The following is a 72,089-nucleotide window of genomic DNA, read 5'->3' as shown; positions in this document are numbered from 1 at the left end:
ATCTTCTGTAATAAACTCTCCTTCAAATAATGCAAATTATGAAACTACAGAGAGATTACACGTCTTATATTTAAATTTAGGGTAAACGCCAATATAATTATTAATCAACACTTTATTAGTTCATACCGCCACCTTTACTGCTCTTCGTTTCTTGCACGGGCACGTCTAGCTTCTAAGAGTGGTCTCACTTGATTACCTCTTTTCCTACTCCAGGGAACCCTATATAAACTACCTTTAGTCACTTATGGTGACGTCATATATTAATCTATCGCCATCTATAGGTGGTCCCTACAGTCTGCATATTCGTTTGGAACACCATTTTTTATATAACAATGAAGGTCAGATGTATACACATTAAATAAAAGCGGGCCCATTACACTCCCTTGCGGGGCAACATGTTTGACTTTCAGGGACTTCTAAACCGTACCATCATTTTCAACTATTTGGGATCTGTCCTTAAGATAAGAAATGAACCCTTCTAAAACATTACCAGAAACACCCTTTTCTTTCAGAGTATCTATGATTATATCGTGTTGCACTGTATCAAATACCTTCGATAGGTCTACAAAAATAACCATCACATTCTCTCCATTTGTTAGATGGTGCATAATCTGTTCATATAAATTAAAAATAGCTGTATTTACAGAGTAGCCCGTCCGGAAACCTGATTGATTTACATACAGGACACTCTTATCTTCCAAGTATTTATACACGTTTTTATAGGAGAGCAGAGGCGTAGCTGATGGTCCGCAGGGCCCGCGGTGCGGGGGGCCTCGATCTTCAAGGGGGGCCTTGAGCTTCGGGAGGGCGCCCCCCTCACCATAAAAAAATAAAAAGGGGGCCACAGAGATTTTTGCGGGGGGTGGGCTCTGAGTTCTCATCTACGCCACTGAATGAGAGGCTTGGTCGAAGATTTTCAGGATCTTCAAAATCTCCTCCTTTATGAATTGGCATTACTCTTGCAGTTTTCCAAATGTCGGGAAACGTTGCCGTCATAAGTGACAGATTAATTAAATATAAAAAAATACTTTGAAATTACTGCGGCCAAATTCCTAACTAATTTTGGTGTATTATTATTATTATTATTATTATTAGAAAAACATTAACTTTTCTCTATTTAGAAAAATTGACTCAAAACAAAAATCGCCATATAAAAAAAATGGGAGCAAAACATTACATTAGCTGAAATGATTGGGCTTTCAATAGAAGCTAGCTAGCACAATATTGACCAGTAAAGAACTTTAATAAAAGAGTATCCACTGTCCACTGGTTTTAACAATAAGAACAAAGTTATGAGCAAACCACGCCACCAGCTGTTACAATTTCTGTTGAGTGAAGTTTTATGACGGTACGAAATCTTAGAACAAAACTATTAAAACTGGGTTTTTATGAATTAGAGACATTACACTAGGTGTTAAGATGCGCTGATTCTAGTCATATTGAAATTCAAAGGGTGGACACACCTGACTTTCAAACTATTCCTCATAGTCAGGTTCTCCAATTGACATGACCTAGACCATTTCAATGTATTAAAATATCACTAAAACTCTCTAGTATTTAGGCCAAAGTTCAGCACAAAATATATCTCTCAGAAATCCTGGACTAGCTACTACAGAGAGGTCTAGGCAATTTTAAATATATCACTAGTTGCAATGGAAACAAAACCAAAAATTTTAACTTTATAATTAAGTAAAACTCAACATACTTGTATCCCCTCTTAAGGAAATGAAACAATAAGAAATTAGGTATGTAATCCCCTTTCCTCCATTCTAGCGAATAAGTATATGGAGTTTATTGAAGAGAAGGTTTGTAGTGACCAAAGGAATAGTAGGCATATTAAAAAATGGTTTCGTTACGTGGATGAAATTTTTATAATTTTTAGAAACAATATAGGGGTGATATTGATTATTTTCTCAATTACATAAATTCACTGGATCAAGATATTAAATTTACCCTTGGAAAAGACATTTCTAAAGTAAAAGTTTAGTGTTTAGTTTATATCAAAAACCTACTCATAGTAATCGTTTTTTACATTTTGACTCGCATCACCCTAAACAAACTGAAATTGGTGTTGTTACAGCCTTAAAACATAGGATTGAATTTATATCGGATAATCCTGTTAGTGACAAAAATATTATTAAAAAACAGTTGGTTGATTCAGGCTATTCCCCAAAGGTTGTAAATAACATTCTAGATGAAAATTTTGTTAAAAATTATTAGTGATGTTAAAGAAAATAGAAATGTCCTGGTTTAACCATATTTCAAAGGTACCAGTGAAAAAGTGTCGCGTCTGTTAAAAAAGAATGGTATCACTTCAGTTAATAAGGGTTTTATGAATTTAAAAAGAATATTTAATCCACATGGTTCAAAAAATTGTCAAAAAAAACAATTTTGATGTTCTTGATATGAATGCCGCGGTGTATAATGTTTCTTGCAAGTGTGGGGTTGAATATATTAGTGAAACAAAGCGTCCTCTGAACAAGCATTTTTATGGCCATAAGGTGACAAGGAAAATGGTCCTGTGGTTCATGTTTGGAAATCAAATAATGATTGTGTGGTAAATTTTGATGACCCCACTGTTTTGTATAAAGAAGGCAATATTTTTAAACGTAGGCTTGTTGAAGTTGTATATATTAATAATAATAAAAAAGAATTAATGAATTTGAATAAGGGGTTTGAAGATGCAAAATGTTGAGGGGTTATAGATAAGAAATATCAATTTAAAAATAAAAAAAGTGAAAATACATGGCTTTTTATATTTTATTTTCTTTGATGTATTTACATTTTCAATCTTGTAGCTCTTACCTCATTTACTCTGACGAAGGCCTACGGGCTGAAAGCTCAGTTATTAGGTCCCTTTACAACCAAATTAAAATTGTTAAACAAAATCCATGCGTGTCTCTTCATTTTATATTTAAATAAAAAATATACATTCGGCCTCTTGACCGAGTGTAGAAAGCTCACGCAGCGCAAACCCTCCTTATTTTCAAGATTAAAATTTTCTTTACAAACGCAGTATGTTGACCACTTTGCGTTCTTATTTTAAAGCTTTAAGAAATGCAAGGATGACTCACAAGTTTTTCCTAATATCGGTTTCCTCTTCCTTCTCAATTTCCTTGCAAGCCAGTCCAAGATGATCCTTATAATCCACCTTACACAACCTACAAAACACCTGCACGTGGATAGAATTACAATTATATTAAATCTAAAAACTGATTACTTTCATTCAAAGAATGCTATCAAAGCGGCACAAACTGTAACAGTATGGCAGACATTATAAAGGAATCTACCAGGTAAGGCGGCTATATCAAAACGCACCTTTTGGCACTGGGCATTCGGACAACGGAAGTACTTCACTTCGGGATCCAATGTCGCTCCGGTATTGCATTCTTTGCACCTAAGCAGAATATTAGCAATTCTTTCAAATTAAGCCCTTTTTCGAGAAAAATGTATTTTATGAAAAACGAAATTGCAGCTTTTTTTTAGATGAATAGGTTAAGTAAGAAATTTAATCACTTGTAAAAATCCGGCAGTCCAGCCATATTAATAGCCTCTTCTTGAACTCTTTCGTCGAATTTAGCAATAAGATAGTCTGGCAAAGCACGCTCAATCTGACCTGAAAATAAGCAAAGAATGACACTTTTAGAATACATCGAGCTCAAAAGTATACCAACAAGCCTTCACAAATCTAATTAAACCAAACCAAGTTTACAGATGGTGAAATACAAGTTACAAAATACACATAAGGATGACACTGAAAATTTTCCTTAAATGATAGTTGGTCAAAAAGCGATTCCGTAATCGTTGGTTTTGTTCGAGTAAACTTTCCTTTTCCTTCAAAATTACTGCTAGGTTACTTCAATGCCAAAAACACTAACTTAAACTTAGGTTCTCCAATTCAAAAGTATCTACCTAACGAAATATTTAATTTTACGGGGCAATTCTATTTTCTTTTAACCTTGGTTGATCTGCTGAAAAGGTTAGCGGTGCCAATATTTTGACCTTCGTTCAAACAGAATAATAACGTTTAGAGGAGAACTGTCATTCCTTATCCACATTTCAATTTTAGCGAAACAGACTATCATGAAAAGAACAGCGTTGCGATAACAGAATGTATCCGACTTTTACTTACTTTACTTAAGACGTTAGGTGTTATCGACTTATTGAAACAAAATGAAGAATGATACGACGGAATAGTTAACATTTAAATGTGTCACGGTGATGACAGCGGGGTAAAGGTAGATGAATAACGGACGAATTTACAAGAAAATTGTCTTAAGACGCTACACGAAGACAGAATGGAGAAAAAACTAGGGTAGGAACAAAATTACTTCTTAAAAATGTAGCACCGCAATTGGAAGTCATGCACAAGAGATTCACCTGATAGAAAGAAAACAATACAATTTTTTTAAACTGATCGAAAATTGCTGATATCTGTTTGGAACTCCTTAAGGAGCATGAACACCGTTTCTCAAAGTTTCATTTTTTTAAGACCCCTGACTTTGCTCTTGCCCCTATCATAGGAAAGTCCTACTAACACTAGCGCTTAATCCGTTACCATCTTCAAAATTAATAAATAGTTAATTTCGTATGGTTAAGAAAATATTCGGCTATAGGGGGGGGGGGGGAAGTTTTAAAAATCGGAAATTACGTAACGTTCGGTGTTTTATTTAGCGCGGCTTAATTTCCAAATTTAAGCATAAAACGACGAGCTTTAGAGATAAGAGCCCTCGCATTGAGAAATGAACGTTACTTTAAGTTAAAAATTCCATATAAACCAATTAAAGATAAGACCTTACCAGCATTGATACCTAAATTACTGAATACTACTAAACATTAAATGTAGTCAAAAATGGGCTTCAAGATATCGCGCACCTAGCAAGCGGCAAACTAAACATAAGATGTCTTCGGTAATTATCAACGATACCTTTCCTTGTCCATAGACCGATTCCTTGGCGTATCTCTCCAGGCAATAGCAGCAAAACAGATGCCCACCCAGACACTGAACCATGTACTCGAAGTCGTAAGGGCAGAAGCAGCACTCGCATTCCAACGCGTGATCCAGCGTCGTGTCACCCTTAGTGGACATCGATTTCATTAAATCAACAACACCATCTTTAAACATCTCAGCGAAAGCCAAAAACCAATTCAACTTACATCGTTAAAAGCGGAAGTTGAGGAAAGTTGCTTCGAGGTTGAAGCAACATCTGGGTTACCACCAGCATTTCTCTTTTTCGAAGGAATGTTTGGAGCGTAGTAACCTCCCTTTTCCGAATTTGCCGCTGCACGAGCAAAGGCTGAATGCACAGATTGGTTCTTGTTCCGGGCTCGTAATTTTGGCTTCGAATTAGCTCCTTTAGTCTCGTCCGAGGTGGTTTTGGAAGCTTCGTTACTAGCTTTTACACCACCGGGAATTCGGCCAATTTTTAGTTTACTACCGAACCGTCCTTTTTTATCAACCAGGTCAGCATTGGTCGCCTCTTCGATCTCCCGCGGTTTAGCAGCTCTACTCTGTAAATATTTAAAAAGTTAAGTAATGGGACCACGCCAGCTATAGCCAGAAGAGCCCTTTAATACACAATACAGACCGAACGCGTCTGTCCCAAACATCTGTTTTCAATAAAATCTTGATCTACCCGCAGATTCATCCCGCAGCCCCGAAACCGAGCCCGAAACTTAAATAAACCATTGTTACCGAAGAAGCCAAAACCCCATTACTCAATTAACATCACCCGCCAGCACTCTTCGGTAGAGAATCGCTCAACTTTTCCATTTAGTATATAGCACGCGCTTAAAAGTGTTAGATGTCGAGCTCAACATACGAGGCCACTGCGATAGCTTGTATCGCGCACGGGGCATTTAGGAACAATTTTTACCAATACCGAAATGAACCAAGCATACAATTTTACTTCAGATGTATTAGTTTATTTGTACAATATTTAGTTATTTCTTGTGATATTCGTGTAAGACGCGTACTTATTCATTGGCGCGTGGTATCATATTAATAACTAATAATCCATACGAGGGGTACTGCATTTGCAAGTTTTACGTACGGGATTTTGAATCTTAAAATGTTATCAGAAACTGATTTTTAGATTTCAGAGCACGCTTTTTACGTTTATGTTTTTTTAGCCTGATTGAGATTTTGGAACCAATTTTCGCTTAGAGTTCAGGATTTTGTAGTTAAATTTCTAGATTCCTTAAATAATTTTATATTGATGGTGTACGGTATTGGTTCGAATGTCGGACCCCTCGAATTTATATTTAAGGCTTGCCAATTTTCGAATGAGAGTTTTTGGTTTTTATCTCGCAATTTGTTTTAGCCAGAGGAGCTTGTCCACTTTGTTTACTACGTTAATTATCAGCCACTCTACCCCAAGTATAGTTTCTTAAAATTCACTGACACACTTATGATATATAATTCAAGGCTTACGCTTAAAGTGATACAGGTTCAATGGAAGAAATTTATGACTAATCAAAAGTTCGTTAAAAAACCATAAAATATTTTGTTTATTTTCTATATTCTAAATTGAAAAAAAAAAACTTATTTCTACATGATCATAAGTACTTGGTATTAAATTGGTACTTACAGAAAAGTCATCATTGGGAATGGGCTCGTCTGTAACCTTGGAAGGAGAATTGCTAATGTCTTTTAATGACCTTGATTGCCGCATTTGTTTAGACGCCGGAATCACTGCTTTATTTTCCTTTGATTTAATTAAATTCTTCTGGAATGTTTTAGGATGGACGTCATTATCGGAGCTAGAACTGGTGTTCTCAAATTTCAAATCACGCGTGGGATATTTTTTCACCTGCCAAAAGTAAAGTTTCAATTTGTGAATTAAGTAGAACGATTATTTGTTAAATAAATATGAGGAGATTATCAATAAGTACACCAATTACAGGGCTATTCTTTAATATCTGGGACAACAATAGTAGAACTGATGAAGACGAGGTTTTATTGTTTAATCTATACTAAGTAAAAAAGAATATTGATACATTTTGATATTCCGTAGGGTATACGAAGATACAATTATTATTTGTAGAAGAAACTAATGATTTTTGTCAATATTCATATTATTACTACCTCAATATTATTGGTTTTTGGCGTTTTGAGCACGTAGAGCACGTGATGCACGTGCAATTTTTTGACCACTTTTTAGATTGTAGGCCAAAGTAGACGAATATTGGGAGATACCCTAGGATTTGGCCTAAAAAATTCAATTCGATTACGGTGCTTTATCAATCTGTGGCTGGTTTGTGTATTATATATAAAAAAACTCGTAGCTTCTCTCGGCTTTATTGCTAAGAGTATTGCTGTTTTTGTTACGCTCTTGAGCACCTTGTGGGGTGTTCGGCTAAACGAAAAGTATTGTATCTGCTAAGTTGCAGAACTTGCTTATTCGTATTGCTGATAGCGAACAGAATTAATCGTACAATTTCGCACCATATAGGCTATCAAAGTATACGGGACTGGGGGAATTAGGGGATTTTAAGGGTGGGGGGACACTTGAATATACGATTTTACGTTGTCGGCGAAGCCAATTTGCAACAAAAGGGAGTAAGAAACCCAAACAGGGTAAACGTTGTCGGTGGAGCCATCGGAGTCCTTTTGCGGTTAAGTTAAGTTAGGTTAGGTTAGGTTACGTTACATTAGCGCGCTGAAGGCGCGTAGGCACCGTTAAGTTAGGTTGAAAATCTGGAGACTTACCCGAAAAGACACTAGAAGACCACCTCTGTTTGTTATCAGCAATTCGAATAAAAAAGTACTGCAACTTAGCAGATATTATACTTATCGCTTAGCCAAACGCCCCACAAGGTGCTCGAGAGCGTAACAGTTACAACAATATTCTTAGCCATAAGGCCGAGAGAAGCTACGGGTTGTCGTGGGAAATTTTTTTATATATAATACACAACCAGCCACAGATCGATAAAGCACCGTAGTCGAATTAATTTTTTTAGGCCAAAACCCTACGAGGCCTACGGTATCTCCCAATATTCGTCTACTTTGGCCTACAATCTAAAAAATGGTAAAAAAATTGCACGTGCATCACGTGCTATACGTGCTCAAAACGCCAAAAACCAATAATATTGAGGTATTAATAATATGAATATTGACAAAACTCATTAGTTTCTTCTACAAATAATAATTGTATCTTCGTATACCCTACGGAATATCAAAATGTATCAATATTCTTTTTTACTTAGTATAGATTAAACAATGAAACCTCGTCTTCATCAGTTCTACTATTGTTGTCCCAGATATTAAAGAATCCCCAATTACAGTTTTGCGAAACCTAGTACAGCCTTTGGAAATCACTTTAGTTCAGTCGAATTGCTCGTATTCCCACATCTATTTTTTCATCTGGGGTAATACCTCAAATAGGAACCTATTCCGTTTATTTAAATTTCAAGAGCGAAGTGTTCGAATTATTAAGAATGAAAATTGCCGTGAGCACTCGTCGCCATTAATCAAATATGTGTTACTCAGGCTTTTGACTTAAAAAACCCGTTACATTGACTACGGGGAAAGAACTAAAAAAAATTCTAAAATTGGGGGGGGGGTCCTAGCTTAATTTGCAGTATACTTCAGAATTAAGACTAAAATTTCCTTTTCAGTTGAACGTACCTTTCCCATGCGAAGCTTTGGTCGACGTAATGCGATAATTTCATCCTCGGAAGAAGAAATGACTATCACATTTCTTGCCGTTGCCATTTTGATCAACGAAAAATCTCGAAAATTACGACAAAATTTGCAAAATGGGATACGTAAACGAGAGCAATTTAATGAGCGCCTGTAAGAAAACAACCACGGCATAGCTCGCTTGGGATTAATAAATATCAATCTCCTGTCAAGGCAGGATGAAGTTTGCAGCAGAACGTATAGAAACGGGGTAGCGACCCGATTATTTATTTCAGTTGTCATACAGCCACCTAGCGGATGACGCAAAAAGATGAGTGGTCCGTTAAAATATCCTTTGACAAGCAACGCTTACTCTTGGCGGTAGGAAGTCCAGAAGCTAAGGCAATCTTTTTAATTGACTGCTAGGTGGCACAGTGATAACCAAAAAAACGAAATTGATCTACTGATATGATCATTGATTTTCCCGTATTACAATTCTCGCAAATCATGGTTGGTTGATTTCCGATATGTTAAAAATTTCCACAATTCTGTCGTTAAACGCGGAGTAAATGTAGAAAGAATGGCAATGGGCTTTGTTCCCGCACTAACACCTACTGGTGGGTTTAAGAAACTCATGAACGGACAATGGCGAATCAGACGCTAATAGGCGCTTAAATAGAACATCTTCAAGGATATCGCCCAGAAGTAATATATAAGACAGCCAGGACGAGTAAGTTACTGTTTCTATAGTGCTTTAACATTCTACCCCGAAGGTTCGCCCGGACACGGATTCACCGGGTACGGTGGCGACTCTTTCCGGCTCTCCAATTTCTCAGCGCGTAGATTAACGTTTTGCAACGGAATGTTAACTGGATACGTGCGCGATTTCCGGACAATATTGATTTTCTCGGGGATTTTTACCCTTCAATTCTCACGTTCAAGTAACCCTTATCTCCATTAATGTCCATTTTGGATTTTACGAGGTCTTTTGGCCAATTGCATTTGCAATCCACCTCCAGCTACGAGACCACGGGGTGAGTGGAAATTCTGGTCAACATGTCCATACCGACCATCCGTCTTCCTTCACCGCCATTTGTGCTGGCGTTGGTTCCCTGGACTTGTAGCTATACATATCCACCAGCTAGGTTAATATTTATGGTCCTTGCGTGGCGGCCCCTTCTGAGTTTTTCGATCGCCTATTTCCGAGTGTAGAAATTTCAATGCCCACAACACCACACTGACTCTCAGGGCGGGCTCATTCAGGCCTGGTTCTAAGACAGGGGTCATCTGATACTTCTCAACACCAGATAATTCACTCGAAACCGACTCAAGGCCCAGACGGAGCACTAGATTTAACTTATGCTAGTACAAACCTCCCGCTTCACCTACCCTAGGTTGTCTTCAATCGGGTACCCATCCAGGGTTCGTACAAAATTTCCGGAATTAAATTCCCTGACATTTAAAGGTTTTCCCTGACTAAATTGCCAAATTTCCCTGACCAGACGTAAATAGTGCAACAAATTCCATAAGGGTTGTGTGAAAGAACTTCGTGGATTTGTACGCGTTGAGTCGTACCAAAGATTGCCTCTAATCTTTCAGTGTCTACCGGGTCGTTTTAGGGGAGGGGGTCAATGGGGGGAATTTTCCCTTGACTCCATTTAAATAGGTGGGTTGAATAAGAAATCTTGTTACATCCCTGTCAAATCATAAAATCGAAAATATTTTTCAAATATATAAAATAAGGCAGTAACAGCGACGGTTTGATTCAGGATATAAATTGGATGTTACGTTTCGCCCTTCACTGAGGTATTTCCCTGGGCGAAACTTTGCTTAATCCGGCCCTGGGTGTATAGATCCAGTGAGAAGAGTATCACGAAACGAAACCAAAGTAATAATGAGATGTAAAAATCGGTTTAAAATTCCCGATCTAAACTTATTTAAAAATTAAATACTTTTATATTCCGAATATATACATTTGTTTAAATTTTCTGTATGTTTTTTACTTTTTTTATTACATTTCCTCCCCGCATTCTGATTACCGATACTTATAGCCCCCCGCGTCAGACCCATCTGGTCTAGTACATATTGTTTTTGTATTAATTTAATCAATTTTGGGGGATATTCTTAACCCCTAGTAACGTACCAGATACCAAACGTCTTATAATTTTAAGATCTAATACTTAATAATACCCCTCCGCAAATTAGAAATAATAAAACTTAATGATAAACTAAAAACTTAAATAACTTTGAACGCAACATACGAATTAAAAATAGTTTAAAAATCTTATAGAACTCGATCAACCCTTACTATAAAATATAGAATTAAGTTAAATAATTAAACAGCGTACTTAATATAAATTTCAAACGAAGTCCCTGTCTTCGGCAATACTAAAATTAAATTCCTCGCTCGGTGCGGCTAATTAAAGGGTTTTTCTCTCAGTCACAAGACCATGGTGCAATACATTCCGCAAACCTTCCCAGCCCAGGTGTTTTCCTAAAACTTTACGAACTAGACCGGTAATATCCCATCAGCTAACAGCGATCCCATAGAGCCATTACCATGTTCGCGGGCATCTAATCCACTATCAGGTAGCGATAACCCAACAAAAAGCGCTTGTTTTCCAAGGTCGTCGCCACAGGGTGGAGAGGGCGCCCGGACGTTTCCGCTTGGAGACAGAAAATCAGGAACCTAGAAACTGTCTGGCATCCCCCCCCCCCAGCCCGCAATCCCGAGCGACCTTTCGTAAATCAGACACCACCGCATGACTAGACACGAGTCTTAAGAACACCAATGACCCACGTAAAATTGGAGGTCACCAGTTGCTTTTTATTTCAACTCCGCCCCAATCACCCGAACAAAACTAGGAGACAGAGCCCCAAAAAGGACAGAATTTGGATTGTCGACAGAGGTCTGCCATTGCCACGAGGAGAGAACTCTACCTGGACCCGAGATGAACTTCCGGAGCCCAAGCCCGGAATGACCGTCCGCTAAATCCATGTGCAGGCTCGCCCGTCAGACCCCACAATACCCCAAAAGCCACCACTGATGGAACTGAGTCTCCGAATAGTCAACCAGAGCCGTTGCATGAGTCCTTTCGAACGAGTCAACTCACAGCTGACCGCCGATTCTCCGATGATTCCGAGAATAAGCATCCGACGACATGAGATCCGATTTCTCGCCTAACCAGATGTTCTAGATCGAAACCCGAAGTACCTACGCCGCTTGTAAGAAGTTCGTCGTCGTCATCCGGACATCCGTACCGTAATCCGGCTCGTTAGTTACCGTAATGCTGGCATCCGAACCGTAAGCGAGACGAACGGACAGTTTGGAACTGTCGTCGCGAAACAAGAAGTCCCCAGTCGAGCCCCTTTAAGAAAACGCGTGTGCGTGTGTCTTGCGTAATCCGGAACCCCGTAACCCGGAAGCTCCCGTAACGCGGAATCACGTAAATCGAAGAGCAGCCACGAAGAAAATCTAGTGATAAGTACCAAATTTCGTCCCCCCCCCCCCCCCGGTAGAATATTGAGGGTCAAGTCTGAAATAACTGTTTAAACGTAGAGAGGAAATGTCTAAGAAAGGTGCAGTCCCTCACTATTGTCCGAGGAAGGGTTAAAATAGACCCCCGAGTGCGAGAGCTCATATCCACTTAGGATCGTTGTACTGTTAAGAATAAATTTTGTCAATCGTGTTTTCCCCCTCGCCTTAGTATCTTTATTAAAGTTTTTGGAGTTTAAAATTAATTGTAGTCGGCCATAATTGTAATGTTTTAATTTAATCATAGTTACCAGAGTTAAGTGTATATATTTTATTTGTTTCCCCTCACTGATTTAAGTCAGAATGTCGGAGAAAAGAAGTTGGAACTGACCCTATTGAGAATCGTAGGAAAATCTTTTAATTAACCAGTTAGTCAGAGTGTTTTAATTGTTATATCTATTGTGCATGTTATCGCCCGCTTAAAATTAATAACTAGCATTAGGGATGGCCTAACCAACGAATTATCCCCTCAGTCCCCCTGCATTGTGGTTCATTTTTGTTTTGTATCTAGTGTATAAGTGTTAAAATAAAGATTTTGTGATTGACTAGAGACAAGGGGTTTCCATTCTGAATTCGAATCTCCCCCACTTTTTTATTTTTTCTTTCCCCTGTATGTAACCCCCTCTCTCGGATTTAATTCACTAAACGATAAGGCCACGACTCGCATTTTATCATTATTTTTCCCCGCCTTAGTGAATTAATATCTTTGAGCAAGGGCTAGGAATATTTCTGTGAATAATCAATCATCACGATTCAGAATTTCCCTAAAAAGGTTGCATAATTTTTGGTTGAATAATCACTTTACTAAGGATTGGGTTACGAAATTATTTAAATTAGGTTTTTACAGCCTTATGTTTATGCGGAGTTTTTATTGATATCAAACATAAATCGGGGGAATTTAAATTTTAAGTTTTAATGTTACCTATTACAATATTCGTCGTCGGGTACTCGGTTCCACGCAATGTTTTATCGGAGTATGTTGATTGATGTATCTGCTGATTTTTCTTTACCTTATGTTTATAAGTATCCTATGGGGACTTTCCAATGGCCTTTAATAGCCACAACCATACATAAAGGGCTGATGTAGCTATTTCGTCAGTGTCTTGAGTTTACGAATCCGGAAAATTAATTTCCTGTCCATTCAGTATGTTTTTTGATTGAAGTTTCATCAAACCCTTCCGGTCTGTAGCCGCTCCTGCAAAGCCCACCACCATACCATCCAAGGATACTCCTCCTAGCACGTGATGTGACTTGGGTGGGTGCCCCCTCCTTTACACCAACATAAACTCCATCTTCAATAAGCTCTACATCGACACCCTCCTGCCATTTGCTATCACTGAAACCAAACTTGATAGCTCCATCTCCTCTTCGGCTCTTCCCACGCTGTTTTCTGCAACGACAGAACCAAAAAGGGCGAAGGAGTCTGTCTCGCCATCAGCATTGAATATAAATCCTACCCGATGGATCTCAAAACCACAGTGGTAGCTGTGGCCATCTAGGAGCAACAAGCACAAGGAGAACGCAGCTAGCCTTTAAACACGCTAACGCAGTGTTGTGTAGAAATTTCGTTGGACAAGCTTTTATGCTGAATGTTTTACGGAAAGGGGGAAGTCAATTTCCGAATTTTCCCCTTCCGACGGCAGCAGGCACTAAAGCATCTAACCAATGAAAACTGTACACAAGAAAATGCATGGTTTTTGACGGGTTGCGTTCTCCTTGTGTTGGGTGCTGGGTTTGTTGCTCCTAGGTGGCCACTAGGGTCTCAGTCGGCTCTTCATGTTTGGGTCTCTGCTGCATGTATCGGCCGCCCACTGCTTCGACGGCCTATACTAAAAAAACTCACATAACTTTTCACTCGCCTCGGTGATGTCAACTCGGACCTTATCCTTGTGGGTGACATCAATTTCCCATGTATTAACTGGATCTCCCTCACCACTGTAGCGACTGCCTTCCTGCAGGCAACGCTTGCCTCTAAATTTCCGAAGTGCATCAAGGAGGCCACCAGGGACAATCTCTCTGTTGGGAATCTTTAAGACCTCGTCTTTGCCCCCCACTCTTGGGTGAAGTTGAGCACCTCCCAGGTCGTGCTGATCACGACTTCCTGATCCGATCTCCACTTCGCTTTCCCCCACGGATTGTTAGAAACTACGCTCATCTACACCGAGGACTCCGTTCAGGCGGCATGGGACACCATGAGGAGAGAGCTTACCCTCCTCGCTGACGCTCACGTCCCAACGAAGCGAATCTATTCATGGCGTAATGTTCCCTGGATTGGAAAGTCCCTGCGCCGGCTTATTCGCCTTACTTAATCGGGCGAATCTGTACCCGACCGCCGAGAACATCCAGAGGATTCCCCGCCATCGATCGATCGTTAAGTACGCTCTCCGGGCTGCCGGAACCCACCACATCAACCGCATCACCTCAGATCTTGCTTCGAATCGGCGACAGTTATACCAGCACGTAGCGAGGAAGGCCAAAACCACGGAAGTTCCCGACCTGTACAGCAGCGGCGTAGTCACCACATGCCCGACGGCAAAATCCAATATTCTGGTGGATAGCTTCCAACTAACCTTTCCCGATCTTCGATTGAGGGAAGTGCCACTCTTTCCCTCCAGGTCCTCTTCGATGCTCGACATCGTCTTCACTGTCGGGGGTGTTGGTAAACTGCTGCAACGGGTAAAAGCCAATAAAGCTCCTGGCCCAGATGCTCAAGAATTGTGCGGATGCCGTAGCTGCGCGTCTCACATATCTCTTCCAGTGGTCATTTGATACCGGCGATATCTCCGTAGATCGGAGCACTGCGAATGTCACCCCAGTTCCAAAAGAGGGGGGGGCGACCCATCCAATCCAGCGGAATATGGGCCCATCACCCTGCTCTCCAAAGTTCTTAAACTGGACGAGCACATTGAATGCGCTTTGAATTCCCACCAAATAACTCACATGGGTGAAAAACCCTTTCAATGTGACCAATGTAATTACGCATCTGAACGAAAAACCCAATTGACTTCCCAAAAAAGAACTCATACGAGTGAAAAACCATTTCAATTTGAAAAATGTAATTACGCAACTGCGCGAAAAACTTTTTTAACTGACCACAAAAGAACTTACATTGGCCAGAAACCGTTTCAATGTGATCAGTGTAGTTACATATCAAAACGAAAAAAAATTATTGCCCACTAAAGAACCCACTTCAGAGATAAATCATCTGGCCAGATACCAGATTAATTTATTTCACCACGAAATATCCCATCACGCTCAGAAGGCAAGGTCACACAAGTGCCCAATTGGCGACCAGAACTTCGGCCCGAAAAGAACCCTCCGAGCTCACCTTCGAATTCATGGTCTTCCTGCAAACCAAAGTGACGCTTCGACCTGTCACGAACGAGGGTACGGTACGGGGGTATACAAAAAAAGATAACGAATGTCACGAACGAGATCCAGGGCACCGAAGGTCGTCACGTCTACGGCTGATTAAGCACCTTTGTCGTCAATCGGGAGCTGGTCTTGCTTGGTGCAACTACGACGCCAAAAACCGCGACTCCGCCCACTCAACTGCGACCCTAAAAGCCTCTTAGTCGATATCAGTGCCATCAAAGAAGAGCCCCTTTATGTCAAATTAAAAGAGTTGGGATATCGACCAATTGAGGAAAACAACCAGGTTGTCTTATTGAACTCGAATTTTATTGTAAAGGTCGAATGCGGTTCTGAAGAACCCAACTTACGAAACACGTGGTTTTTCTGTCATTTAATTACCACCTTTTAATTTGTTCCCAACTAATTAAGACGTATTCCAAGACATTTTGGCTTTTCTGATCTTTTTCATGCATCCTTCATAAATTCAACGACATTGCTTGCCTTTTTCTAAACAAAATATTAAGTTTAATTTGAACCAAATAAAATGGTTTTCCTCAATTGCTGTTCTAGAAGATGACATTTGGAATGAGGTTCCTAAGAAAATAACCTTCCAAATTAGAACGAAACCTCCCAATTTACAATGAATGTTACGAAAGCCATTTTTTAAAATTTACTCTTATTTTCGTAATCTTAAATATTTGTTCCAATATTTATTTTGTATTCTTAATCTTTTTTATCAATTTCTTTCCTTTAGATTTATCCTCTAATAACTCAATTTTCGGCTGAAACTATGGCCATCCCAAGATCCTTTGCCGCGACAAAATTTAACAGACTGACCAATTAGTCAAAAAATTTGCAAATTTGTAAACCGAAATTTTTGTAAATTGTTTTCTATTTTTCCCACATTCAAATTAAGCCAATCCTATACCACCCAGAAAATGTGGTTTCATCAACCACATCCCAAACGCTTATAGGTCCAAATTTAAAAAATATTCCAACCTTTCGTACAATTCAATGATTCTTTAATTTGTTGTCAAATTACGTGTTAGTTTTCAGATTATCCAGGATTTTATAACTTTTGGGAGGTTATATAACGACGCTATACCAGTAATAGACCTAGTAACAGAGACCATACCACCGGAGGCCTATCATCATAGTGCCCTACGCCAGCGTCCCCCTAGCACGGATAGGTGACAAATTCAGCATGGGTAGTAGAACCCTACTACTGATGGTCGCACCTTAGACGCAAGCCACCCAACTCAGCAGAAAGTGCAGCAATGGGGGGCCAGGTCCCACTTCGCACACAGCAGTAGGAGTAAGAGTGGATGCTACCTACCTAGGTAAGGAGTCAAACCCTTTGGAGAGAGATCCTAAAGGGGAACGACGGGCACACAGCAGGCCAAGTAACCAGATACAGCTGGCACCGGAGATCCCGGTGTGATTCCAAAAGGCTGGGGAACAGGACTGCCGTGCCCTCATACGTAGGGCCGCAACCCCACAGCAGGCTACCCAATCCGCCGAGGCGGCCAGTTTGAACGGACCCTCTCCGTTAGCCTGAGCCAAAATACTTTTGATTGCTGATAAAGCAATTAATATGCAAATTAATGAAGTTTTATTAGACTCAGGTTCTAATATAAATTTGTATTGTCAAATAAAAGAAGCAGGTTTATAGGGAAAAATAGTTGAAATTCAGGTTGAGCTTTTCTGGGGCATCTACAAATTCTTTTGAGTCTAGGCCTAACTCTTCTAGGCTTGGAATGGGTTTTATAACGGTGGTGGCATATCCAACTTTGACGTCTTGTTCTATTTTCGGAAAGCCATCACTGAATCGAACCGTATTGGTCATTTTCCGCAACCTTTTCTTTTTCTAAACTACTCATTATTTACCTTCATCCGCACAAACTGAGCGAGTTTATAAATTTCAATAAACCTACATTGGGCTGACACAAAAAATTCCTTCTTAAGTTAGAGGTTTTCCATTGGCTTAAATATACATATGTTAGTAAACAATAGTGTGACTCCCAAATTTACTATGATGAATAAAAAGGTTAAAATCTAACGTAGTCCATCTTTTTACTGGTTCGTGGTGAAAAAAAACCGTTACTCCGTTAGTGAAGGTTTCTAAATGGAATAAAGGTACAGTGGCATTCTTATGAGTAATTATGTTACATATGGTTATATTTCACAATTTCTATGCAATTTATTCCATTTTTAAGAACGGTGCTTTGGCCTTTTTCAAACATTCGTTCGCAAAGTATTACTGTTTTCCCCTTGGTGATGTGGGACTTCTAACTACACAAATAATTTCAAATTCCAAAATCCGGTGTTCATCTTTTCTTTTTGAGCTCGATATTTCGTGGGGGTGAATTAATCTAATAAGTGATTCTCTGCATTCTGCATTTGTTTCTCTAATAACTGCGAAATATAACTTACGGTCCAAAATTGTGGCAACGTATTGGCCAGGCAAGTCGTTGGACCATGGATGCGACCTTTCAACGCAGATTTTAACTCTTATAAAGGATTCTTCACCTGAGAGTCGGGCAATTTTCAATTCCGTTTGGCTAATTGGGATAAAAGAGTGATGATAAAAAGGTTATATTTTTTAATATATAAAAAATGCTTAGACCAATACGATATTTTAAAAGAACGTTTCTGTGTATAAGATGATGCACTGAAAAAAGTATTCTTGATATTGGAGGTGTGCCGCCTAGTGAGTAAAATTTTCAGTGTCACCCCACGTTTTGGCTCGTATATCAAAATATATAGCAGATAAAATTAAATAGATTCCAAATTCTCTTTCAGCATACGGTTTTACCTTAGGATACCCTTTTTTGTTTTTCCAACCTTTAGCGAACGCGATATTAAAATAAAAAACAAAAACATACATTAAAATTAGGCCAAAAAACTCAAATTTCAGAAAAATATAACTTATAAAATTTTTAAATTTTTTGCGGTAAACTTCAGAAATCTTCATTGTAGAGGTAGATGAACCCACAAACAAAGTTTGATTAAAATCTCTTACTATCATGCAGCAAAGTCTGATGATTTCAGAAGTAATTACCCTTTCTCTTAAAAACATTCCAAGCTTATAATCAAGATGGTCCGGGCTAGGTGCGCTTGAGACATTTGGAATCGCGGAAAGCGGCAATCAACTCATGAATGTACACTCTGTTTAAAAAGTTTTCGACAGGTGAAACTTTTGCCATCTTTTTAATTCTGCTAGAAAACTATAATAGATAGATTGATGAAACCAATTGCAACTATTATTTATTTTCCAATATCTTTCGTTATTTATTGGTTTCGTCCGCCAAATATTATTAGTTTGGCGAAAACCGTCAAAACTGATTTTTGACAACTTTTTAAATATTGGTTCTACGGCATTTTTGAATTCACGATGGTCGGTTCATATTTAGAAAGTGGAAAAATTATCCCTCTACAACCAACGTTTGAGAAGTTATCGCATTTACAAACTTTCGTCGAAACTAGGAAACACCTAAAATGCATCAAGCGATTATTAATAACGCCCCTTCGACAGCGATCCAACAACATATTTTTAATTAAAGGCTGGTTTAAAATTGTGGTAACCATTATTATAAACAATTTATAACGCAAATAGCTTTTTAAAAGCTTTAGCGTATGAAAAAAGATATTCTTAAAACCACTTGCCAAGTTGTCCTAGGAATTTGTTTTTTTTAAACCGGCCTTTAATTAAGTATATTTTCAATGTTGGGCTTGGATCGAAACTGCGTTTGGAGAAAACCGTTTTCATCCTTATTAAGCGACACTCCAAGCACTACATGACGGTGACAGACAGCGCCGACTCGACTTCTGCAACTGGTTTTGTTTCATGGCTGACAAACACCAGGATACTAAAGCTCAACTAGTTATGTCCGACGACCTTTAGAACAACCACATGTGGAACTACGAAACTCCACACTGTGGATTCCCTCAGTTTCGCTTAAATGTGTGGGCTGTTCTATTAGTTGACAGACTTATTGGCCCGTTCTTCCTGCCAAATCGTCTGAACGGACAAAACTACTTGGAGTTCCTTCAAAACGAAATATCCAACGAATTGGACGACATTCCCCTGGCTGAGTACAGACGTATCTGGTTCCAGCAAGGTGGGGCGCCAGCTCACCAATATAGTGATATGTTTGCATATCTAAACGATGAGTTTCGTCGAAGATGGATCGGAAGAAACGGTCCAGTTCATTGGCCTGCAAGGTCCCCGGATCTAACACTACTCGACTTTTTCCTTTGGGGTGTCATAAATAAATAAATAAATACGTTTATAATACCCGTGTGACGAGCGTTGAAGACTTAAGACAAAGAATCTTAGGAGGATGTCGTCGCCTCACTCCAGAAATGGTTCAGCGTGCATTTCAAAATACGCAACACCGTGCGTTTACAGAAATAGAGCTTGGTATCTCGTATACAATAGAGAGAGGCACGTGAATACAAGGTGAACTATGACACAAAGTGAATTAAGTGTTTTGGTATACTAAGCAAACACTTGTTCTACACTAGAATTACCAAATATTGATAATACACGTGTTATTGCTACCTGGGAACATATTTTTTAAACTTTAATTTTCCAGATACGTTTTAAAATGTTTTCGGCATAGAGAGTGCAAATCTTTTCTATTAATATTTAGTTTTATAGTTTTTAAGAAAAGAATCGTACTGATCTAGTTAAGAAATCGGACCGATCATGAACTGATTAAATTTTAAACCAAATTACTTAAATCTAATCGTGATTGAAATATTACAACTGTCTTTTGCTCTTGTATATATTAGAATTGAATGAAATTCTTCTTTGACAGATAAAAAAAAAATTGGTACCATTTCACCAAATGCATTTGTTCTTGCGAATTCCATTAAACCGAATCCTTTTTTACCGAATCCTTTTCTTGGGAATCCCATTAGAGCTAACATCGTTGCATCGTGGAAGCTTACCAGACCGAATCTCGAGAACACGCCGGAGAACGAAAGTTATTTAAAATTATAAAATTTTAAAATTGTTTATGAAACTTTTCATGTATAAAAATACGCCTTCTTTAGCTTTACGGTCCATTACACGAATTTTAGGCAATAACCAAACCTTAAAAGGTGGATAATATGATAAATAACGAAAAAATAAGGCGTTTTCGATTACTTAATAGTTAATTGGTTTTAAGGTGAAACAAAATGGACACCAAATAATTTTTAAAACCATCTTTTTGATGGTTAGGTTAGTTAAGGTCAGGTTACCTAAGGTAAGGATAGATAAGGTTATGAAAGGAAATGTAAGGTTCTATTTGGTTAGATTAGGTAAGGTTCTATTTGGATAGATAAGGTAAGATTAGGTTAGGATGACTTTTCACTTTAGATTTGGTTATGGTTAGTATATGGTTAAGTTTAAAACATTGATGGTCGCCGAATAGGAGTTTAAAGGTTGGGTGCTTTTAATTTAAAAAGAAATTTAAGTTTATATATTTTATATTTATTTTTGAAGTGAAACAAATTGTAGGGGCGAGCCATTGTAAAACATTCGTAACTGTCGTTTACAGAAAAGAAGGAACACTGTCTCAATTTATTAAAGATTTTAACAACGAAGTATGACTTTCCTTTAAATGTAAACCGATAAGGTTAAAAGTATTTGTTGTGGACGGGTAATTGAGGTTTTTTTAGTTTCACTTACAATATCTATGTATAATTCAACGAAATTTATATTATTTTAATTTTTCTTTAAAGCTAGCCTAATTCTTTCAGTCAGATTGAAATAATATTTAAGAAACTCAAGTGTTAAAAGAGACGTATTAGCCTCGTCCTCAATTTGATATTACACGCTTTTTTATTTTTTTGATTTTAAGTACCAAATTGATAAATTTATTTCAATTTAGACAGTCAACTATACAAACGAAAACAATGTGTACTTGATCTGCTCAATTTTTGCTTAGTTATAAATCTAAATAAAATTATGTTTGAGACTTTCAACAATTTCAAATCTTTTGTAATGCTGTAGTTGCTTTAGATTCAGAAATTCAACTATTTCATTAAAGTGATAGTTACATGAATTAAAAAAGCACGAAATTTTTGCTTGGGTTCAAAGCAAGCGGTGTACATTTTTTATATTTTCACAATTTTTAATTATTTGTTTAATTTTGGATTATCTTAACACAATATCGGTTATTTTAGCTCTATCAGATGTTAGCTATATTGTGTTCTCAATTTCAGTCTGGTGTACGGGGTAAAAGTAATTTTTTTCTTTATCGGCAGTCCCAGTTGAATTTGAAGAAGATAAGTTCAATGTAAAATTACCTTATTAAACGCTTGACGTCGCAAACCAAACAATGCATATTAAATTTTGGCTCTCGATTTGCAGTGTGATCTTTTTCTAACATAAAAGAAAATCGAAACAAATCTCAAAGAAGGCAATAAAGACTGAGAGAGTAATAATCACTTGATGCATTTTAGGTGTTTCCTAGTTTCGACGAAAGTTTGTAAACGCGATAACTTCTCAAACGTTGGTTGTAGAGGGATAATTTTTCCACTTTCTAAATATGAACCGACCATTGTGAATTCAAAAATGCCGTAGAACCAATATTTAAAAAGTTGTCAAAAATCAGTTTTGACGGTTTTCGCCAAACTAATAATATTTGGCGGACGAAACCAATAAATAACGAAAGATATTGGAAAATAAATAATAGTTGCAATTGGTTTCATCAATCTATCTATTATAGTTTTCTAGCAGAATTAAAAAGATGGCAAAAGTTTCACCTGTCGAAAACTTTTTAAACAGAGTGTACATTCATGAGTTGATTGCCGCTTTCCGCGATTCCAAATGTCTCAAGCGCACCTAGCCCGGACCATCTTGATTATAAGCTTGGAATGTTTTTAAGAGAAAGGGTTATTACTTCTGAAATCATCAGACTTTGCTGCATGATAGTAAGAGATTTTAATCAAACTTTGTTTGTGGGTTCATCTACCTCTACAATGAAGATTTCTGAAATTTACCGCAAAAAATTTAAAAATTTTATAAGTTATATTTTTCTGAAATTTGAGTTTTTTGGCCTAATTTTAATGTATGTTTTTGTTTTTTATTTTAATATCGCGTTCGCTAAAGGTTGGAAAAACAAAAAAGGGTATCCTAAGGTAAAACCGTATGCTGAAAGAGAATTTGGAATCTATTTAATTTTATCTGCTATATATTTTGATATACGAGCCAAAACGTGGGGTGACACTGAAAATTTTACTCACTAGGCGGCACACCTCCAATATCAAGAATACTTTTTTCAGTGCATCATCTTATACACAGAAACGTTCTTTTAAAATATCGTATTGGTCTAAGCATTTTTTATATATTAAAAAATATAACCTTTTTATCATCACTCTTTTATCCCAATTAGCCAAACGGAATTGAAAATTGCCCGACTCTCAGGTGAAGAATCCTTTATAAGAGTTAAAATCTGCGTTGAAAGGTCGCATCCATGGTCCAACGACTTGCCTGGCCAATACGTTGCCACAATTTTGGACCGTAAGTTATATTTCGCAGTTATTAGAGAAACAAATGCAGAATGCAGAGAATCACTTATTAGATTAATTCACCCCCACGAAATATCGAGCTCAAAAAGAAAAGATGAACACCGGATTTTGGAATTTGAAATTATTTGTGTAGTTAGAAGTCCCACATCACCAAGGGGAAAACAGTAATACTTTGCGAACGAATGTTTGAAAAAGGCCAAAGCACCGTTCTTAAAAATGGAATAAATTGCATAGAAATTGTGAAATATAACCATATGTAACATAATTACTCATAAGAATGCCACTGTACCTTTATTCCATTTAGAAACCTTCACTAACGGAGTAACGGTTTTTTTTCACCACGAACCAGTAAAAAGATGGACTACGTTAGATTTTAACCTTTTTATTCATCATAGTAAATTTGGGAGTCACACTATTGTTTACTAACATATGTATATTTAAGCCAATGGAAAACCTCTAACTTAAGAAGGAATTTTTTGTGTCAGCCCAATGTAGCTTTATTGAAATTTATAAACTCGCTCGGTTTGTGCGGATGAAGGTAAATAATGAGTAGTTTAGAAAAAGAAAAGGTTGCGGAAAATGACCAATACGGTTCGATTCAGTGATGGCTTTCCGAAAATAGAACAAGACGTCAAAGTTGGATATGCCACCACCGTTATAAAACCCATTCCAAGCCTAGAAGAGTTAGGCCTAGACTCAAAAGAATTTGTAGATGCCCCAGAAAAGCTCAACCTGAATTTCAACTATTTTTCCCTATAAACCTGCTTCTTTTATTTGACAATACAAATTTATATTAGAACCTGAGTCTAATAAAACTTCATTAATTTGCATATTAATTGCTTTATCAGCAATCAAAAGTATTTTGGCTCAGGCTAACGGAGAGGGTCCGTTCAAACTGGCCGCCTCGGCGGATTGGGTAGCCTGCTGTGGGGTTGCGGCCCTACGTATGAGGGCACGGCAGTCCTGTTCCCCAGCCTTTTGGAATCACACCGGGATCTCCGGTGCCAGCTGTATCTGGTTACTTGGCCTGCTGTGTGCCCGTCGTTCCCCTTTAGGATCTCTCTCCAAAGGGTTTGACTCCTTACCTAGGTAGGTAGCATCCACTCTTACTCCTACTGCTGTGTGCGAAGTGGGACCTGGCCCCCCATTGCTGCACTTTCTGCTGAGTTGGGTGGCTTGCGTCTAAGGTGCGACCATCAGTAGTAGGGTTCTACTACCCATGCTGAATTTGTCACCTATCCGTGCTAGGGGGACGCTGGCGTAGGGCACTATGATGATAGGCCTCCGGTGGTATGGTCTCTGTTACTAGGTCTATTACTGGTATAGCGTCGTTATATAACCTCCCAAAAGTTATAAAATCCTGGATAATCTGAAAACTAACACGTAATTTGACAACAAATTAAAGAATCATTGAATTGTACGAAAGGTTGGAATATTTTTTAAATTTGGACCTATAAGCGTTTGGGATGTGGTTGATGAAACCACATTTTCTGGGTGGTATAGGATTGGCTTAATTTGAATGTGGGAAAAATAGAAAACAATTTACAAAAATTTCGGTTTACAAATTTGCAAATTTTTTGACTAATTGGTCAGTCTGTTAAATTTTGTCGCGGCAAAGGATCTTGGGATGGCCATAGTTTCAGCCGAAAATTGAGTTATTAGAGGATAAATCTAAAGGAAAGAAATTGATAAAAAAGATTAAGAATACAAAATAAATATTGGAACAAATATTTAAGATTACGAAAATAAGAGTAAATTTTAAAAAATGGCTTTCGTAACATTCATTGTAAATTGGGAGGTTTCGTTCTAATTTGGAAGGTTATTTTCTTAGGAACCTCATTCCAAATGTCATCTTCTAGAACAGCAATTGAGGAAAACCATTTTATTTGGTTCAAATTAAACTTAATATTTTGTTTAGAAAAAGGCAAGCAATGTCGTTGAATTTATGAAGGATGCATGAAAAAGATCAGAAAAGCCAAAATGTCTTGGAATACGTCTTAATTAGTTGGGAACAAATTAAAAGGTGGTAATTAAATGACAGAAAAACCACGTGTTTCGTAAGTTGGGTTCTTCAGAACCGCATTCGACCTTTACAATAAAATTCGAGTTCAATAAGACAACCTGGTTGTTTTCCTCAATTGGTCGATATCCCAACTCTTTTAATTTGAAATAAAGGGGCTCTTCTTTGATGGCACTGATATCGACTAAGAGGCTTTTAGGGTCGCAGTTGAGTGGGCGGAGTCGCGGTTTTTGGCGTCGTAGTTGCACCAAGCAAGACCAGCTCCCGATTGACGACAAAGGTGCTTAATCAGCCGTAGACGTGACGACCTTCGGTGCCCTGGATCTCGTTCGTGACATTCGTTATCTTTTTTTGTATACCCCCGTACCGTACCCTCGTTCGTGACAGGTCGAAGCGTCACTTTGGTTTGCAGGAAGACCATGAATTCGAAGGTGAGCTCGGAGGGTTCTTTTCGGGCCGAAGTTCTGGTCGCCAATTGGGCACTTGTGTGACCTTGCCTTCTGAGCGTGATGGGATATTTCGTGGTGAAATAAATTAATCTGGTATCTGGCCAGATGATTTATCTCTGAAGTGGGTTCTTTAGTGGGCAATAATTTTTTTTCGTTTTGATATGTAACTACACTGATCACATTGAAACGGTTTCTGGCCAATGTAAGTTCTTTTGTGGTCAGTTAAAAAAGTTTTTCGCGCAGTTGCGTAATTACATTTTTCAAATTGAAATGGTTTTTCACTCGTATGAGTTCTTTTTTGGGAAGTCAATTGGGTTTTTCGTTCAGATGCGTAATTACATTGGTCACATTGAAAGGGTTTTTCACCCATGTGAGTTATTTGGTGGGAATTCAAAGCGCATTCAATGTGCTCGTCCAGTTTAAGAACTTTGGAGAGCAGGGTGATGGGCCCATATTCCGCTGGATTGGATGGGTCGCCCCCCCCTCTTTTGGAACTGGGGTGACATTCGCAGTGCTCCGATCTACGGAGATATCGCCGGTATCAAATGACCACTGGAAGAGATATGTGAGACGCGCAGCTACGGCATCCGCACAATTCTTGAGCATCTGGGCCAGGAGCTTTATTGGCTTTTACCCGTTGCAGCAGTTTACCAACACCCCCGACAGTGAAGACGATGTCGAGCATCGAAGAGGACCTGGAGGGAAAGAGTGGCACTTCCCTCAATCGAAGATCGGGAAAGGTTAGTTGGAAGCTATCCACCAGAATATTGGATTTTGCCGTCGGGCATGTGGTGACTACGCCGCTGCTGTACAGGTCGGGAACTTCCGTGGTTTTGGCCTTCCTCGCTACGTGCTGGTATAACTGTCGCCGATTCGAAGCAAGATCTGAGGTGATGCGGTTGATGTGGTGGGTTCCGGCAGCCCGGAGAGCGTACTTAACGATCGATCGATGGCGGGGAATCCTCTGGATGTTCTCGGCGGTCGGGTACAGATTCGCCCGATTAAGTAAGGCGAATAAGCCGGCGCAGGGACTTTCCAATCCAGGGAACATTACGCCATGAATAGATTCGCTTCGTTGGGACGTGAGCGTCAGCGAGGAGGGTAAGCTCTCTCCTCATGGTGTCCCATGCCGCCTGAACGGAGTCCTCGGTGTAGATGAGCGTAGTTTCTAACAATCCGTGGGGGAAAGCGAAGTGGAGATCGGATCAGGAAGTCGTGATCAGCACGACCTGGGAGGTGCTCAACTTCACCCAAGAGTGGGGGGCAAAGACGAGGTCTTAAAGATTCCCAACAGAGAGATTGTCCCTGGTGGCCTCCTTGATGCACTTCGGAAATTTAGAGGCAAGCGTTGCCTGCAGGAAGGCAGTCGCTACAGTGGTGAGGGAGATCCAGTTAATACATGGGAAATTGATGTCACCCACAAGGATAAGGTCCGAGTTGACATCACCGAGGCGAGTGAAAAGTTATGTGAGTTTTTTTAGTATAGGCCGTCGAAGCAGTGGGCGGCCGATACATGCAGCAGAGACCCAAACATGAAGAGCCGACTGAGACCCTAGTGGCCACCTAGGAGCAACAAACCCAGCACCCAACACAAGGAGAACGCAACCCGTCAAAAACCATGCATTTTCTTGTGTACAGTTTTCATTGGTTAGATGCTTTAGTGCCTGCTGCCGTCGGAAGGGGAAAATTCGGAAATTGACTTCCCCCTTTCCGTAAAACATTCAGCATAAAAGCTTGTCCAACGAAATTTCTACACAACACTGCGTTAGCGTGTTTAAAGGCTAGCTGCGTTCTCCTTGTGCTTGTTGCTCCTAGATGGCCACAGCTACCACTGTGGTTTTGAGATCCATCGGGTAGGATTTATATTCAATGCTGATGGCGAGACAGACTCCTTCGCCCTTTTTGGTTCTGTCGTTGCAGAAAACAGCGTGGGAAGAGCCGAAGAGGAGATGGAGCTATCAAGTTTGGTTTCAGTGATAGCAAATGGCAGGAGGGTGTCGATGTAGAGCTTATTGAAGATGGAGTTTATGTTGGTGTAAAGGAGGGGGCACCCACCCAAGTCACATCACGTGCTAGGAGGAGTATCCTTGGATGGTATGGTGGTGGGCTTTGCAGGAGCGGCTACAGACCGGAAGGGTTTGATGAAACTTCAATCAAAAAACATACTGAATGGACAGGAAATTAATTTTCCGGATTCGTAAACTCAAGACACTGACGAAATAGCTACATCAGCCCTTTATGTATGGTTGTGGCTATTAAAGGCCATTGGAAAGTCCCCATAGGATACTTATAAACATAAGGTAAAGAAAAATCAGCAGATACATCAATCAACATACTCCGATAAAACATTGCGTGGAACCGAGTACCCGACGACGAATATTGTAATAGGTAACATTAAAACTTAAAATTTAAATTCCCCCGATTTATGTTTGATATCAATAAAAACTCCGCATAAACATAAGGCTGTAAAAACCTAATTTAAATAATTTCGTAACCCAATCCTTAGTAAAGTGATTATTCAACCAAAAATTATGCAACCTTTTTAGGGAAATTCTGAATCGTGATGATTGATTATTCACAGAAATATTCCTAGCCCTTGCTCAAAGATATTAATTCACTAAGGCGGGGAAAAATAATGATAAAATGCGAGTCGTGGCCTTATCGTTTAGTGAATTAAATCCGAGAGAGGGGGTTACATACAGGGGAAAGAAAAAATAAAAAAGTGGGGGAGATTCGAATTCAGAATGGAAACCCCTTGTCTCTAGTCAATCACAAAATCTTTATTTTAACACTTATACACTAGATACAAAACAAAAATGAACCACAATGCAGGGGGACTGAGGGGATAATTCGTTGGTTAGGCCATCCCTAATGCTAGTTATTAATTTTAAGCGGGCGATAACATGCACAATAGATATAACAATTAAAACACTCTGACTAACTGGTTAATTAAAAGATTTTCCTACGATTCTCAATAGGGTCAGTTCCAACTTCTTTTCTCCGACATTCTGACTTAAATCAGTGAGGGGAAACAAATAAAATATATACACTTAACTCTGGTAACTATGATTAAATTAAAACATTACAATTATGGCCGACTACAATTAATTTTAAACTCCAAAAACTTTAATAAAGATACTAAGGCGAGGGGGAAAACACGATTGACAAAATTTATTCTTAACAGTACAACGATCCTAAGTGGATATGAGCTCTCGCACTCGGGGGTCTATTTTAACCCTTCCTCGGACAATAGTGAGGGACTGCACCTTTCTTAGACATTTCCTCTCTACGTTTAAACAGTTATTTCAGACTTGACCCTCAATATTCTACCGGGGGGGGGGGGGGACGAAATTTGGTACTTATCACTAGATTTTCTTCGTGGCTGCTCTTCGATTTACGTGATTCCGCGTTACGGGAGCTTCCGGGTTACGGGGTTCCGGATTACGCAAGACACACGCACACGCGTTTTCTTAAAGGGGCTCGACTGGGGACTTCTTGTTTCGCGACGACAGTTCCAAACTGTCCGTTCGTCTCGCTTACGGTTCGGATGCCAGCATTACGGTAACTAACGAGCCGGATTACGGTACGGATGTCCGGATGACGACGACGAACTTCTTACAAGCGGCGTAGGTACTTCGGGTTTCGATCTAGAACATCTGGTTAGGCGAGAAATCGGATCTCATGTCGTCGGATGCTTATTCTCGGAATCATCGGAGAATCGGCGGTCAGCTGTGAGTTGACTCGTTCGAAAGGACTCATGCAACGGCTCTGGTTGACTATTCGGAGACTCAGTTCCATCAGTGGTGGCTTTTGGGGTATTGTGGGGTCTGACGGGCGAGCCTGCACATGGATTTAGCGGACGGTCATTCCGGGCTTGGGCTCCGGAAGTTCATCTCGGGTCCAGGTAGAGTTCTCTCCTCGTGGCAATGGCAGACCTCTGTCGACAATCCAAATTCTGTCCTTTTTGGGGCTCTGTCTCCTAGTTTTGTTCGGGTGATTGGGGCGGAGTTGAAATAAAAAGCAACTGGTGACCTCCAATTTTACGTGGGTCATTGGTGTTCTTAAGACTCGTGTCTAGTCATGCGGTGGTGTCTGATTTACGAAAGGTCGCTCGGGATTGCGGGCTGGGGGGGGGGGGATGCCAGACAGTTTCTAGGTTCCTGATTTTCTGTCTCCAAGCGGAAACGTCCGGGCGCCCTCTCCACCCTGTGGCGACGACCTTGGAAAACAAGCGCTTTTTGTTGGGTTATCGCTACCTGATAGTGGATTAGATGCCCGCGAACATGGTAATGGCTCTATGGGATCGCTGTTAGCTGATGGGATATTACCGGTCTAGTTCGTAAAGTTTTAGGAAAACACCTGGGCTGGGAAGGTTTGCGGAATGTATTGCACCATGGTCTTGTGACTGAGAGAAAAACCCTTTAATTAGCCGCACCGAGCGAGGAATTTAATTTTAGTATTGCCGAAGACAGGGACTTCGTTTGAAATTTATATTAAGTACGCTGTTTAATTATTTAACTTAATTCTATATTTTATAGTAAGGGTTGATCGAGTTCTATAAGATTTTTAAACTATTTTTAATTCGTATGTTGCGTTCAAAGTTATTTAAGTTTTTAGTTTATCATTAAGTTTTATTATTTCTAATTTGCGGAGGGGTATTATTAAGTATTAGATCTTAAAATTATAAGACGTTTGGTATCTGGTACGTTACTAGGGGTTAAGAATATCCCCCAAAATTGATTAAATTAATACAAAAACAATATGTACTAGACCAGATGGGTCTGACGCGGGGGGCTATAAGTATCGGTAATCAGAATGCGGGGAGGAAATGTAATAAAAAAAGTAAAAAACATACAGAAAATTTAAACAAATGTATATATTCGGAATATAAAAGTATTTAATTTTTAAATAAGTTTAGATCGGGAATTTTAAACCGATTTTTACATCTCATTATTACTTTGGTTTCGTTTCGTGATACTCTTCTCACTGGATCTATACACCCAGGGCCGGATTAAGCAAAGTTTCGCCCAGGGAAATACCTCAGTGAAGGGCGAAACGTAACATCCAATTTATATCCTGAATCAAACCGTCGCTGTTACTGCCTTATTTTATATATTTGAAAAATATTTTCGATTTTATGATTTGACAGGGATGTAACAAGATTTCTTATTCAACCCACCTATTTAAATGGAGTCAAGGGAAAATTCCCCCCATTGACCCCCTCCCCTAAAACGACCCGGTAGACACTGAAAGATTAGAGGCAATCTTTGGTACGACTCAACGCGTACAAATCCACGAAGTTCTTTCACACAACCCTTATGGAATTTGTTGCACTATTTACGTCTGGTCAGGGAAATTTGGCAATTTAGTCAGGGAAAACCTTTAAATGTCAGGGAATTTAATTCCGGAAATTTTGTACGAACCCTGGATGGGTACCCGATTGAAGACAACCTAGGGTAGGTGAAGCGGGAGGTTTGTACTAGCATAAGTTAAATCTAGTGCTCCGTCTGGGCCTTGAGTCGGTTTCGAGTGAATTATCTGGTGTTGAGAAGTATCAGATGACCCCTGTCTTAGAACCAGGCCTGAATGAGCCCGCCCTGAGAGTCAGTGTGGTGTTGTGGGCATTGAAATTTCTACACTCGGAAATAGGCGATCGAAAAACTCAGAAGGGGCCGCCACGCAAGGACCATAAATATTAACCTAGCTGGTGGATATGTATAGCTACAAGTCCAGGGAACCAACGCCAGCACAAATGGCGGTGAAGGAAGACGGATGGTCGGTATGGACATGTTGACCAGAATTTCCACTCACCCCGTGGTCTCGTAGCTGGAGGTGGATTGCAAATGCAATTGGCCAAAAGACCTCGTAAAATCCAAAATGGACATTAATGGAGATAAGGGTTACTTGAACGTGAGAATTGAAGGGTAAAAATCCCCGAGAAAATCAATATTGTCCGGAAATCGCGCACGTATCCAGTTAACATTCCGTTGCAAAACGTTAATCTACGCGCTGAGAAATTGGAGAGCCGGAAAGAGTCGCCACCGTACCCGGTGAATCCGTGTCCGGGCGAACCTTCGGGGTAGAATGTTAAAGCACTATAGAAACAGTAACTTACTCGTCCTGGCTGTCTTATATATTACTTCTGGGCGATATCCTTGAAGATGTTCTATTTAAGCGCCTATTAGCGTCTGATTCGCCATTGTCCGTTCATGAGTTTCTTAAACCCACCAGTAGGTGTTAGTGCGGGAACAAAGCCCATTGCCATTCTTTCTACATTTACTCCGCGTTTAACGACAGAATTGTGGAAATTTTTAACATATCGGAAATCAACCAACCATGATTTGCGAGAATTGTAATACGGGAAAATCAATGATCATATCAGTAGATCAATTTCGTTTTTTTGGTTATCACTGTGCCACCTAGCAGTCAATTAAAAAGATTGCCTTAGCTTCTGGACTTCCTACCGCCAAGAGTAAGCGTTGCTTGTCAAAGGATATTTTAACGGACCACTCATCTTTTTGCGTCATCCGCTAGGTGGCTGTATGACAACTGAAATAAATAATCGGGTCGCTACCCCGTTTCTATACGTTCTGCTGCAAACTTCATCCTGCCTTGACAGGAGATTGATATTTATTAATCCCAAGCGAGCTATGCCGTGGTTGTTTTCTTACAGGCGCTCATTAAATTGCTCTCGTTTACGTATCCCATTTTGCAAATTTTGTCGTAATTTTCGAGATTTTTCGTTGATCAAAATGGCAACGGCAAGAAATGTGATAGTCATTTCTTCTTCCGAGGATGAAATTATCGCATTACGTCGACCAAAGCTTCGCATGGGAAAGGTACGTTCAACTGAAAAGGAAATTTTAGTCTTAATTCTGAAGTATACTGCAAATTAAGCTAGGACCCCCCCCCCAATTTTAGAATTTTTTTTAGTTCTTTCCCCGTAGTCAATGTAACGGGTTTTTTAAGTCAAAAGCCTGAGTAACACATATTTGATTAATGGCGACGAGTGCTCACGGCAATTTTCATTCTTAATAATTCGAACACTTCGCTCTTGAAATTTAAATAAACGGAATAGGTTCCTATTTGAGGTATTACCCCAGATGAAAAAATAGATGTGGGAATACGAGCAATTCGACTGAACTAAAGTGATTTCCAAAGGCTGTACTAGGTTTCGCAAAACTGTAATTGGGGATTCTTTAATATCTGGGACAACAATAGTAGAACTGATGAAGACGAGGTTTCATTGTTTAATCTATACTAAGTAAAAAAGAATATTGATACATTTTGATATTCCGTAGGGTATACGAAGATACAATTATTATTTGTAGAAGAAACTAATGAGTTTTGTCAATATTCATATTATTAATACCTCAATATTATTGGTTTTTGGCGTTTTGAGCACGTATAGCACGTGATGCACGTGCAATTTTTTTACCATTTTTTAGATTGTAGGCCAAAGTAGACGAATATTGGGAGATACCGTAGGCCTCGTAGGGTTTTGGCCTAAAAAAATTAATTCGACTACGGTGCTTTATCGATCTGTGGCTGGTTGTGTATTATATATAAAAAAATTTCCCACGACAACCCGTAGCTTCTCTCGGCCTTATGGCTAAGAATATTGTTGTAACTGTTACGCTCTCGAGCACCTTGTGGGGCGTTTGGCTAAGCGATAAGTATAATATCTGCTAAGTTGCAGTACTTTTTTATTCGAATTGCTGATAACAAACAGAGGTGGTCTTCTAGTGTCTTTTCGGGTAAGTCTCCAGATTTTCAACCTAACTTAACGGTGCCTACGCGCCTTCAGCGCGCTAATGTAACGTAACCTAACCTAACCTAACTTAACTTAACCGCAAAAGGACTCCGATGGCTCCACCGACAACGTTTACCCTGTTTGGGTTTCTTACTCCCTTTTGTTGCAAATTGGCTTCGCCGACAACGTAAAATCGTATATTCAAGTGTCCCCCCACCCTTAAAATCCCCTAATTCCCCCAGTCCCGTATACTTTGATAGCCTATATGGTGCGAAATTGTACGATTAATTCTGTTCGCTATCAGCAATACGAATAAGCAAGTTCTGCAACTTAGCAGATACAATACTTTTCGTTTAGCCGAACACCCCACAAGGTGCTCAAGAGCGTAACAAAAACAGCAATACTCTTAGCAATAAAGCCGAGAGAAGCTACGAGTTTTTTTATATATAATACACAAACCAGCCACAGATTGATAAAGCACCGTAATCGAATTGAATTTTTTAGGCCAAATCCTAGGGTATCTCCCAATATTCGTCTACTTTGGCCTACAATCTAAAAAGTGGTCAAAAAATTGCACGTGCATCACGTGCTCTACGTGCTCAAAACGCCAAAAACCAATAATATTGAGGTAGTAATAATATGAATATTGACAAAAATCATTAGTTTCTTCTACAAATAATAATTGTATCTTCGTATACCCTACGGAATATCAAAATGTATCAATATTCTTTTTTACTTAGTATAGATTAAACAATAAAACCTCGTCTTCATCAGTTCTACTATTGTTGTCCCAGATATTAAAGAATAGCCCTGTAATTGGTGTACTTATTGATAATCTCCTCATATTTATTTAACAAATAATCGTTTGTAAGGTTTTAAGGAATTCGTCATACAATTGATGGACGTAAATATTCCTAACCCTTGCTCATAGATTTTAATTCACCAAGGCGGGGGGAAGATGGCGACAAAATGCGAGTCGTGGCCTTATCGTGGAGTGAATTAAATCTGAGAGAGGGGGTTACATACAGGGGAAAGAAAAAAATAAAAAAGAGGGGGAGATTCGAATTCAGAATGGAAACCCTTTGTCGTTAATCAATCACAAAATCTTTATTTAACACTCAAATTTATAAATAACACTAAAATACAAAAACAAATGAACAAAATTGCGGGGGGAACTGAGGGGATAATCTAACTTCGCTTCTAGTGATGGTTAGGCCATCTCTACTATGGTTCTTTTAGCTTTTTCCAATATACGAGGGGAATTTAAACATTAAAAATACACTCTTTGACCTTAAATTTGATAATTAAACTATCTCTTACTATTTTCTATGGGATCGGTTCCGGTATCCCTACTCTCAGGCATCTTGGGCTCGAAGGACGGAGGGGACAGAAATTAATATACACTTACACTAAATAATAATAAACACTACAATTAAATACTACAATTAAAGATTCTACAATTAAACAATGACAATAATTAACTAAAAATAATAACAACGGCGAGGGCACAACGCGAACGGAAAAAGTAATCTGAACTGTATAAATACAAGAGGCAGAATGAACTCTCAACCTCGAGGGGACCTGTCTTAAATCCTTTTCTCGGACAATAGCGAGGGATTAAGCTTTCTTTTCTAAAACTTTTTCTCTACTTTTCACTGGCTACTTCGTATTTCGACCCTGGGTACTCTACAAGGGGGGGGGGGTTTTATGATGGAAATTCTACTCATCACTTGGTTTCGGTGTCCTCCGCTACGTTGTCGTCTCTCCGTTTACGGGTTTTCTCTTTCCTCGGTTTACGTAAGATGCCCGACACACGCACTTCACAGAACGGGACGTCTTTGGGGGCTGCTTGTTTACGCGTTTCTTTATTCACACTTTTCTTTAATTCTCTTTATTTACTCGTCTACGGTTTGGCGGCCGGATTGCGGGTTTCTTCCTATATTCTTTTACTTCACAAGCTGACGGGGGCGTAGGTACTTCGGGTTTCGGTCTGAAATGTCCGGCTAGGCTAGGGAATCGGTCTCGGTCATCTGGCTGTCTTCTCTCGGAATGGCTAGATATTGGGTGATCAACAGGTGATTCGAGGGTGTTGAGGGCATTACGCTTCTCAGACCCATTACTGCTTGGCTTATGTTCTTCCGATCGGAATGTTCTGGCTGTGGGTCATCTAGGCAATCAGTGAGGGTTGTTCCGATCATGTGGTTTGCATTGAGGGTTAATTAATATTTAAGCGCGACTTCATCGCACATTATTTTATATTTATTTCGACATGGTTCTTCTCTTGCCCGAGAAGCAGAGTTCTATCCAGTTCTGTCACAAGCCGAGCTCTATCCGTTCTGTACCATTCTCTCAAGCTCTCTCAACTTCTCTCTTTGGGGCCCTGTCTCTTGGTTTTGTTCGGATTATGGGGGGGCGGGGTTGAAACAAAAAGCAACTGGTGACCTCCCATTTTACCTAGGTCATTGGTGTATTTAAGACTCGTGTCTAGTCATGCGGTGGTGACGTTGTCCGATTTACGAAAGTTCGCTTGGGATTGCGGGGGGGAAATGCCAGAGAGTCTCGAGGTTCCCGATTTTCTGTCTCCAAGCGGAAACGTCCGGGCGCCCTCTTGACCCTATGGCGGCAACCTTGGAAAACGTCCGCTTTTCTTGGGATCTTGCTACCTGATAGTTAATATGAAGCTTGTGGACTTAAAATGACTTCATGGGATCGCTGTAAGCTGAGGGAGCTTTACTGGTTTAGTTCGGAAAGTTTTAGGGAAATCTGGGCTGGGAAAGTTTGCTTAATGTATTGCACCATGGTCTTGTGACCGAAATAAAAACACTTTAATTAGCGAGGGATTAATTTTAGCGTTGCCGAAGGCAGGGATTTAGTTTATAATTTATATTGAGAGAATGGTTTAATTAATTATCTTAATTTTATATTTTATCGTGGGGTTTGATCGAGTTCTATAAGGCTTATAAACACTAATTAATTTGTATGTATGGTTCAAAAGTTATTTAAGTTTTTAGTTTATCATTAAATTAAATTTATATTTAACACGGGGATTAGTTTCATTAAATAGAGCTCGGAATTCTAAGAAATTTGATGTATGGGGCTTTACGAATACTTAACAAAAACTGTAAATTTAGAGGGTCAAGAGTGCGGGGAAAACGTAATAACAAAAGTAAATAAAACACAGAAAAAGTAAAAAAAAATAAGTATACGGGGGAAAATGAACCTGAAGGGTTACACGTTCTACTTAATTCACAAATTGAAACTTTACTTTTGGCAGGTGAAAAAATATCCCACGCGTGATTTGAAATTTGAGAACACCAGTTCTAGCTCCGATAATGACGTCCATCCTAAAACATTCCAGAAGAATTTAATTAAATCAAAGGAAAATAAAGCAGTGATTCCGGCGTCTAAACAAATGCGGCAATCAAGGTCATTAAAAGACATTAGCAATTCTCCTTCCAAGGTTACAGACGAGCCCATTCCCAATGATGACTTTTCTGTAAGTACCAATTTAATACCAAGTACTTATGATCATGTAGAAATAAGTTTTTTTTTTTCAATTTAGAATATAGAAAATAAACAAAATATTTTATGGTTTTTTAACGAACTTTTGATTAGTCATAAATTTCTTCCATTGAACCTGTATCACTTTAAGCGTAAGCCTTGAATTATATATCATAAGTGTGTCAGTGAATTTTAAGAAACTATACTTGGGGTAGAGTGGCTGATAATTAACGTAGTAAACAAAGTGGACAAGCTCCTCTGGCTAAAACAAATTGCGAGATAAAAACCAAAAACTCTCATTCGAAAATTGGCAAGCCTTAAATATAAATTCGAGGGGTCCGACATTCGAACCAATACCGTACACCATCAATATAAAATTATTTAAGGAATCTAGAAATTTAACTACAAAATCCTGAACTCTAAGCGAAAATTGGTTCCAAAATCTCAATCAGGCTAAAAAAACATAAACGTAAAAAGCGTGCTCTGAAATCTAAAAATCAGTTTCTGATAACATTTTAAGATTCAAAATCCCGTACGTAAAACTTGCAAATGCAGTACCCCTCGTATGGATTATTAGTTATTAATATGATACCACGCGCCAATGAATAAGTACGCGTCTTACACGAATATCACAAGAAATAACTAAATATTGTACAAATAAACTAATACATCTGAAGTAAAATTGTATGCTTGGTTCATTTCGGTATTGGTAAAAATTGTTCCTAAATGCCCCGTGCGCGATACAAGCTATCGCAGTGGCCTCGTATGTTGAGCTCGACATCTAACACTTTTAAGCGCGTGCTATATACTAAATGGAAAAGTTGAGCGATTCTCTACCGAAGAGTGCTGGCGGGTGATGTTAATTGAGTAATGGGGTTTTGGCTTCTTCGGTAACAATGGTTTATTTAAGTTTCGGGCTCGGTTTCGGGGCTGCGGGATGAATCTGCGGGTAGATCAAGATTTTATTGAAAACAGATGTTTGGGACAGACGCGTTCGGTCTGTATTGTGTATTAAAGGGCTCTTCTGGCTATAGCTGGCGTGGTCCCATTACTTAACTTTTTAAATATTTACAGAGTAGAGCTGCTAAACCGCGGGAGATCGAAGAGGCGACCAATGCTGACCTGGTTGATAAAAAAGGACGGTTCGGTAGTAAACTAAAAATTGGCCGAATTCCCGGTGGTGTAAAAGCTAGTAACGAAGCTTCCAAAACCACCTCGGACGAGACTAAAGGAGCTAATTCGAAGCCAAAATTACGAGCCCGGAACAAGAACCAATCTGTGCATTCAGCCTTTGCTCGTGCAGCGGCAAATTCGGAAAAGGGAGGTTACTACGCTCCAAACATTCCTTCGAAAAAGAGAAATGCTGGTGGTAACCCAGATGTTGCTTCAACCTCGAAGCAACTTTCCTCAACTTCCGCTTTTAACGATGTAAGTTGAATTGGTTTTTGGCTTTCGCTGAGATGTTTAAAGATGGTGTTGTTGATTTAATGAAATCGATGTCCACTAAGGGTGACACGACGCTGGATCACGCGTTGGAATGCGAGTGCTGCTTCTGCCCTTACGACTTCGAGTACATGGTTCAGTGTCTGGGTGGGCATCTGTTTTGCTGCTATTGCCTGGAGAGATACGCCAAGGAATCGGTCTATGGACAAGGAAAGGTATCGTTGATAATTACCGAAGACATCTTATGTTTAGTTTGCCGCTTGCTAGGTGCGCGATATCTTGAAGCCCATTTTTGACTACATTTAATGTTTAGTAGTATTCAGTAATTTAGGTATCAATGCTGGTAAGGTCTTATCTTTAATTGGTTTATATGGAATTTTTAACTTAAAGTAACGTTCATTTCTCAATGCGAGGGCTCTTATCTCTAAAGCTCGTCGTTTTATGCTTAAATTTGGAAATTAAGCCGCGCTAAATAAAACACCGAACGTTACGTAATTTCCGATTTTTAAAACTTCCCCCCCCCCCCTATAGCCGAATATTTTCTTAACCATACGAAATTAACTATTTATTAATTTTGAAGATGGTAACGGATTAAGCGCTAGTGTTAGTAGGACTTTCCTATGATAGGGGCAAGAGCAAAGTCAGGGGTCTTAAAAAAATGAAACTTTGAGAAACGGTGTTCATGCTCCTTAAGGAGTTCCAAACAGATATCAGCAATTTTCGATCAGTTTAAAAAAATTGTATTGTTTTCTTTCTATCAGGTGAATCTCTTGTGCATGACTTCCAATTGCGGTGCTACATTTTTAAGAAGTAATTTTGTTCCTACCCTAGTTTTTTCTCCATTCTGTCTTCGTGTAGCGTCTTAAGACAATTTTCTTGTAAATTCGTCCGTTATTCATCTACCTTTACCCCGCTGTCATCACCGTGACACATTTAAATGTTAACTATTCCGTCGTATCATTCTTCATTTTGTTTCAATAAGTCGATAACACCTAACGTCTTAAGTAAAGTAAGTAAAAGTCGGATACATTCTGTTATCGCAACGCTGTTCTTTTCATGATAGTCTGTTTCGCTAAAATTGAAATGTGGATAAGGAATGACAGTTCTCCTCTAAACGTTATTATTCTGTTTGAACGAAGGTCAAAATATTGGCACCGCTAACCTTTTCAGCAGATCAACCAAGGTTAAAAGAAAATAGAATTAAGATACGAAATTTTGGATTGCCCCGTAAAATTAAATATTTCGTTAGGTAGATACTTTTGAATTGGAGAACCTAAGTTTAAGTTAGTGTTTTTGGCATTGAAGTAACCTAGCAGTAATTTTGAAGGAAAAGGAAAGTTTACTCGAACAAAACCAACGATTACGGAATCGCTTTTTGACCAACTATCATTTAAGGAAAATTTTCAGTGTCATCCTTATGTGTATTTTGTAACTTGTATTTCACCATCTGTAAACTTGGTTTGGTTTAATTAGATTTGTGAAGGCTTGTTGGTATACTTTTGAGCTCGATGTATTCTAAAAGTGTCATTCTTTGCTTATTTTCAGGTCAGATTGAGCGTGCTTTGCCAGACTATCTTATTGCTAAATTCGACGAAAGAGTTCAAGAAGAGGCTATTAATATGGCTGGACTGCCGGATTTTTACAAGTGATTAAATTTCTTACTTAACCTATTCATCTAAAAAAAAGCTGCAATTTCGTTTTTCATAAAATACATTTTTCTCGAAAAAGGGCTTAATTTGAAAGAATTGCTAATATTCTGCTTAGGTGCAAAGAATGCAATACCGGAGCGACATTGGATCCCGAAGTGAAGTACTTCCGTTGTCCGAATGCCCAGTGCCAAAAGGTGCGTTTTGATATAGCCGCCTTACCTGGTAGATTCCTTTATAATGTCTGCCATACTGTTACAGTTTGTGCCGCTTTGATAGCATTCTTTGAATGAAAGTAATCAGTTTTTAGATTTAATATAATTGTAATTCTATCCACGTGCAGGTGTTTTGTAGGTTGTGTAAGGTGGATTATAAGGATCATCTTGGACTGGCTTGCAAGGAAATTGAGAAGGAAGAGGAAACCGATATTAGGAAAAACTTGTGAGTCATCCTTGCATTTCTTAAAGCTTTAAAATAAGAACGCAAAGTGGTCAACATACTGCGTTTGTAAAGAAAATTTTAATCTTGAAAATAAGGAGGGTTTGCGCTGCGTGAGCTTTCTACACTCGGTCAAGAGGCCGAATGTATATTTTTTATTTAAATATTACATTTTCTCATTCGATTAAATCTATATATACTTGTTATCTTACGGTTTTTTACACCTATTTTCTCAAAACACCAGTTTATATTTTAACAGCGAGGAAAAGATGTCTGAGGCAAAGATACGAACTTGCCACGCTTGCAAGTTTAAATACACGAAAGAACCCAACACCTGCAATAAGATCACTTGCAGATGTCAACGTACCATGTGTTACATCTGTCGTACACCAGATGTGAGTGTTTTAAGGCGTTTTCATATTTCCTCATTATGTGATTTCCGTAAACCTGCCTTTCATTGCAGATCGATTACAAGCATTTTTGCCAGGATGTGAGACATCCAGGCTTACCGTGCAGTAAATGCAATAAGTGCTTTTTGTGGTCTCATGCTGACGAAGACGACGAGTTGGCCATAAATGAGATCAAGAACGAAGCTCGGAAAGTGAGAGCCGATAAAGGTTAGTGTCCCTGTTGTGACCTGTACCGGAATTTTGTATCGATCCTCTTTATGTCCTCAATTAATTTTCAGGTTACAATGAAAAGAAAATTGGAGTTCCGAAAGATCAAAAGATCCATCAGCATCAGCAATATCCAGGGGTGAATTTGCCACAACCCCAAGAACAAGTTAATAATTTAGGTGATGCTAATCCTGCTTATGGACGACACCGTCAAAGGATTCCACTTCCAGTTCTGGCTCCTTCTCCCGTTAGAGCACGGATACCTCGTAGCCCTCAACCAAGAGCTCGAAATCCACCTGGTTTCGCCATTAGAGCCTTAAATCCACCCCGTTTTCCGGTTAGACTTCAGAATCCGGCTCGTCGTCAGGTTAGAGCCCCCATTGTCCCGCGTTTACAAGATAGAGCGCTGAATCCGGGTCAAAATATTGAAGCTGCTGGTGTAGCACCTCGGTTTCCAAATCATTAGTTTTCGTTTTGTAAGTATAATTTTTTTTCTTTTCCCTTGAAAATATGCTTCGACGAATATAACCGGAAAAATTTAGTGGAGAATATTCTTTAAGTAGAAATTAATGCGTTCAATATATTTGAGCGAAATACGAAACTATTAAGTCTTTTTGTTAACACACCATTTCCGAAGTTTGCCTTCAGTACGTCTTTTAACTTGTACCGTTAGTACAGGATGACTCTATAATAAAATTTTCGATTAGGTGCTCGGAAATTTTTATAATTCATATTAAAATTAAAAGACAGGCTGTTTCATATATTGGCATAAGGTATTGAAAGCGAAGTTTTGCTTTAAAAACTAAAATTCAGCGGTGTGCTATGATTTGCTTTGATACTGTCGTAACAGTTCACCAAAACTAAGCCCACTAAACTTTTTTCTTAATTAATTTTCGGCATGGTACTTAAGATCAAATCTGGTTACAACGTCTAAACTATTTTGTTAGTGTGTTTTGACTGTCGTATGACCAATATTTAACATTTGTCTTTTCTTGGCTGGGTTTTTTTCTTCAAACCTATAGAACGTTCTACTTTTTGGATTTTACTTTTTTTTGTTTAAATTCGTAAAGTTTTAATGTTTTCCTTAATTTTGTTTAAAATTTTTAATAAACTTCATATTCATATTTTAACAAAATGTGATTTGATTGCTTCGTGTCACTATGGTGTGGTATATTAATAGGAACACCAATGTAGTATGACATGGAAATGCTAATTGATTCCACGCGTTTCAGTTATTACTGTCCCAGGCCCGTCTTAAGACCTTTTGGGGGCCCTGGGCTAATTTTTTTTAAAGATCTTTTCGATCCCCAACGGTCAGCCTTTGTATGTCCGTCTAAATTCAACTTCACAATAATCAAACCAAAACCTTTTTTCAAAAGTATAACTGAAAATAAAATTTTTACTGAGAGTGACTCGCTGTTAGTTTTTAGAAATTGTAGGTACCGTATGATACGCGATGTGGCGATGAGTCAAATTACTTTAGACGTAACTAAAAGATACATAATATTAAATGAGAATTAATAATATTAACCTTATCCCTAGAGTAGAGGCTGTATGGTCGGCCTTTCCGGGGACCCAAAACTGGCTGGGGCCCTGGGCCGTAGCCCATTTAGCCCATGCCTTAAGACGGCCCTGACTGTCCCAACCCCGAAACTTCCCACCTGTTGTTGCGCTTTCATTGCAAAATAAAGGATTCCAGAAGGTGTCCATTACCCGTGCACAATTTAGTCTAAGGGTGCTCAAATGGTTGGAAGCTTCTTGTGAACTCCGATTTTATGTTGCAGCTGGTCTTTTAAAAGAGTCTTTGCTCCGAGATGTAGTATTATAAAAGAAATCTATTCCATTCTTTAATATTGGTTTTATTTGCTGTGTTGAATGATAATTTTGTGGGGGCCAAGTAGCTAGCGTTCTTATAGTATACTCAGTGTTTCCATTGAATAGCAAAGTGCCGTAATGTTTCAAATACGTTTCAAGTGTGACGGCAAAATGATTCGTGTACGGTAAATAGTAGAAGATGGCTCCTCGACCACTCGTGACGGACTTAAACATTGCTTTTTCGCCTTCACTTTTAAGCGAGTAAAGTAACATTCCCTTTTTACCAATTTTCCTAACAAATCGATAGGCATATCCTTCGCTGGACTAAAACAATTAAAAAATGAATGCATTTAAGATATTTATAGAGCAGCAGCAATCTAAACCAAATATTTATTTGTTTATATATTTATTTTAAGATATAACCCCACCCTCGATATATGCGAACTTTAACGTACGTTTCACGCTTATGATGATACCCTTACAAAAACTTTCTTAAGAATTCTTACAGGGAAATTCTATGGAATTCGTAATAATTTTTCTCTGACCTGGAAGTCTTCAACTAAAATATTTACAATCAACAGCGAGCTTATCTGTTAGCGAGCCCCACTGTGACTTTATCAATTTAGGCGATAAATGGTCAAATTATTGAGCATGAGATACCCTTCTCACCGTTAAATAAAACTGCAACTATCGATATACTGTGCTATCAATTTCGGGTCTTATGTGGCCTAGAATTTGAGCTTCATCTTTGGCTCGTACCATTATGGATTGAAAGGAAAACATAACTTGAATGGATAGGTGATACCATGCCCTCACAGCTGCTACTTAAAAGTTGGGAACAGCGGACCCCAAATACTGTGCATGAGCTGTTTTCGCAGTATTAGTGAAACAACAAAAATTATACATCAATCAATAAGTTATATATTTAGCAAGCAAACGCTTTTTCTAATTTCGGACACTGGTTGTCCAAATCCTTGCCTCAGTGTTGTGGTCTAGACATAAGGCTTTGCATTGCAACGTTAGGGGTAATGGTAAAAGATGCTTAAATTGGAAGTGCTTATCAAGCCGTCATCGTGTGTTTAGAACAAGGTGATTTTCATCTTCCCAGTAAATGAGCTGGATGAAAATTCCAGTATTTGGAGGCTATAGCTTGAACTTGCACGTTCAATACATTTTTAAATGCATTTCTTCAATGAAGTTCTTGGAACTTTTCCATTTTAATTCCAATAACTAAATCGCTCCATTCATATTTTGAATTTAAAAAAGCCACCGACATATTTGCTTAGCGCCAGGGTTGACTGCCTGGATCAAATGTGCCTTAAAATGCAAAATGTCGTCAATGGTGAAGCTCTGAATAAGTTAATATTTTCTGGTATATTTCTACCTGAGGAGTGCTGATATTCTGTAATGACTAAATTATCGTTTAAAATACAAATCGATCAGGTAACGTTTTACAAGATATAGAAAAACTCGGTAGATATGTAGTGTCTTTGACAGGTTTTTTGCATTGCTTAAGGTTTTCATTTTTAATATAAATGCTTTAGTGCATTATAAGTAGCACAATAACATAAGTCTAGTTTTGTGGGGAAGTGCGACAGGGTTTCTCATTTGGTATTCCCATAATTGTGAACCAACAGAACTATTTCAATTTCGATTGCTCGGGAAAACCGTTTCATAGTTAGGACGTCGGTATCAATATTTGGCTTTTTTCATGGATTTATTTGGCAAAGGGACCCAACAGTGGTCATTTTCTGAGATGGAAAATTACTACAGTGGCGAAGCCAGGATGAGGCAGATAACAGATTTCGTCACCGTTTTTTAAAAGTTGGCCAATTTTCGTCGAGTTTTCGCAATAAAAATTTTAATTCCCAATCATGTAACAAAAAGGAATAGGGTGGTGAAGTTGTTCCCACTCTCGCCTCTTCGCTAAAGGAGGTGGACTCATGTCTAGCTTGTCGCGCTGGATGAAAACTCGGAACAAGTCCTTTTGCGTTGAGTTGGCAAGATATTTCCTCTCTGGCTAAAAGCCCCCCTCCCGCCGCAGATAGTCCGTTTCCCCTTTTCCAGAGGTTAAGGGTAGAGAGCTGTTGGCTCGCACGGCACGAAGGGCTTTCCATCACCCTCCTACGAATTATAAACCAACGACAAATAATTGGCTTTACAAGTCACTAGTTGAGTTGTTAATGCGTTATTTCTTGATTGTAAGTAGAGGTCGGCGTTTGGATGAAAATTAACCGTTTATTTGGATAATATCCATAAACAGAAATTATCCCAAAAATAATCAGTTATTTTTGGCTTTTTCCCATATTAAATTGTTTCTATCCATGGATAATATCCATAGATAAACGGTTAACCGCAATTTTTATGATTAATCAAAATTTTGCCTGTTAAATTATCTGCTCCACCGATCTCTAATTGGAAGCTTAGCTTAGAAAAACGTTCCGTTAGCCAACATGCTTTGCGTGTCCAACATTCAAAAGCTCCTCTCAATGATTTCAGCTGGAAAATTAATAATGTTGTACCTTTTTTAAATTGGAACTTAGCAAGCCTCTACGACAATGTTTAAATGTGGGAATTTTCAAACGTTCTTCTGAGACTATTGGTGAAGGTTTTGATTTTGGTCTGGGCTTGAATCGCATGAAGTTCAGCTCCCCTTCCATAAACTGCAACCTTGTACCTCTTCGTGGTGGAAGGGAGTAACAGGTGGAGGGGCAACCTTCCATGCTGGCCAACTAAGGCTCTGCTTCTTCCTTAAGCTAAGGTGTAAGGTATCGTGCTGAGGGCTGAGTGGTACCGGGGAAACGAAAATACGGTATCATTAACGATCCCATCGGGGAACCAGGCGACACCCCGTTGTATTCTAGCCATCCACCTGGACAGAGGATTAAGGGTGGTGACCGTATACTTTCCTCTTTACTCGTGGGATCTGCATGGATTCTTTAAACAAAACAAACAAAAACAAACAGGGCAAGGGTCTGTCTTCGACAGTACCCGGCCAACAGGGATTGGGCAACCAATCTTCAAATAGCACAGGACAAGGGTCTATCTCTACCAGTACCCGGTCTGCAGGGTTAGGGTCCTCCCAAGGGGGTACCCAACCCGGACAAGGGTCTGATTCTGGTGGTACCCAGTCAAAAACATCCAACAAGAACCTTAAGCGCAAAGAGCGCCGGAAGGTTCAAAAGCAGAAGGGGACAGATGGTCCACAGTTAGGGGACGTAGTCAACCCTCCTTCTGGCAAAAGACTAAGGTCTGATAACTCGGCTGTATCTTCCGAGTCTCAGCAGAAGGCTTCCAAAAGGCCTAGGCCTTATAGTGAAGTTGCAGGGTCGACCAAGATGGCCATCATCAAAGATGGCTTTCCAGTCGCCACTATATCGGATGAGGAGTTTAACACCATCCAGTGTGGAATTCTTTAGCAGATAGATGGGATACCTTCGGGTAACCCTCTACCTCGCTTCTCGAATTTCCAACTATCCGGGGGTGCTATTACTTATATATGCGGTGACAATTTTTCATGTGAATGGTTGAAGAAGGAGTTCGACCGAAATGATAGGATGTTGGAGGGCATGAGGCTTCTGGTCACAGTAGCCAGTGCGCTTCCAAAACCTTTCAAGGTCGCCTTTAAAAAAACGTCTGGACGAAGGACCCAGTTGTTCTTTTAAAGAGGTTGAGGGCCTACCACAGTGAGCTGAACACTCACTGCTGGAGGGTTGTAAACTGCATAGCAGAAAAAACCTCCATTCGCTGGATTTTCCAGATAGATGGGGGTTCGATGTCTGCTATTAGGAAGGCCGAGTTCAGGGCAGACACCGGCTTGGATAGGGGCATTTTCAAAGTGCTTCACGATCCAAGTTCGGATAAACCCGAAGATGAGGCTACGGCCGGGTCAGACATGTCTGGCACAGAAGGTGAGAACACTCTGTTAGGTGGAGAGGATGCACTAACAGATGGGATGGGTGGTATCTCTATTTCAGATATAGAGGACACCTTGCTGGGTGCAGAACCCGATGTAAAGGGAGATTCCTCATACAAGAAACTCTGAGGAAGCCGGAGGGAGTGGTGTGGTTCTCACACCCACCTCTGGGAATAATCAGTAGTGACGGGTACTCCTCTGCTATCTATCCCAGAAGATGGGCATCAAGGTGGTTCAGATAAACCTGCACCACTGTAAGGCAGCCTCAGCAGTATTATGCCGCAGGTTTGCACTGGAGGGCATAGACGTTGCACTCATACAGGAGCCATGGACTCTCAAGGGTCAAATTCTTGGTCTTAAAAGTGCAGGTAATGTCTTTTACGATTATAACTGCCCAGGTAGCAAAATCTCGTTGATAAACCGTTTGTGAATCGTTGAAACTATGTTGAGAGATAAACGTTATGAAATGGTTGACGATGTCACCAAAATAGACGGTTTATAAAACGGTTGATATCAAGTCTTTTAATACTATCAGAAACCCAAGTATAAACGTTATTTGATCAACGTCTATTAGACGTCAATATGAAATGTTAATAAAACTATTAAACGATGCATAATGAACCTATTTCAAACGTTATAGGATTAAAGTCGATTAAACGTCGGTTTTGAACATTTTGTAAATTACTTAACTAGATAGGGTACCCGATATATTCAGGAATTATACAGCACAAAAGCACACAACAATATTTTCTCCTAGATATATACCTTTCACCAAACAGTGAGGAAATTATTTAATGTAAAGTCAATACGAAAGTACAACGGTGAGCTAACTCTCTCCACGCATGGCACCGTAACCCATATAACCAACTGATTTATGCAAATTTAAACAATTATACGTTGATAACACAATAATTTTCCTTTTATCATAAGGCCTAGTGTCTATAGAAGAAGGCTTTTAAAAAACATTACTATACTTTAATCGTTTTCCGTGTGTCGGGCTAAAGAATGAAGAAACTCGGTCTTTTGGCTAAGACCAAAGTGTAGTATCTTGTGTATAGCGGATATACCTAATTTTTAAATAAATCCAATTAAGTAAAGATGTTTGGCCGACCGTAACCGTTGAAAACCACAGTCAGGGTACCGTGGGATAGTATATCAAATTTGGTCGACCTAAGTTGAAAACTGTAGATTCCTATAGCGGACAAACAAACATATAAATACAGTTTATATTTAGTTAAATATTAACCACTTCTATAACATGTTTTAATTAGAATATTTTTATTAAAACATGTTTAAGAAGTGGTTAATATTTAACTAAATATAAACTTTTATTATTAGTTAGATTAAAAAATTAGTTGATAGCAAAAAACGTAACAACGTCTCATATTTGTCAAAAGATATATCCTTAAAAAGTTAAATAATATAACGTTATTTTAACCTTAATATCCACATTAAAAGTGACGTTTTTGAATGTGATCAATATAATGTAAATAACGTGGTTTTTTCAACCTAACTATTTTGATGAAAACATGAGTTCTAAAAGAGGTCAATATTTTACTAAATATAAACGTTTATAATTAGTGGGATAATAACCTATAAACGTTATTTTGACCAAAAACCAAATATTGACCATTTTACAAACGTTATTTTGCTACCTGGGTGCGATACACCTAGGACATGCATACTAGTAAGAAAGGGAATTCATTCTCTTCCGCTATCTATGTACTTCTCTAGGGATACGACTGTAGTTAGACTGACGGGAGACGAAGAGCTAACTATAGAATCGGCAAATGCACACCACGTAGTATGGGGCAGCAGAAACTGCAACAGACGTGGCGAGGACCTCCTGGAATATTTGGTTAGTACAAAACTTCATATTCTCAATAAACACAATGTACCAACTTTTGTTACTTGTAACAGAAGTGAGGTCATTGATCTTACGCTGTGTACAGAGAATGTCGCAGATGTAATTCATAACTGGCATGTGTCTAGTGAACCATCATTGTCGGATCACAGACACATCTGCTTTAGTATCCTGGTCAAACCTACCCGGGTTGACATAGGGATTCGTAATCCCAGACGTACGAATTGGTCTGGCTATAGGGAAGACCTAGGTCTTTATCTTAAAGATGAGAAGCCAAGGCTCTCATCGGTGCTTGACTTCGATTTGGCTGTTGATCATGTGCAACATGCCATAATCGATTCCTACCACCGAAACTGTCCGGTGAAGTCTACCAACCAGCCAAGGCTAGTTCCTTGGTGGACAGCTGAGATTGGTGGACTTCACAACAAAACAAGGAAGCTCTTTAATAGGGCAAAAAAGACGGGCGACTGGGTTTCTTACAAGAGTACCCTAACCGCCTATCACAAAGCTATTCGCGATGCCAAGAGGGCATCATGGAGAAGTTTTTGCGAGAATATATCTGATATTCCCAGCACTGCCAAACTAATGAAAATTATGGCACATGATAATACTAAACATCTCGACACCATTAGGTTGAAGGATGGTAGTTTTTCGACCTCTGGAAAGGAAACTCTAACACATATGTTGGAGACGCACTTTCCAGACTCTAGGGTCACAGACAGCTGTGGCACTGATAGTCTCCCTTTTAGGATACAACGTACCAAAAGGGAAGACTGGGCTGTGGCAAAACAGGTTGTCACACACTCCAGACTTATGTGGGCGATAATTTCCTTTAAGCCTTATAAGTCCTCAGGTCCGGATGGGATCCTTCCCATTTTGCTGCAGGAGGGCAGCGATATTCTCTGCCCACTGCTCTGCAGAATCCACAGGGCTTGTATTGCCTTAGGGCATATTCCAAGCTCCTGGAAGCTCTCTAGGGCCATTTTTATCCCTAAGCCCGGTAAGTCAAACTACCTGGAGGCTAAGGCATTTAGGCCAATTAGTCTTACCTCTTTTATCCTAAAAATTTTGGAGAAACTGGTAGACTGGTATATCAGGGAAGAGGTTATTTCCCAAACGCCTCTCTCTACTGCTCAGTATGCCTATCAAAAGGGCAAATCTACTGAGACCGCTTTACATGGCATTAGCAATTGGCTTGAGAGAGCAATTGAGTTTAAAGAAATCGCTCTTGCGGTTTTTCTCGACATTGAAGGGGCCTTTGACAAGGTCTCAAGTGCAGTCTTGATGAAGGCTGCCAAGAGGTTTGGTATCAATGACACAATTTGTCTCTGGATCAAATCTATGCTGACGAACCGAAGGGTGACATCCCTCCTGCTTGGCGATTCCCTGACGGTCTCCACTAGCCGTGGGTGCCCACAGGGGGGGGGGGGGGGGTTATCTCTACCCTGTTGTGGTGCCTCGTGGTGGATGAACTGTTGAGGAGGCTGAACAGAGGGGGGTGCCGCTGTTTTGGTTACGCCGACGATATTGCTATCATTGTCACAGGGAAATTCCCAACGACAGTTTAGGATGATATGAGGAGAGCTCTTGCATCGGTAGAAAACTGGTGCAATGAAGTGAACCTCCCGGTCAATCCCAGTAAGACGGTTCTGGTTCCCTTTACCCGTAAAGGGACAAAGGGAGCGTTTAATGGTATTTCCTTGTTCGGTACCAACCTGGAGGAAAGCACTGAAGTAAAGTACTTAGGTGTTATCCTTGACAACAAAGTAACATGGAAACCACATCTTGACTATATTATCAAGAAGGGAAAAATGTTATTTTGGAGAATTAGAAGTACGGTCAGCAAGTCCTGGGGCTTGAGTCCTAAAGTTGTTTACTGGCTTTACACAATGATCATCAGACCCATACTGTCCTATGCAGCTGTGGTCTGGTGGCCAAGGGTTACTCTCAAAACCGAGCAGTCAGAACTGCGCACTCTTCAAAGGCTAGCTTGCGTTGGCATAACAGGAGCTATGAGAACAGCCCCAACTGCTTCTCTAGAAATTCTACTGAATATTCTTCCTCTACATTTGTTTATAGAGGAAGCTGCTACTTTTGGTGCCTATAGGCTAAACCAAAATGGGTGGTGGATGGCCAATAGTTGGGAAAAGAGCCACACTACGCTTATTAGGGATATTTCCAGTCGGTTACCTGTTCTCTCAATGGGTTCTGACAACATGGCTGCTAAACTTCGTTTTAATAAGCCTTTCGGCGTGTACTTCCCTAGCCGCACGGAATGGTCAAATGTTACCCTCGGTACCAGAGGGGAAGTTGTCTGGTTCACCGATGGGTCTAAAACCCATCTAGGTGCGGGCCCAGGGATGTACTGCCTAACGACCAAGTACGGCTTCTACGAAAGCCTTGGAATTTACGCAAGTGTCTTTTAGGCAGAGATTTCTGCTATCTGCTTCTGTGTTGACTTCTGTCTTAAGAAGAACTATCGCGGGAAAGTTATCCAAATTTGTTCGGATAGCCAGGCTGCTTTAAAAGCTCTAAACCAGTCTAGTGTTTCTTCTAGACTGGTTCTTAGCTGCTTGGATCTCCTTTTCAATCTCGGGATGCTTAATAAGGTTCAACTTTATTGGGTCCCTGGACATGAGGGTTATCATGGGAATGAAAAGGCTGACGTCTTGGCCAGGGAGGGTGCGACGGCTGGGTTCTGTGGACCAGAACCCGCTGTCCCTATCCCCCGTGGCTTGATACGCAGCCTGGTCTCCAAATACATGACTAACCGTCAACTCGAGCTTTGGCTCGAGATGCATGGCCAAAGACAGGCTAAGGAGTTTATCCCTGGCCCTCTAGGCAAAGGGCGAAAGAACTGCTTTCGCTCTCGAAATCTAGTATAAGGTTGGTTACTGGCCTGCTTACAGGTCACTGCTAGCTCAATAGACATTTTAATCTTATTGGTATCAGTGATGACCCACTATGTAGGGCCTGCAAGGCCGAGGAGGAGACTGCCTCTCACGTTCTTTGTAGCTGCGACTTTTATGCGGCTCAAAGGCTAGAGCATCTTGGGATGCATCAATTAGAAACTAACGACTTCTTTAATATGCCGGCCAAAAATATTTTAAGGTTTGTGTCGGAGATAGGACTTTTCTAAGTCATGGGTCAGGGGTGCACAATGGACCTAGGGTCGAAGTGCATGGGTGGGCATTTATGAATCCCTGCCCCCTCTCAACAACAACAACAAGTTCAGCTCTCTAACCTACTGAAAACGGTCCCATAAAAACTGAGATGCAGTTTTTTAACCAATTTTTTAAGTGATCAGCCGATTTCCAAACCAACTCTAATATAATTCCTTGCAATTTTTTTATTTTCTGATAAGACCCTCCACTAACATAACTGTTAATCTGGTCAAGTGGTTATTTAAAGGTGAAACTAAAGAACTCGGGGGAAAACCTCTTTAGCCAGTGGGGAGAAATCTTCCAAACTCAACGAAGAAGGAGTTGTTCAGAGTTTTCACCCAGTTCCACAAGCCAGGATTGAACCCGGATCGTCTTGCTACGAGGAGCAGATGCTAAAAAACATCCCACTTTTTAATTGACCAGACAAAGAAGTCCCTAATTCGAATGTGCTTTTACTAAGCGAAAGCTCAAACCCACGAAGTACTATAACCTTAAGTTTTTGTATCGATAATAATTTCGGTGAAAAAGGACTTTTAAATAATGAAAATAAAATCATTTTCGATTTAACAACAATAATACTCACCATTTTGCAATAAATGCGATAAATAAAACCAGAGGTATTTTAAAGAATTGAGCACATATCTCCTCAATGGAACCTTGAACCGTTTTCTTGAAAGAGGCAAAATTGATAAGATAATTAGGAACATAGAGGTCGCCATCCACACTTCCCAGGACAGTCCTTGGATCGAGTACTGACCCTGGCCTCGAGCATTTCCGCCTTTAACCGAGGTAACGAGTACGTAGCTTCCACTTTGACATGGCGTACTTCGGTACACATAATCATTTGGATAAGTTCTCGCAAAGAAGTACAGCCCAGTATCAACTAACTACAAAATTTAAGAAATATATAATTTATTATTTAATAAATTGAAAATAGATATTTCGTAAAGTTAATATAAAGTTAAGGCTGTCTTTTAGGTTAAATCGCTTTATATTGAAATAAAAACCTAAAAAAAACGTTTAAACAATTTTATGGCAACCTAAAGAGATAGGTCAAAACATGTTTAGCAATCTGTGTCTCCTTTTTTCCAACTCCATTAAGATGATTAACAAAAACCCTTTTATCTTCTTAATTATGTTTCTTTATAAAACTCATTTAAGCTACATCGTGCATTCATTAAACATATTACATCCTCATCAGAAAACGAGTTAATCTATTCACAATAATACTAATGTTGTACAACTTGTACTTTGACTAACGAAGAGCTCGAAATATTAAAAGGTATAAGTTGTGGTTGATTATATACATTTAAACGTAAGTTATTATTTTTACCTCTCCGAGGGGACTTTGTACCCTAGGAGGGGTTATACAACCACCGTGTCTGTCTGTCAGTCTGTCTGTCTGTCAGGCCTGCGAACGCGTTCGCATTTTCGGGGAAAAGGGTAATCACTGCGTACCCAGTTTCTTAGAATCAGGGAAAAGGTTTTTCCAAAAGTGCCCACTTTTTGTCATTGGGTGTAGTATAATTTTTTAATCAGCCGGGATTCGAACCCGAGCCCTCTTGCACGACAGGTGAGCGTTCTACCGCAGAACCACGGATACAGTTACGCTTTACTAAAAATTAAAATCTCTTCCGAGGAGAGGTATATTTTGGCTTGCCAACTTGTTTACTCAAAAAATTAAAGTGTTTGAAAGAAGTTATCATGGAAGCGGGCTTAAGTTAAGAAATTTCTAAATAACTGCGTTGTGGTATTTTTTTAAGCCAAACTGCCCAATCATTAAACAAAACGATCAAATGGTTCTTATTATAAATTTGCCAAGTCTATTCACAATAGGACTGTGGTTTTGAAATCAAACTGTTCACGCTTAATGTTTTCTATTGAAAATATTGCATAAAGTGAAATTTTACAATTGTACCGATTATCTTACATTTAATTTTATTGCGATTTCAAAAACTGGAGAACTCTTTCTATATTTTAGCTTTGACCTCAAATATTCCTCACTGATGTACTGAAGTCTATAAAATAGAAAACATATTAAAAATAGCGTTCTTATTTTTAAAAGCAAGTAACATAATATCTTTATTTTAGACATTTCCTGTTTAGCACTTACGGAACTAAGAAAAATTGAAATTCGTTACACTTTGTTAATACAATAGCTCCACCTATGGAGTTTTTTGTTGCCTTGGACGCAAAATTTATTTGATTTAATCCGCCATTTTAGTGAACCAGCGCCCTTTTGGAAAAATAATTTGTTTGACGGCGTGATGGCTACGACAAAATATTAAGCTATTTGGAATATTTAAAATAAAATAATACGTTACAACTATTTAAACAACACAACCTCACCATTTCAAAATTGATACAAGCTATATCCACCATATAGTCGTCCTACCAAAAAGCGCCGATTAAAAATCTTGTTTTGGAATATAGATGGCACTAGTATAGCAGCTCAAAAAATATTATTTTCAAATAATCCGACCTCACTGCTTTTGCTCTGCTCTCTCCTTATTGTCATATTTCAATGCTATTCTGTTTTACCAACGACCATATTAATCATTACGTAGCCAAGAAGTCGAATATCCTGATAACCGAATATACTACGAATAACAAAACCTGCACACAAAAATAATAAAGCCTTAAAAATAGCATGAGTCGAAAGATGAAAATAAGCTATTTCTCAAAGACCTAAAGGGCGCGTAAATACTATCAACCCTAACTGGCTCAAAGTAGACAAAGCAATTACTTTCCTAAAATCTATTTCCATACAGGCACCCACACCCCCTATAATAAGAGTTAATAAAGAAACCACTGTTAATAACCCCCTTAACTCCAAACTAAGGACCCCTTCAGAACGGATTAATAAAAATACACCCGCAGTCACTTAAGTAGAAAAATGTACTAAAGCAGAAACAGGAGTAGGAGCTGCTATAGCTGCGGGTAACCAACAAGAAAAAGGTAACTGCTCTCTCTTAGTTATTGCCCCTAAAATAATTAGAGCCCCAACGACATTTAAATTGCTACCCAAATCCTCCGGAAAAAGCCAAATAAAATTCCATCTCCCTCTTGAAGCCAAAAAAGAAATACCTAATAAAATACCCACATCCCCGATACGATTCATTAGAACCGTGATTATCCCGGAATTATAAGATTTCATGTTTGGGTAGAAAATTACTAAACAGTAAGAAATCAAACCAAGCCCATCCCACCCTAGCAACAAAGATACTAAGTTAGGACTCAAGACAAACAAACCCATTCTCAAGACAAATAAAATTACCAAGGAAGAAAATCGCCTAAAATTTAAGTCAGCCCCTATATATCTTCTTCTATAAAAGAGCACAAATCTTCTAATAATCAGCACAACAGAAAGAAAAAATATACCTAATCAATCAAACAGGAGCATAAAACTCACCCCAACACTCCCCTCATATAGAGGGTACTCTAAAACAAAACTTTGACCACTTATTTGTAAATTTAACCCAAAAAACAACACACTCTCAATAACATAAATCAAAATTTAAAAATATTCACTACCTAAAAACTACATATATATTATCTCCAATACCACAAATTGATATTTTTCTTAAACTATTTAAGGCTAAAAAACATCTAGCTTCAAAATTAAGTATAAAAGAGGAATAATATGTACTAAAATAATAAAGCTTTCTCGTAGATTAAGACAGCTAAAAAAACTATAACTACACAATAAAGGCCCATGCTGAACCAAAGAAAAAAATATAAGAAATATTCTGCACCTAAAAAAAACATTAACCCCAAAGGAACTATATATAATCTTTCAACACCCAAAATTCCAAAGGACAAAATCAACTCCCCCGCCAAATTCAAAAATGGGGGGGGGGGCAGCTATATTTCTTGCACTTAAAAGAAACCAAATTAACCCCATAAAAGGGTTCACCAATAACATTCCACGAATTAATAGAAGACTACGTTAGTGAAGCCGCTCATAAACCATATTAATTAAACTAAATAACCCCGACGATGTAAACCCGTGAGCAATCATCAGAATCACTCCCCCATTATAGCCGTATACTCTCAAACTAAAAATTCCCCCTAAAAACATTATTATATGACCAACAGAAGAGTATGCCACAAGAGACTTTAAATCTCCCTGTGACAAACAAATAACTCTAGCCAAAACACCACCCAAAATAGAAAAACTTACTACTAAATCTAATCAACTTTTAAGGACATTCACAAAAAAGGTAAAAATAGAATAAGACCATAACCCCCTAATTTCAATATAACACCGGCTAATACTATAGACCCAAAAACAGGTGCTTCCACATGAGCCCTTGGGAGCCACAAATGTACCATATACGCAGGTAATTTGACTAAAAAAGCAAAGAAAATTAAAGGGAACATAACTAGATCAAAATCACAATTAATATAATACAAATAACTATAGCCCAAACTCCCTACATCCAACCCAATTAATAAAATCCCAACTAACAATGGTAAAGACCCAAAAATAGTATAAAATAGTATATAAAGGCCAGCACCGACCCTCTCGGGTTGTGCCCCATATCCTACAACATTAACTTTGTAAGAAAACATTGGAACTGTCAGGTAATCATGCCGGATAAATTTCAGACGCCAGCCTTTTCTATGGAACGACCAAGGCTTTTTGAATATTGAAAGGCTCATGAAAGGATAAATAAAGCTTAATTTGGTAAAAAAATGATAAAATTTTTAATCATAATATCAAAGTTACTATAACAACAACTAGTTTCTATCAAACCCGAGTTATTTTCTACAAAAAAAGCCTGGTAGTAACTTTTTCCAACGAAGGAAGACTATCATTAACGGAAATCATTGTGTCATACTTATGTATAATTTGTTACTTCTGCTATTACATAGAAGCCTTAACACAATAAACGCAGTTTAAGGTTTTTATACATGTATATATCATTTCTTGGTAATTACTTAGCTTATTGATTAGTTAATTTATTAATTATGAAACAGCGCTACCGGTTAATTACTTTTTGAAGAACGTGGATATAAACGTAATCTTCAACGGTCATTCTGAAATAGAGATTTGACATTGGGAATATTTTATTTAGTTATTGAACCTCAACAGTCAATCAATTACTTCAAGTGCTGACCATTTGACATTTTTGACTACGATTTAAACTTTTACATTGAAATAAGGTGTACAAACACGCACTTCCCAGTTGTAGCTCTCATTTTCTTTTAAACACTTAAAGAAGCAAAACACGCAGAAGTCACTAAAACAGTGCTCTTTCCGGAAGATAAAGAATAATTTGTATTTTGTAAAATAATATTACTTCACAAATATAACGTGAAATTAGAGATTATAATTCAGTACCCGGCTGAAATGAGACTTCTAGCGGCGGCTTTGGAAGGCATCGAGAGAAAAGGATTTTCTCGGCGCTCAATTTGGCTTCTTATTGCGTTACTTCCATCTAGGAGCAACAAACACAACACCCCACACAAGGAGAACGCAACCCGTCAAAACTCGTGGATTTTCTTGTGTACGTTTTTCATTTGCTAGACGCTTTAGCGCCTGCTGCCGTCGGAAGGGGAAAATTCGGAAATGTCTTCCCCCCCCGCCCGTAAAACGTTCAGCGTAAAGGCTCGTGACGCTCGTCCAAAGAAATTCGTACACAGCCCATGGATAGAAACAATTTAATATGGGAAAAATCCAAAAATTAATATTATTTTTTGTATAATTTCTGTTTATGGATCCTTGCTTCTTATATGATTTTTTTATTTTGGAATACCTGAAAATTATCTCAGTAATTCTCTTAAATTCAAAGTGTAATATGAAATTGAGATAAGGCATATTTCTGAAAGATTAAATTTTCTCTTCACGTTTTTAAGTTTTTCGCTTTGCTTACCATAATCTTCTCATGGAACAAAATAACAGAATAACAATAAAATGATTAAAGAAACAGAATACACTTATTAAAAGTGCACGAAAAACATAAAACATTTCCCTGGGCCTAATGCCTTAAAAAAATTAATAGCTTTTCTAGAAATGGCTCCGAGTGAAAAATTATCTGGACATTTTATATATATTCCCTGCTCAAACATATCTAACAATCATCGAAAAGCGCCGTTTTACGATTGGATTACTTTAAAAATCGAGCCAGAACTGCTCGAAAAAAACTAAGCTCGTGAATATTTATCGGTGGAGCGCGCTTAGCTCTTTTCGGTGCTCGATTTTTTAATTTCGTGGTTCGATTCGCCGAGCAAGAATGTAGATTAACTCTTTGGTTGATCGATGACCCATTAACTCAGCTCGCGACCCAGCTCATTTTGGCTCAACTCGAAACTCGATTGATTTCTCCTAAGGTCAGCTTAGCCTGGGGCTTTTAGAGTCACAAGTTAGTTCAAGAAACCTCAGCTCATTGACACCTCGACTTATAACTTTCCTGGAGCCAATATTTAATGCTTGATTTTATTGGAGCCAAAACAGTTTTGTCAAAAGGTGTGGATTTACTCGATTATTTATTGGAAATAGCATTGTTGAGAAGATACGTTTCTTTATAAAGCACAGTGTTTCGAAAAGCCCAAAATGCGGCCAAAATTAAAAAAATACCAGACACATAATATTTACATATTTATAACCAGGAAGTCAGCCGGAATAGTGTAGCACCAAAATTTTAATGCTGCGCCCCCTAGCGACGAAGTAAGCTTCCCCCTAGGAACACAGGGTTAACGTTAGTGGCATTCGATAGCCCTTAAAGAGTTTAGAGAGTTGACAAAAATTCACGGTCGTAAGTCTTACCATATACTAATAAAATTAAGTTTTAGGGTTGGAAAAGTCCATTTTAGAGCATGTTCACCCGAGATTTCTTCCGAAACACGCAAGTGGATACCCAATATTTTTCGAAAGTTTTCTAGTAAACATTTCATTATATCCCTTCCATAAATATTTCCGGTTTCCCTTCGCGACCGTTAAAGAAAGTTGAGTTTTAATATTTAGAAATTAGTAATAAAATTCCTAGACAAAATTTGGCTAAAACGAATAACAGTAGAAAAGCCCTACCGTTATGCAAATTAGTATTACCCTAGCTTATACTAATTTGCAAAAATTATATTATAGAAAACAGTTTAATCAGGCAAAACATCACTTGATAATATACAAAAATTATGTTAACAAATATCTTAATTGCTTATTTGTTTTAAAATATATGAAGCAAACATAGCTATTCAATATTTTCAGTTGCTAAACGCATATTGTTCAGAAAATATTTGTGGTTATCATTAAACAATTCTATCTCGTGTTCAGAATTATTTAAACTGACTAAACAAGGTGGTTCGTTTGGTTCTTTAAGTAAATCCATAACGGCTCTTGGAAGTGGAATTTGTTTTTGCTTTGCTATTCTTTTGCTGAGGGAAATATTCGAAATAATGGGATCACTCGAATCCAGGGCTCGATTAAATATGTATTAAATTCAAGGCAATACTGGCCAAATTTTTCGGAATCAATGGGAAAATTTTAGGATATGGCACATAAAATTACGTGCAACCCCTCCACAAGCCAACGTTCAATGGAAAGAATTTCTGCAAATATTTCTTGATTTGAAGGCGAAAAAGCCCTTCTGGCCGTGTTTCCATCGTTGCTCGTGCCCGACCGACCAGGATTAGGAAAGTCTACCCTTAATGATAACTTCTCCCACATCAAACGTTGAATATCTTGTTTTCTTTTAATAAAGGTCGGAAGCTTAGCTCCCCCCTCAATGCGCCAGGTCTTTAATCCATCCACGTTACGGTACCCCAAATGTAAGCAAAACTCCATAAACCGTATCCAGGCGTGCAATGGACTCAGTCCATATCGTAACAGAGTACCATCTTTCGGTAAAAAGTTTTGCCGATGAATGTCGTTAAATTGGGTAGGTGTTGCCCCGCAGATTGGGCAGCATTGCTGAGACGAAGCACCTGATAAAATACTAAGCACTTTGCAGTCGATTACAGTAAGATTAAGACTGTACGCGACTGACACAGATATGCCCGAAATGTTTGAAGTGAATATCTGCAGTTGTTCAATTTGTTGTTTTACCCAATCACTTTCTGCTAATATAGATTCCTTGGATTCTTTAATAAATTGAATACTTAGGGGCCTACAAAAGCGTACTGACTGCGGGGTTCTGTTTTTCAAGACGGTATGTCCATATTCTGATCTTAGGCTCAAAGGAATAATTGTGGTTACAAAAAGGCAGGCATCACTAGAGTCGATAGAGCTACCGAAGCTCTGTTTATACCGCGATTGACCGGTGCTTCCATCAAAGCCCCAAGAGACTGAAAGAGTTAGATGTAAACTTTCCTGATTAATGTCCTTTGTGTACCTGATGATAAATTCTCCTTGAAGATTTGAAATCCGGTCTACAGTGTGGTCTAAAAGATTTTGAAGAGAAACGAACGCTACCGTTTCAGATACATTCACAACAGCCGGCCTGCAGAGTAATTTAGCCTGAAGAACTTTATAGTAAGATGGGAAGAGAGAAGAGCCATGAGATAAAGCAGTTTGCCTGATCATATTATAGGTGTTTACTGATAAATTGCCATCTAAAATCAATGCGAGAGTTTCTTTGTCAGAACAAGACGTTGGCACATCCTTGGACATTCTTTCGGGTACAGCTGATGCTGAATTCGAACGGTTCATCAGTTCTTGCAAGCCCAAGGTCAATCCAGTTTCTCCTTTCCGTTCAACCGCTACTGCTACTGCTTTTATGATTTTCTTAGCGGTTTCGTCTTTCAATAAGGATGCTTACTCACTAACGTGAATTCGTTTTGTGCGAGCAGATGCAACCGAAAATTCGATAATTGGCCTTCCTACATCAGGAACTACTAAGGGCGTATTTGGATCAGAAATAGTAAGAAGAGTTGCAGGAATTTTAAAAGCTGTCTGCAACCAGACGTGGTGCTTCTTCTCAAAGTTAGCCATCACTCTACCAGCTTGTTTCCAGCAACGGTTAAAAGTTTTTTTTCGCTCTCAATCGCTCTCCGTAGAATTTCCATTTGAAACTTTGAAAGGTTTTCCTTTATTTGATTTCCAAGTAAGATTCGGATACTCAAAATACAGTCACCTAGGTTTTTGGGTTCCGTGAAAATTCCAACCAATTCCCTTTTAGTAATGGGAACTCTTGGGTTGCTCTTATCAATTGAATTACTGTTGGTTGGCGAAACACTTAAAGAAGGTAAAATATTGCTACTAAATGAGGCGTCGTTTGTTATTGTTGCGTTGAAAGAGTGGTCGTGGCGAACATTGCCAACAATTTGACTTTGTGGGTTATCCATATTTGAACAAACACGTTATTCAAATAAGTGAAAGCGCGTTAAATTTAAAAGTAACTTTCGGTTTAAAAAAAACACACATTTTGGCGCTTCAAATATTGTTATCTCGCTTCAATTTGTTTTCTTCTTCAGAAAGCAACAAGAGCCTACCGAAATGTATTCCGTAATGATTTTAAATAGTCATTGAAATTCTACATAAATATAGCGATACTTGTGGGGTAACCGGCTCTTTAGTACAAATATTCAAAATGATATCGTCTTTTTACAAAAAAAATGTACCTTAATCTTTTATTCTATTTAAGATCGTTAAATTTTTAAGAAAAAATTCAGGAAGTGTAATGCAATTTTACTATATTGCAATAAAAAATTGATTTATAGCGTTGATAACAGATTAGAACCTCATCAAAAAAGCGGTCAGAATATTACGCGATTTTGGCTTTCAGCCAACGATATTTACTTTAAATTGACATCTTCCAAATAGTATTACCCAAATTGGTATGCATAAGTTGCTTTACCCGCTGATGAAATTTATAGCCAAATATGGCGGTTTCAGCATAGATTTTCAGTAATATTGTACAAACCTTCCAAGTCAACTTTCTTCAACGGTCGCGAAGGGAAACCGGAAATATTTTTAGAATGGATATAATGGAACGTTTACTAGAAAACGTTAGAAAAATATTGGGTATCCACTTGCGTGTTTCGGAAGAAATCTCGGGTGAACATGCTCTAAAATGGACTTTTCCAACCCTAAAACTTAATTTTATTAGTATATGGTAAGACTTACGACCGTGAATTTTTGTCAACTCTCTAAACTCTTTAAGGGCTATCGAATGCCACTAACGTTAACCCTGTGTTCCTAGGGGGAAGCTTACTTCGTCGCTAGGGGGCGCAGCATTACAATTTTGGTGCTACGCTATTCCTGTTGACTTCCTGGTTATAAATATGTAAATATGATATGTGTCTGGTAATTTTTTAATTTCTGCCGCATTTTGGGCTTTTCGAAACACTGTGTAAAGCCTTGAATATTTGAGTTTATCATATCTTAAAAATTGAAGGACGCAAAGAGGATGGTGGTTCTGATATTCCAAATGACCGAATGAGTGAGTATAGCTTGAGGGTATTTACTTTTTGATTTAAATATTTCCACTGGTTAGACAAAAATTGGATTTATATTAACTAATAAGTGTTGTTGACATCCATAATATTAGTTAAAAGAAACTCAGATAGAATTAGTACTTTAACTCTCAGTGGCGTAATTCTGGTCCGTCGGGCCCGTGTGCGAAAGTTTTTTAGCGTTTTCATTTAAAAAGGATTATTTATTTGGAAACTATTTAGGGCCCTTTAATCTTGGAGGGCCCGTTATTTACGCCACGGAATACTTTCAATGACGCATTTATTAGGGTTTATGCTTAAACACCTCAATGAAGTTGCTCTTTTAAAGATGCTGGATAATTCTTCTGCCCAAGAATAACACATGTTGTTCCTTGAATTGTGTAAATCAAGCAATTTTCTCGTAACTTAAATGTCACCTAAGGCTACTTGTACACTGAAACACAGCTTATTATTTAAAAATGATAGCCACTTAAGCTGTTGGTATTGTGAAAAACACCGTATTTTAGCTTTTATGTTTAAATATGTCCTAGTACCTATAGCAGCTACTGCTTGGTATTTGGACGGATGTATTTCTAAACCTAAACCAGTACAAAAACGTGTCTTCAACTCGAAACAGTGTCACTTTTTAATATCAAAACTGGAGTTCAACGCGAAATTTTCTTAATCGCTTGTTTCTTGACCTCGGACTCAAAGTGCTGATAGGCATTTCTCGTGCTTTTGGCAGAGCATCTGCTGGAATCTTGTCTGTTAACATGCACTGAAGACTTATTACGTCCTTCTCGTGAGCGTCTCGAATAAAGTGGTGACAAAAGTCGATGTGCTTAGTTCTCGAATGGAAAACTGGATTTCGGGCTAGAGTTTGAGCACCTTGATTGTCGTTGAAAATACAAAGCTTCTAAACATCAATACCAATTTCCACCAGGAACCCTTTTAGATAGATTGTTTCTTTAGTTTCCTTTGTCATTGCCATGCATTCGGCTTCGGTACTCGATAACGCTACTGTTGGCTGCTTCTTTGCTTCCCAAGAAATCGCGGCATTGGCGAGTTTGAAGTCTGCGTCTAAGAAGCCTTGGATGTTTTTGTTCGTTTTTTCAAAAACTAATCCATGAGCTGTGGTTCCCTTTAGGACTAATGGAGAACTCTCTTTCCAGCGGCCTAATGTTCTTTGGAGAAGCCGGAGCTGAATTGACTCAAGGCGCTTACAGTATACGCAAATTCGGTTCGAGTTGATACGGCGAAGTATATGAGGGACACCACAAGATCTTGGAACGGAGTTCTGTTCCAAAGGGTCTGCGTTCAGTCATTCCAAAACGTTTTAATACGGCTTTGGTGTGCTTTTTCTGTGAAAGGATAATTTTTCCACTGATTGTGTCTTGATTGAATTCGATTCCTAAACAGTAATGAATTGGTCCCAGGTCTTTCATTTTTAAATTTCGGTTGAACTCCGTCTTCATAAGTTCCAAATTATTCGATGTGATGATAGTATCATATACGTAGACGGCGATCAGTAGGATGTCTTTGTCTCGTTTCATGAAGAAGATGAAAGGATCAGCAGTCATGGGTTTCATTCCAATTTCTCGAAGTCATTGATCCATTTGCTTGTACCAATGGTGACTGGACTGACGCAATCCGAATAACGATTTCTTGATATGGCCAACCGGATATTGTCCCTCATTCAATGCTTTCAACCATTTTTTTGAAGTTTTTGCGGTGCCTTCATTTACATTCCGTCTTTTGATTATTTACAAAAAAGAGCTTCTTCAAGTCTTTCTGGAACATCCATAAAGACTTCTTCGTCGATTTCCCCATTCAAATACGCAGTGACGACATCCATTTGATGTACAGTGAGGCCCAAATTTACTACCAACGCCATGATGAGTCTGACAGAACTGGATCTCACTACCGGAGCGAAAGTTTATCTGAAATCGATAACCGGTTGCTGAGAAAATCCTTGGCTACGAGTCGGGCTTTTCTCTTCTCCACGTTTCCATTTGCTTGATACTTAGTGCTAAGGAATAAATGGTTTCCAATGACTTTGCGATCAGGGGGCGCTCCACCACTATCCCGGTCTTGCATTTCACCAGAGATACGTATAAAGCAAGAGTGGCTTTCTTCCAGTCTTTGAAGTCGAGCTCTTTGAATGCGGTCTTAAGAGTGAACGGATCTTTGATGCAATCAGTTTCACTGACTCGTTATTACTTATCTCTTCCGTGCTTGTGGCGGCTACAGTTGAGAACGGTAGCATGTTGTATTGCTTCTTTGGTCTTCCTTGATTTCCCGTTCTGATAGTTTTTGGTTTCGAGGTCCTCTTTTAAGTTCCATAAGGGCGTCGTCGACCCCGTCAGGTAGGTCGGTCATGGTCATTTGTATTTCAATTTCCAACAGGTGATTTTCGGAATCTGTATCCTCTTCCACATCTATCTTCGGGAAAACTTCATCAACATTGATATTTTCTGCAGCTTAATTCGGTGGTTCCGAACGAGTTAAGAAACTTGACATTTCTACTTCAGATGATCTTTTCCTCCAGTGGTAGCCAAATTCTGTAGCCTGTAGATTCTTTGTAGTAGCTGATGAAAAACCCTTCTTTGCTTCGAGATTAAAATTTTGCTTGGTTCACGTCTTCATACAGAATGAAGACTTTATCGCCGAAGGTTTTCAAGTAGCTTAGGTTCGGCTTCTGCCACGTCCATCAGCAATCCTTAAGTTCTCCTTTGATTTGTCTTGAGGTGCAGCTGTTTCGGACGAATAACGCTTCAGCCCAAAGTGATTGCCGTAGTTTAAATTGGTTCAGCATGCATCGTGCCATTTCAATCAGGGTACGGTTCTTCCTCTCGGACGTGCCGTTTTGCTTCGGTGTGTAGGGCATGTCAGTCTTCTTTGAATTCCATGTCTTTCAAGGAACTTGTAAAGTACGAAATTACAGTGCCGTTATCGAGCTGTAGGATTTTGATATTTTTCCCTGTCTGAAGTTCTGCACACAACTTTTGAAATCTTTGAAGACGTTCAGGACTTAACACTTCGGCTTCAAGAAAATAACTTCGCTCCGCTTCGACTAGTTATTGGTAAATACTACGAAATAATTTGTACCGCTCAGGAACTGGATTCGCACAGGTCTACAACCTACAGAGTATACGATTTCAAGGAGTTCTATGGTTCGTTGTTGATTTCGGAAAAGGCAAGTTTGGCAAATTAACAATTTTTCGGAATTCTTGAGGTTGGGACTAAAACATCTTTCCTGTCGAAGCATGTCTCTCAGGCTCCCTTCGTTCAAGTGACTCAGTCGATGATGCCAATCTTCTTCGTCGTGTGAGATGAGGTGCCGCTGTCCAGACACCAATTTCTCTGTTGGTACTCGTAGTGTACAACGCAACTTCTTCTGATTATGTTATTGATTCTCTGACTATTTGGCTGATTCCTCCGCTTTACCGGCAACGTGCGATTCTCTGTTTTTCTTTTAACAGTCAGAAACTATACGACTGACTTTCTTCCTGTTTGAATCAATTTAATTGGAATAGGTGGATCTGATTTTGGGCCTCTTGAATTTTCTGCGTGGAATGAATTTGTTCGCGATGAGGGCCTTCAGACCCGCATCTACGTTATTTGACTTCCGCGCATCGTACTCTTCAAGTATCTGTATATTTAGGGCTTTTAGAGTTGGCAACGTGTCACGTGATTCAATCGCGCCAGAAAGTCGTCGTTGAACTCCAAATCCATTTCTTTTAACTTGTCGACTGCGTCGAAGAACTGGACTACGTGATCTCTGACGTTTTCCCCATCATTTTGTTTAAAATTAATTGCTTCCGGAGTGTAGCTTTTCATGCAGGACCCTTTGACTGAAATGTGACTTATAATTTCTGTCAGACTGATTTGCTTCAACTCGGCTGGACTGATGGCCAGGATTAAATCCGCTTTCGCCTTGTCTCCCTTCATCCATTCTGCTACTTCGGCTGTCATCGCCGCAGGTTTGACGTTGCTTCCTTCGCCATATCCCAGGAATCATTTTGGGCGATGAGGGCTTCTATCTGTAGCTTCCAGGTATCGATGTTTTCTTTCATCAAGGTTTCAATTATGGCATTATGACTTCCTGCCCTTTCGACAGTCTTCTTCAATGATACTATGACTAACTAAGATTAACCTAACTTCGATGAAAGCTTACTGGAAACTAACACTAATATTGTTAAATATTTTAAAACCGAATACTTATTTTTACAATAATCAGCTAGGCTAATACCCAAGGCACCACCTTAGGCCTAAGTCCAAGCGACTTTTGAAGCTATTAATTCAAGTGCCCGGTTAAAACTTCTTCTATTTAGTATAATGAATTTATGCATTCCAATATTCATAAGAAGCCTGTTCTTTTTGTAATTTCCACTATATTCAATACCATTTCTGAGCAGGTGTGGCAGGCCCGTAGCCAGAAAAATTTCGTTTAGGGGGCAGTAGCTTTTTGTGAGGGGGCGCCGTGAAATGTTTTGGTGTTCTACAACAAATAAAACCTTGGACTAAACAACGATTGATCTCGTTTCACGTGTATATAAGGTTTAATCAGGAGTACCCAAGGGGTGATCATTGGCAAATGGTTATTCCGGTCTTGGAAATGGTGATCTCGACGTTTTAACGGTAAATTTGCCTTAATTTATGTAAAGAAAATAATGTTCCCATTCGCCAGCACACAAGATTATATAGCCTTACTAGAAAAATAAACCGAACAATAGTTATAATACCTCTTATCTTGCTATTTTATTTCAACTTTGGCTCTTTAGAGAGGTCTCGAGGTTTTAGCTTGATTCGAGTTTGGCTCGATTTGAGGTTGACTCTTCTCGAGTTTGGCTCGATTTCAGGTTGACTCTTCTCGAGCTCACACGTCTCGATTTTGGCTCGTCTCGATAGGAGTTTAGTTCATTTAGGCTCGATTCAAAATAAACTCGAATAAATATGAGACGGCTTGAGCTCGGCTCGGATGTTGTTTTTGCTCAACAGGCGATTCCTGATTTACTCTCGGCTCGTTTAAAGCTCATTTCGACTTAGACTCATCTTAAGCTCACTCAGAGTTTATCTCACTCGAATTTGGCTTAAAATAAATCTGCTCGAACGGGCTGTCAGCCCTACACACGTCTAGAAAGAGTCTTTTGGCAAGTATTTTGTTCGTGATTTTCTAATTACATTATATAAGCAAATACATAATAATAATCAGCTAGGCTAATGCCCATGGCACCACCCTAGGCCTAAGTACTTACATCAGGCATAGTCCACCTTATCAGTTCTGTTGCATTCATGGCTGCTTATTTCAAATCTTCTTTCAAATGTATAAAAAAGTGTTAATTTTTAATTGCAAGTTGTAAAAAGGTATTGTTCCGTGATAAGCGACGTTGCGTAAATGTGCAGGACATATAACAAGAAAAACGCGTAAAACGTTTCCTAGATCAATGAAATTTCATTTATTTGTTATTTCTTGTTTTTATCCAAACCTTCTAAAAGCTTCTGATCACCACCCGTTAGTTTATTATTAAAACCAAATTTTGTTATTAATCAAACCCATGCACTGAAATAAAAATTTTAAACTAAAAGGCCGCTGTCCTAAGCTTATAGAAATAAACGTTATTACAATGACGAACATGTAATCTCGAAGACAGAGCATATTTTTCAAGCTAGAGAATAGATAGACGGACAAATAAACAACCCAATGAGATGGCCGAAGATGGAGCGAGCTAGAACAAAAGCGGGTCTGTCTCCTAGATTGGGACGTTCTCGTGGCAAAAGCTCGGCCCTTCTGAAGGGGCTACCTTGCATTCTACTGCAAACAGGTCGAGCCGATCGTCTAGGTAATAATCGCGGGGACAGAGACTGCAAAAATCCGGCCCCGTGTGAAAAGCCTCCTACCTCGAGAGACTATTTTCTGGATTAGCCGTTTATCCACCCGACTGCATCACGCGCGGAAGTTTTGCTGTATATATTCGCAGTGATAAGTAAATATCTTATTTATATTATAGTCAGTTAGCATGTTGAAAAAATCGTGCGTTTTGTGATAAGAGCATAAAAATTTGTATACTTACATTTTTAACCTAAGAAGCTGCGTACGTAACGATTACACTTTTCCGCAAAAATGCGTACGTTTTCGCAGCCCACACAGACACACACCCCACCCACCCACGGACAAGGTGATAGTACCCTCGGACAGGTAAAAATCGATGTTGTAAAACGAGGGACAATTTAGAGCGGAATTTAAGATAATTTGTTATAATCAGCTAGGCTAATACCCAAGGCACCACCCTAGGCCTAAGTCATCGAGCGACTTTTAAAACCTTTTTTAATTCAGGTGGCTGGGTTACAATGCGTAGGAAGGTGGTGGCAAGCCCTGCAAGCAACGCGAGCCAACAGCTCCCTACACTAACTATTACCGTTAACCTCAACAAGTTTTTATGGAAGGGGAAACCGCAGATCTCGAGGGAAAACCCCTTAAACCAGTGGGGAGAGAATTTGCAAACTCAACGCAGAAGGAGTTGTTCCGAGTTTTCACCCAGTGCCACAATTTGGGATCAAACCCGGCGAGGCGAAAGTGCTAACCACTCCGCCACCGGTTACAATATCATTGGGGAGCGAATTCCAATCATTATTTACACTGTTTGAAAATAAATTAAAAGGTACCGAAGATTTACATGTTGGTTTGTGAAGTTTGAACGAGTGCCCACGGGTTCTAGACTAAAATAATCCGAAAAATTAAGTTCTAATTTGTTATTAAAAAACTTAAAATATTAATTTTGTGACGAATGGAGATCGAATGTATAACAAGAGGCGTTAGGAGTTTTTCAAATTTGGTTACTAATTTTGAAAACTGATTTTGCGCCTTTGCAAAGCTGAAAGATAAGTAGATAAATTCGGAGTCCAATCGGGGGAACAATAATCAATAAGCGGGAGAGCGAACGAATTGTAAAGCTGCTTTATAAGTTTAGGGCAAGCGTCAGACAAGAGCCCCAGGTCACGCACAGAGAGCGTAGAAATAATTGGAATACTCTTGATATAATAAACAAAATTCGGATTCTGGCGACCGATATGCAACACAGAGCATTTTGTAGTATTAAAGGAATGATAATCAGCCCAGCGAACAACCGCATCCAAATCACTCTGAAGCGCGATATTGTCAGAACACGAACGAATTTTAGTAAGTTGAAAATCGTCGGCCAAAAGTAAAATAAACGCGATAAGCACCACAATGGGTAATGAATTAATAACGACGTTAAAGAGTAAATGACCTAAGACAGCCGCCTGAGGAACCCCTTACCTCCAAGCAGATGCTTGACCCTGAAGAACGACTCTCTGCTTACGATACGATGAATAATTTTCAATCCACATCAAGGCATCTCCATCAATACGCGCGGAACGAAGAGCATCAAGAAGACTAGAGTGGGGAATGGAATAAAAAGTTTTAGAAAAATCTAAGTAAACACTCTTAAAAAGGTTGGGTTAAAATTCAACCCAAACCTGGGTCCATATTTACCCAGCCCAAAATTTGGGTTGTTTAGAATTAACCCATGAAAGGTTAAAAATGAAACTCGATTTTGGGTTGAAACTTTATTAAACCCAGCTTAGGTTGAAATCTACCCCACCTTGGGTTGATATCTACCCCACCTTGGGTTGAAAACTACCCCACCTGGGGTTGAAAACTACCCCACCATGGGTTGAGTTTTAATCGCGTGTTTGGCCGTGCAGCTAGGTAGGAAAATTTTAGACCTGAAAATTTTCGTCTGCCTGTATAAGACAAAATGAATGTCCCTCTTAGATATGAAATTTTTAGAGGATCCATGGATCGATTATAGTAATACAATATAAACGGAGGTCACACATGGATTATTATTTCTCAAAGTAAAATCTGCCTTGAGTTGTCTGTATCAAACTAAATTTAATGAAACCAATTTTCTTATATATATCGTTTCGTAAAAACCCACAAAGTTATCAATTGTTAAAAATAATTTTTTTTTTAACAATTGATAACGTTGTATGTTTTTTACGAAACGATATATATGTATATAAGAAAATTAGTTTTGTGCAAGTTAGTTTGACTAAAACCCACGGGTCGAAAACTCAAGACAGCTTCTACCTTGAGAAATAATAATCCATGTGTGTCCTCTGTTTAAATTCTACTCCTATAATTTATCTATGGTAAAATATATATCTAAGAGGGATATTTATTTTTTCATATATAGGCAGAAGAAATCGTCAGATCTTAAAATTTACGTACCTAGATGCACGGCCAAAGACGCGAATAAAATTCAACCTAAGATGTAGTAATTTTCTAACTAAGATGGGTTAGTTTACAACCCAAGGTGGGGTAGTTTTCAATTCAAGCTGAGGTTAATAAAACTTCAACCTAAAAGCGAGTTGCATTTTTAACCTTTCATGGGTTAATTTTAAACAAAAATATTTGGGCTGGGTAAATACGGACCCAGGTATGGGTTGAATTTTAACCCATTTTGGGTTGAAAACAACCCAACCTTTTTAAGAGTGTATAATATTAACACTATAGCCGTCTTCAATCTACTGAGACCATGCATTTGTAGCCTGGAGCAAGTAAGTAAGGCAAGAGCGCCTTGAGAGGAAACCGTGTTGAGAAAAACCTAGTACGATGGAGAAAGGATGTTATTTGGTCAAACACCAAATGCTCACTGATTTTAGAGCCTGATTCAGATTGCTAATAGGGTGATAAGGGATCCGATCTAGGGCCCTTCTTATGCATCGGGGTAATGTGCGCCTCTTTCCAGGAAGGGGGGAGATCGCAAAGAGAAAACGAGCGAGAAATGAGAAGATATAGGGGGAAATCCAAAACATTAGAAAGGGATTTAAGCAAAAAGGGGTGGAGACCATCAGGCCCAGGAGATTTAGAAGTCTTAAGTTTAGCCATTAAAAAGACAATATCGGCAGGCTCGCACGAAAAGTTCATAAGACACACACACACACTTGGATTTGACGAAGTTAACAAAGATTTCGGGGCCACAGACTATCCACTAGAATTAACCGTGGAAGAAAAAAAATTATTGAGAACTGAAGCAGCCTCAGATAAAGTATGGTTCGATAATTCCGCCGTCGGCCGCGATACATGTTTCTGCGCAATGAAGCATACTTTGGAATGCCCGGTGAATTATTTCGGGAGTGATCAATTGAAAAGCATCGAAGACATGCTGACGAAATTCTTCCAGTCTCGTAACAGGCGTCGCATAGACATGATCTTTGATGAAACCCCACAGGAAGAAGACCATCGCACAGTGTTTCAAAGAATCCAAATTTTGGCAAAAACTAAAATATGTTCCGTTACAAATAGTATTTACATTTTTATAATAAGGAAATAATGCAGAGTGACGCCGCAAAAATATTTTTATCTTCGACCCCTAGCGGTGAAGTTACTTTTACTGAAGAAGCACAGCGTATCGTTGGTGTCATTCGATAGATCTTGACTAATTTAGAAGGTATAGAAAAATTCACAGTCATAAGTTATTTCAAACAATAGTTACAACTAGTTTAAGGGTTGTAAAAAGCCCTTTTGGAGCATGTTAACACGCTGTTTATTCCGAGAGACGCGTGTAGATGGATATAATTATTTCAAAGTTTATTAGTAAACGTTACAATTAGTCCATTTAATAAATTTTTAAAGTTTCTGGCAAGAAGAACAATTTCAACGCTAGGGGTCGCAGCTAAAAACTTTATTCTTTATTACAAAAATGTAAATATTATTTGTAACGGACCATTTTTTTGCCAAAATTTGGGCTCTTTGAAACACAGTGCATCGGTGTGAGTCAGGCGACCTTGTAGGCCATTGGACTGGTCCGATTCGTCCTATCCATCGTTGTTGGAATTCAGCGTAAAGGTGGCCTACTACAGCTCGAGGTTGATGCTGAGGCGCACCGTATTTTTGGTACCAGAGTCGTCCGTAGTTGGCCAAAGGAATGTCTTCTAATGCGCGTGAAGGATACTAAAAATGCAGATTCTGGGCAAACCCAACTCCTCGTTTGCACTTCGAATGCTTGCTTTAGGATATGCCAC

The 72,089-nt window shown here is 39.0% G+C and overlaps 2 protein-coding genes across 2 annotated transcripts; one reads left to right on the top strand and one right to left on the bottom strand.

Moving 5' to 3' along the window:
* Nucleotides 1–3,070: 3,070 nt before the first annotated feature.
* Nucleotides 3,071–8,810, bottom strand: LOC149954475 (uncharacterized). The gene is made up of 8 exons (XM_090169919.1): nucleotides 8,630–8,810; nucleotides 6,591–6,812; nucleotides 5,158–5,511; nucleotides 4,928–5,077; nucleotides 4,332–4,380; nucleotides 3,517–3,616; nucleotides 3,319–3,397; nucleotides 3,071–3,172 (listed from the first exon to the last, which is right to left on the bottom strand). The coding sequence occupies exons 1-8, from the start codon at nucleotides 8,714–8,716 to the stop codon at nucleotides 3,071–3,073; spliced, it is 1,143 nt and encodes a 380-aa protein (XP_090026045.1). The 5' UTR covers nucleotides 8,717–8,810.
* A 23,353-nt stretch (nucleotides 8,811–32,163) lies between these two features.
* Nucleotides 32,164–41,369, top strand: LOC149954474 (uncharacterized). The gene is made up of 11 exons (XM_090169918.1): nucleotides 32,164–32,344; nucleotides 36,533–36,754; nucleotides 37,834–38,187; nucleotides 38,268–38,417; nucleotides 38,964–39,012; nucleotides 39,748–39,847; nucleotides 39,967–40,045; nucleotides 40,192–40,289; nucleotides 40,546–40,681; nucleotides 40,750–40,903; nucleotides 40,975–41,369. The coding sequence occupies exons 1-11, from the start codon at nucleotides 32,258–32,260 to the stop codon at nucleotides 41,367–41,369; spliced, it is 1,824 nt and encodes a 607-aa protein (XP_090026044.1). The 5' UTR covers nucleotides 32,164–32,257.
* The last annotated feature ends 30,720 nt before the right edge of the window (nucleotides 41,370–72,089 follow it).

This window comes from Leiobunum rupestre, chromosome 3 (assembly GCF_980474605.1).
Source record: "Leiobunum rupestre chromosome 3, qqLeiRupe1.1.hap1, whole genome shotgun sequence".
NCBI classification, from domain to species: Eukaryota; Metazoa; Arthropoda; class Arachnida; order Opiliones; family Sclerosomatidae; genus Leiobunum; species Leiobunum rupestre.
The sequence above is the reverse complement of the archived record's forward strand: the minus strand, read 5'-3'. Positions and strand labels throughout refer to the sequence as shown.

Bases quoted from the DNA above. Each gene is read 5' to 3' on its own strand.
- LOC149954475 (XM_090169919.1), bottom strand. From the start codon at position 8,716: ATGGCAACGGCAAGAAATGTGATAGTCATTTCTTCTTCCGAGGATGAA. The intron at 6,813-8,629 runs GTACGTTCAACT...TACTTTTGGCAG, and splicing joins CAAAGCTTCGCATGGGAAAG to GTGAAAAAATATCCCACGCG. The intron at 5,512-6,590 runs GTAAGTACCAAT...AAATATTTACAG, and splicing joins TTCCCAATGATGACTTTTCT to AGTAGAGCTGCTAAACCGCG.
- LOC149954474 (XM_090169918.1), top strand. From the start codon at position 32,258: ATGGCAACGGCAAGAAATGTGATAGTCATTTCTTCTTCCGAGGATGAA. The intron at 38,418-38,963 runs GTATCGTTGATA...TCTTTCTATCAG, and splicing joins CGGTCTATGGACAAGGAAAG to GTGAATCTCTTGTGCATGAC. The intron at 40,904-40,974 runs GTTAGTGTCCCT...ATTAATTTTCAG, and splicing joins GAAAGTGAGAGCCGATAAAG to GTTACAATGAAAAGAAAATT.